Raw genomic sequence first — 67,818 nt, 5'->3', positions numbered from 1 at the left:
TCTTGGGGCAGGAGATAGGACATTCTAGATGAAGAAGGGAGAGTCAACTGTGCCCTTCTGCCTTATTCTATTTGAGCTTTCATCAGATCGGCAAGGGCCAGCTTTACTCAGTCTGCTGATTCAGATGCTGATCTCAGAGACACCTCAGACACACCCAGAAACAATGTTTTACCATCTTTTTGGGCATCCCTTAGCCCAGTCAAGTTGACAAATAAAATTAACTATCATAGTACCTCTTTCTGGGGATTTTAAAACTGAGCATTTACTAGTGCCTGATCATTAAAACAGTTGATAGTATCATTTGTTTTTTTTTTCTTCCTTTCAACTGTCATTGTCCTTAGTATGAAATTCCTTTTTACTTGTCCTTTGCACCACCAAGTAACAATGGTTGTGGGCAAGTAAGGATGTGGTAAGGTAGGACAGAGTCATGCAGAATCTTATTTGATAGCATCTTCAGTTTCAACTTTGATATCAAAATATGAATGACTTAAGAACACTGCCATAGCCACTTAGGGTAAGGCATTTTATTATAGGATGTAAAGACAGTTAAAGGTGAAATAGAGGTTGAGGAGGGACATAGCCAGTCTCAATTACACAGTGTTGTCTTGAATGCCAGAGAAGGGGTCAGTCCTCAATCATGTTAAAATCTGAAAACTCACTGATAACCCTGCTTGAAACTTTTCCTTGAACTACTATGTTCAGTAAATTGTACTAAATGAACAGGGTATTTGTTTTCCATTAAGTGAATCCTTTTAATTATCATAACTCCAAAGTTCAAAAACCAGAGAAGTGTGGAAAGGGGAAAGCTTAACTGGAAAGATTACAGTAGAGAAACCTGGCCAACACTGCCTTAATGAAGTGATCAAGGCTAACATCACCAGTGATGACATACAGATAAGATGTGCTTTGTGATGTGATGTGCTAAGAAAAGCATTTCACCTCGCATTTTTTCAAAAACCCTTAATACTAGTCCAATCATGGGAAAACATGAGATAAACCCAAATTGAGGGACATTCTATAAACTGGTCAGTACCCTTCAAAACTGTCAAGGACATGAAAAAGAAAGAGCAGAGAAGACTGAGGAGACATAACATCTAAATAAGACCTGGAATACTAGACTGCTCCTGATACAGGAAAAGGACATTATTAGAAAATCCGGTGAAATCTGAATAAAACGAGTTAAACAGTAATGCACCAGTGTTGACAAATGTACCATGGTAATGTAAGATAACACAAAGGGAAACAAACTGGGTGAGGAGTTACACAAGAACTCTACTATCTTTGCAACTTTTCTATAAAACTAAAATTACTACAAAGTAAAATGTGGATTTAAAAGAAGCAACCACCTCCAGAGGCTCCCCACAAGCTATATCTTTGTATGGAATCACAAAAGACTGGATAGCCAAAACAATCTTGAACAAAGCTGGGATATCACAGTCCTAGATTTCCAACTATACTACAAAGCTATAGTAATCAAATCAGTATGGTACTGGCACAAAAACAAGACATACATCAACAGAACACAGAGCCCAGAAATAAACTGATGCTTAATATGGTCTATATATATATATATATATATATATATATATATATATATGACAAAGGAGGCAAGAGTATACAATGGGGAAAGGGCAGTATCTTCAATAAATGGTGTTGGGGAAACTGGACAGCCATATACAAAAGAATGAAATGCATGGCTTTTCTTACACCATACACAAAAGTAACCTCAGTGGAGAACCAAGATGGCGTGAGTAGAGCAGCAGAAATCTCCCAAAACCATCTATATTTTTGAAAATACAAAAAATACAACTCCTCCTAAAAGAGAGACCAGAAGACACAGGACAACAGCCAGACTACATCCACACCTGCGAGAACCCAGCGCCTCACGAAGGGGGTAAGATACAAGCCACAGCCCGGCGGGCCCCTTGTGCCCCTCACCCCAGCTCCCAGCGGGAGGAGAGGAGTCTGGAGCAGGGAGGGAGAGGGAGCCCAGGACTACTAAACACCCAGCCCTAGCCATCCGGACCAGAGCGCAGACACAGTGCATGCGGGGGTGCTGGAAACTAGGGAAACAGGACAGTAAGACCTGTGAGTGGGTTCCCGCAGCCGGTGCCCCTGGGACAAAGAAAAGCGAGTGCTTTTTGAAAGTCTTAAAGGGACAGGGACCCCACAGCCGGATGGAAGTGCCCCAGGACACTTAGCCCAGCAGCTGGGAACCCGGGGAACACTGGGGGCCTGAACCCCCGCAGCGCAGCTCAGAGGCCCCTCACCGCAATAAACAGCCTCCTGCCTGTTCCTCCTCCTCCATGGCTCCACCATATTGGAGAAGCAGCCTGAGGCAGGCCACGCCCACAGCAACTGCAGAGCTAAATAAACTCCATAGCGGCCGGGCAAGATCAGAAGCCCCATCTGCACGCAGCTGCCCAGCACAAGCCATTAGAGGCTGCTATTCTCCCAGGAGAGGAAGGCCACAAACTGGCAAGAAGGGACTTTCTCTTACCCAACACATGCGCCAGCTCCCCACAAATATATCTATCAACATGAAAAGGCAGAAGAAATTGATACAGACCAAGATCACAGAGGCAAACCCTGAGAAGGAGCTAGACCTAACCAGTCTTTCTGAAAAAGAATTAAAAATAAAGCTCATAATCATGCTGATGTAGCTGCAGAGAAATATGCAAGAGCTAAGGGATGATGTCCAGAAGGAGATTACAGAAATGAAACGATCTCTGGAAGGATTTATAAACAGAATGGATAAGATGCAAGAGGCCATTGATGGAATAGAAAACAGAACAGGAATGCATAGAAGCTGACGCAGACAGAGATAAAAGGATCTCCAGGAATGAAACAATATTAAGAGAACTGTGTGACCAATCCAAAAGGAAAAATATCTGCATTATAGGGGTACCAGAAGAAGAAGAGAGAAAGAAAGGGATAGAAAGTGTATTTGAAGAAATAATTGCTGAAAACTTCCCCAAACTAGGGGAGGAAATAATCGATCAGACATGGAAGTGTACAGAACTCCCAACAGAAAGGACCCAAGGAGGACAACACCAAGACACATAATAATTAAGATGGCAAAGATCAAGGATAAGGACAGAGTTATAAAGGCAGCTAGAGAGAAGAAAAAGGTCACCTACAAAGGAAAACCCATCAGGCTATCATCAGACTTCTCAACAGAAACATTACAGGCCAGAAGAGAATGGCATGATATATTTAATGCAATGAAACAGAATGGCCTTGAACCAAGAATACTGTATCCAGCACGACTATCATTTAAATATGAAGGAGGGATTAAACAATTCCCAGACAAGCAAAAGTTGAGGGAATTTGCTTCCCACAAACCACCTCTACAGGGTATTTTAGAGGGACTGCTCTAGATGGGAGCACTCCTAAGACTAAATAGATGTCACCAGACAGCAAAGAAATCAGACCAACCAAATACTAACTAAAGGCAAAAAATAAAATCAACTACCCACAAAAGCAGTTAAAGGAAGCACAAAAGAGCACAGAATAAAAAAACCAACATATAAAGAACGGAGGAGGAGGAATAAGAAGGGAGAAGAAAAATAAGAATGACCAGACAGTGTTTAAAATAGCTCAATAAGCGAGTTAAGTTAGACAGTAAGATACTAAAGAAGCTAACCTTGAACCTTTGGCAACCACGAATCTAAAGCCTGCAATGGCAATAAGTACATATCTTTCAATAATGACCCTAAATGTAAACGGACTGATTGCACCAATCAAAAGACACAGAATAATAGAATGGATAAAAAAAGCAAGACCCATCTCTATGCTGCTTAGAAGAGACTCACCTGAAACCCAAAGACTAGGAACAAAGAAAGACTGAAGGAACAAAACAGCAGCAGAATCATAGAACCTAAGAATGGACTAACAGTTACCAAAGGGAAAGGGACTGGGGAGAAAGGGAGGGAAGGGAGGGATAAGGGTGGGGAAAAAGAAAGGGGGCATTACGATTAGCATGTATAATGTGGGGGGCGGGCATGGGGAGGGCTGTGCAACACAGAGAAGACAAGTAGTGATTCTACAGCATCTTACTACACTGATGGACAGTACTGTAATGGGGTTTGTGGGGTGGATTTAGTGAAGGGGGGGCCCTGGTAAACATAATATTATTCATGTAATTGCAGATTAATGACAACAAAATTAATTAATTAAAAAATTTTTCAAAAAAAGTAAAACTCAAAATGAATCAAAAACAAAAACTATAAAGCCTGTAAGGCCAGAAACTATAAAACTCCTAAAAGGAAACAGACAGTAAACTCTTAGACAATGGCCTTAGCAATATTTTTCTGGATCTCTGTCCTCAGGCAAAGGAAACAAAGTAAAAGTAAACAATTGATACTGCATCAAACTAAGCTTTTGCACAATGAAGGAAACCATCAATAAAACAAAAAAACAACCTACTATTGAGGAAAAGATATCTGCAAGTGATGTATCTGATTAATGGTTAATATCTAAAATACATAAACTCATACAACTCAATGTCATAAAAACAAAAATTGATTTAAAAATGGCAAGAGGACCTGAATAGACATTTTTCCAAAGACATACAGGGCCAAAGACACATCGAAAGATGCTCAATATCATTAATTATCAGTAAAATACAAACCCAAACCACAATGAGATATTGCTTCACACCAGACAGAATTGTTAACAATCAAAAAGATTAGGCATAACAAGTATGGGAAAGGATGTGGAGAAAGGGAAACCTCATGCACTATTGATGGGGATGTAAACTGGTGTAGCCACTAGGGAAAACAGAATGGAGGGTCCTCAAAAAATTAAAAACAAATACCATATGATCCAGTAACTCCACATCTGGGTATTTAGCTGAAAGAAAATGAAAACACTAATTTGAAGATATATGTACTCTGACATTATTTACTCCAACATTACTTACAATAGCCAAGACATAGAAGCAACCTAAACAGATGAATGGATAAAGAAGATGTAGCATCTATGTACAATGAAATACTACTAATAAGTCATAAAAAAGAAAAGTCTTGACATTTATGACAACATGGATGAACCCAGAGGGTTTTATATTTAGTGAAATGAGTCAATTCTGATTTGACTTATATGTGGAATCTAAAAAACAAAAAAACAGAAACAACATATAGTAACAGAAGTAAAGGAGGAAATAGAATGCAATGCATTCATTTTGGGAAACTTCAACACACCACTCATTGAAAATGACAGATCTACCAGACAGAAAATAAGTAAGGACACAGAGGAACTGAAACACATTAGAACAGATGGAACTAACAGACATCTACAGAACTCTACACCTAAAAGTAGAAGGATACACAATCTTCTCAAGTGCACATGGAACATTTTCCAGAATAGACCACATACTAGGCCACAAAAAGAGCTTTAGTAAATTCAAAAAGATTGAAATTGTACCAACCAACTTCTCAAATCAAAAAGGTATAAAACTAGAAATAAATTGTACAAAGAAAACAAAAAGGCTCACAAACACATGGAGGCTTAACAACATGCTCCTAAATAATCAATGGATCAATGACCAAATTAAAACAGATCAAGAAATATATGGAGACAAATGAAAACAACAGCACAATGCCCCAACTTCTATGGGACACAGCAAAGGCAGTTCTAAGAGGAAAGTAGATAGCAATCCAGACCTATGTAAAGAAGGAAGAACAATCCCAAATGAATAGTCTAAATTTACAATTATTGAAATTGGAAAAAGAAGAACAAATGGGGCCCAAAGTCAGCAGAAGGAGGGACATAATAAAGATCAGAGAAGAAATAAATAAAATTAAGAAGAATAAAACAATAGAAAAAAATTAATGAAACTAAGAAAGAGCTGGTTCTTTGAGAAAATAAACAAATAGATAAACCCCGAGCAAGACTTATTAAGAGAAAAAGAGAATCTACACACATAAACAGAATGAGATATGAGAAAGGAAAAATCACAATGGACACCACAGAAATACAAAGAATTATTAGAGAATACTATGAAAAACTGTATCCTAACAAACTGGATAACGAGAAGAAAAGGACAAATTTCTAGAAAAATACAACCTTCCAAGACCGACTAAGGAAGAAACAAAATATAAACAGACCAATTACCAACTGAATTGGTAATCAAAAAACTACACATGAACAACCCCCTCCCCAACTGCCTCCATACCAGGTGGATTCACCACTGAATTTTATCAGACATTTAGAGAAGACATAATACCCATTCTCCTTAAAGTTCTCCAAAAAATAGAAGCGGAGAGAATACTTCCAAACTCATTCTATGGAGCCAGCATCACTCGAATACCAAAACCAGGCAAAGACACTACAAAAAGAGAAAACTGCAGACCAATATCCCTGATGAACATAGATGCAAAAATACTCAACAAAATATTAGCAAAACCGAATTCAAAAATATATCAAGAGGATCATACACCATGATCAAGTGGGATTCATCTCAGGATGAAAACTCTCAACAAAATGGGTATAGAGGGCAAGTACCTCAACATAATAAAGGCCATACATGACAAACCCACAGCCAACATCAGACTTAACAGCGAGAAGCTGAAAGCTTTTCCACTAAGATCGGGAACAAGACAAAGATGCCCACCCTCCCACTTTTATTCAACATAGTATTGGAGGTTCTAGCCATGGCATTCAGAAAACATAAATAAAAGGCATCCAGATTGCTAAGGAAGAAGCTAAACTGTCACTGTTTGCAGATGACATGATATTGTACATAAAAAACCCTGAAGTATCCACTCCAAAACCAGTAGAACTAATATCTGAATTCAGCAAAGTTGCAGGAAACAAAATTAATACACAGAAATCTGTTGCATTTCTATACATTAACGATGAACTAGCAGAAAGAGAAATTGGGAAAATAATTCCATTCACAATTGCATCAAAAAGAATAAAATACCTAGGAATAAACCTAACCAAGGAAGGGAAAGGCCTATAACGCTGAAAACTACAGGACACTCTTAAGAGAAATTAAAGAGGACACTAATAAATAGAAATTCATCCATTGTTCTTGGTTGGGAAGAATTAATATTGTCAAAATGGACATCCTGCCTAAAGCAATCTGCAGATTCAGTGCAATCCCTATCAAAATACCTACAGCATTCTTCAATGAACTAGAGCAAATAGTTCTAAAATTCACATGGAACCACAAAAGACCCCAAATAGCCAAAGTAATCCTGAGAAGGAAGAATAAAGCAGGGGGGATCTCGCCTCCCAACTTCAAGCTCTACTACAAAGCCGCAGTAATCAAGACAATTTGGTACTGGCACAAGAACAGACCCACAGACCAGTTGAACAGAATAGAGAGTCCAGATATTAACCCAAGCATATATGGTCATTTAATATAAGATAAAGGAGCCATGGATATACAGTGGGGAAAAGACAGCCTCTTCAACTGCTGGTGTTGGCAAAAATGGACAGCTACATAAACAGAATGAAACTGAATTACTGCCTAACTCCATATACAAAAGTAAACTCAAAATGGGTTAAAGACCTGAATGTAAGTCATGAAACCATAAAACTCCTAGAAAAAATCATAGGCAAAACTCTCTTAGTCATAAACATGAGCAACTTTATGAACATATCTCCCCTGGCAAGGGAAACAAAAGCAAAAATGAACAAATGGGACTATATCAAACTAAAAAGCTTCTGTACAGCAAAGGACACTGTCAGTAGAACAAAAAGGCATACTACAGAATGGGAAAATATATTCATAAATGACATATCCGATAAGGGGTTGACATCCAAAATATATAAAGAGCTCATGCACCTCAACAAACAAAAAGCAAATAACCCAATTAAAAAATGGGCAGAGGATCTAAACAGATACTTCTCCAATCAAGAAATTCAGATGGCCAACAAGCACATGAAAAGATGCTCCACATCACTAATCATCAGACAAATGCAAATTAAAACCACAATGAGATATCACCTCACACCAGTTAGGATGGTCACCAACCAAAAGACAAACAACAACAAATGTTGGCACAGATGTGGAGAAAGGGGAACCCTCCTACACTGCTGGTGGAATGTAAATTAGTTCAACCATTGTGGAAAGCAGTATGGAGGTTCCTCAAAAAGAAAAATAGAAATACCATTTGACCCAGGAATTCCACTTCTAGGAATTTACCCTAAGAATGCAGGAGCTCAGTTTGAAAAACATAGATGCACCCCTATGTTAATCACAGCACTATTTACAATAGCCAAGAAATGGAAGCAACCTAAGTGTCCATCAGTAGATGAATGGATAAAGAAGATGTGGTACATATACACAATGGAATATTATTCAGCCATAAGAAGAAAACAAATCCTACTATTTACAACAACATGGATGGAGCTAGAGGTATTATGCTCAGTGAAATAAGCTAGGTGGAGAAAGACAAGTATCAAATGATTTCACTCATCTGTGGAGTATAACAAAGAAAAAACTGAAGGAACAAAACAGTAGCAGACTTACAGAACCTAAGAATGGACTAACAGTTACCAAAGGGAAAGGGACTGGGGAGGATGGGTGGGAAGGGAGGGATAAGGGGGAAAAAGGGGCATGACGATTAGCACACATAATGTGGGGGGGGGGTGCACAGGGAAGGCAGTATATACAGAGAGGACAAGTAATGATTCCATAGCATCTTACTACGCTGATGCACAGTGACTGTAATGGGGTATGTGGGGGGCTTGGTAATGGGGGGGAGTCTAGTAGCCATAATGTTGCTCATGTAGTTGTATATTAATGGTACCAAAATTAATTAATTAATTAATTAAAAAAACCGAAACAGACTCAAATACAGAAAACAAACTGGGGGTTGGTAGAGGGGAGGGGACAGTAGGATGGGAAAAATAGATGGAGGCTATTAAAAGGTACAAACTTCCGGTTGTAAAATAAGTAAGTCATGGGGATGGAAAGTATAGCATAGGGAATACAGTCAGTAATATTGTATTAAGATTTCATGGTGATAGATGGTAACTACACCTGTCATGGTAAGCATTCTATAATATATATAAATTGTTGAATCACTAGGTTGTACAATGGAAACTAATATAATGAATGTGAATTACAGTTGTTTAAAAATCCTTTTCTCATTTAGGATAGGACATTATAATTAAGAATTTTCTCAGTGACTTATCATCTAAATAATTATCCTTATAAAATTATATTTTAAAATTGCCAAAATACGTTTGCATGTGTCTGTGTGTGTGTATATACAGTAGTTCCCCTTATCCTCAGGGGAAATGTTTCAAGACCTCCAGTGGATGCCTTGAAACCACAGATAGTACCAAATCCTGTATGTATTGTTTTTTCCTATACATCCACACCTATGTGAAGTTTAATTTATAAATTAGGTATTGTAAGAGATAAATGATGGCTAATAGTAAAATAGAACAATTATAATAATACATTGTAATAAAAGTTACGTGAATGTGGTCTCTTTCTCAAAATACCTTATAGTACTGTACTCACTCTTCTTGCGATGAGATGATGAAATGCCTATGTGATGAGATGAAGTGAGGTGAATGACATAGGCATTGTGATGTCGTGTTAAGCTACTATTGGCCTTTGATGATACATAGTGATTCAACATTTTATATACATTATGGAATGCTTACCACAATAGGTGTAGTTACCATCTATTACCATACAAAGTTATTACAATATATTGACTGTATTCCCTATGCTATACTTCTCATCCCCATGACTTATTTTATAGCTGGATGTCTTACCTTTTAATCCCCTTCATCTGTTTTGCCCATCCTCCTTCCCCCTTCCCTCTGGCAACCATCAGCTACATCAGGAGGATCATATGCTTCTGGATGGCAATTGACCAGATAACTGAAACCATGTATAAGCAAAACCACAGATAAGAGGAGACTGCAGTATATATATTTAAACACTACAAAAATCAGAAAGTTTCTAATGTCCCTCCAGAGACACTGCTATGGATTGGTGTGTAGCATTCCAGAATTTTTTCTAGACAAACTGTCTATAGAACCTCAATATACTGTTCTGCAACATGGATTTCTCCTTTCATATATCTTGGCTATTGACATACAGAGCAATCTCATCCTTTTTAATGGTTGCATCCTTCATGCCAAATGTTCCCTAGTTTATTTAACTAGTTTTCCCCACTAAGGAGGGGAAGAATCTGTAGTTAAAAAAAACAACAAAAACCTGTACTATTGGAATTTTCCAATGCCTAACAGAGTGTATATATCCATTAGTCCATTTGGCCTGGTTTGAGAAGCTATGAGGCTGAGAGAAGAGGTAATGAAGAACTGAACCATAATAGGTGAAGTGACAAAGGATATGAGGCAAGAAGTTCAGAATATAGTACAGGGATCCAGCGACGATGCTAGGACCTTACAAAATAAAGATGGGGTGAATTGGTAAGGAGGCAATAAATTCACTTCAAAACAAATTCAAGTAGTTGACAGGCTCTTTAGTGAAGATGTTGAGAAGGTATTTGGAAGTGTAGGACCAATCGGAGTTTGGAGAGAGAAGCTGCCTAAAATATTTTAAGTGGAGTTTAAGAAATCTATCAATTCCCTATCTGAAATTTCAAAATCTAAAATGGTTTGAAACCCAAAAGCTTCTTCCTAAATTTGGGGCAAAACTCATTTAGCAACAAAACCTGATAAGAATTGTCATGAGGCTAAAGTCTTTATCTCACTGTAAATACTCATATGCTTCAATGGAGAATAATTAGTATCTTTGATTAGAATGCTTCCCCTCTGGTGTGGGTGTTACATAGCATGGTAAATTTAGCTTATGACTTCTCTAAAATCCAAAATTTATGAATTCTGAGGCACATTTGGCCCAAGAGTTTCAAGTAAGGGATTGTGTTCCTGAATCAAAGGAAAGGAGACAGAATGAGAAAACCGAAGAATCAATGACAGAACTCAGGAGAACTGGCCCTTACAGAACAGCAGCTGGGGAATGACTGAGTCAGGAAAATGCCAACAGTGCCTGATCCCTAGTAAGCACACAAGAAATACTTACTGAAAGAACATCATGAAAGGCAAGAAATTTCAGGGAAGAGTCAATAATGCGGAAAGCTCAAAGAACAACTGAAGATGAGGACTGAAGATAAAACACTGACATTGGTAGCTTATATATCACACTTATTTCTAAAAAGAATAAGGCTACAAAAATAAAAAGGGAACCATGTAAAAAACGGAAATGACAATTACAAACACACTCAATAGGAAATATAGTTTGGCGTTGTATTTAGCTCCAGGTGTTCCTGGGAGGCTAGGAAAAGAAAGGAACAGTACGTTATAGAATTTTAATAGACTTAAATTCATTAGGACATTCAAACTTTTTCCTAATATTCTAAAAGGAGTATCACACAGAATCTATTGTGAAAGTTGATGAGCTACAATTACAAGATGTTTGTCTTCAGTAATTTTACAGATGTTCTCCAAATGATTTTTGTTTTCATCTGACAAAAATTAAAACTCTGAAAGCATCTCTTCAGAGGGTGTTAAATGCATTAAATCATAAACTAATATTATTACTATAGTTATAGAATTGAGATTGTCTTTTAAGGTCTTAATATGCATTAAGTAATTCAAAAAATATTTTGTGTGAAGTCCTGGGCTAATTACTAGATATTCGAATAACCAAAGCCCATGACCCCTGAAATCTCAATTTACAGCAGTGTAGCATAATCTCTAAAGATGTCTCAACTCAGCTATTTAACTGGTCTAAGGATTTAAAGAAATCCACCATGATTAAAAACAACCAAATTCCACAGGTTCTGTTTGAAACTCCAATTTTGTTTCCTTTCTTATTTAATTCACATGGAATTTGAGTCTAATCTGTTGCTGAAACAAAATTAATAATCCCAGCATCACAGATTATCTTTCCTAAAAAGATGATGCTAAATTTAGAGTATTAATAAACATATTTTTCAAGTTACTTTCTAATTGTGATGTTGGTTTGAGGTAAGTCACTTAACGTTTTTTATCAACTCATGTGACCTACGGAACAGGGTTTTAAGATGGCCAATTAAGGCCAGAGTTGTAGACTATGAGTAATTTACAGTATGATACATTCATCTTAACTGCACAGATTAAATTTATTGTTAGCATGCCATTATTTCATCTTTACACAGTACACAATGTCACAAGCAGGGCACTATGTTCTATAGTATTTCCTCATCTTTTTTAAACATTTGGGCTGAAATATAGGTGTTTTCATATGTGAAAAAAATTGTTTCAATGTGATTCTTAGTTGGGCAGGTAAAGAACAACAATCTGTGTACTCTATGTTATTCAAGATGCAAAACTGAGAAAACTTTCAAGACAGTCCTTGAAACAGTGAATGCAATAATTTGGAAGGAAGGAAAATATATTTAAGGGTTTGGGGCAATGCCATAGATGACGCTCTGACTTAGTCTCTTTTTAAATGAGATTATTTATTTTACACAGGAGTTTGAAATATTACCCAGGCAAATAAGCCAATTATTTTGGCTCTTAAGAATCTCTCACTATAAAATATTAAATAAAGTTTATTTAATAGTAATAGGTGTATGGGGAACTGACAGCCTCTTCAACAACTGGTATTGGCAAAACTGAACAGTTACATGCAAGAGAATGAAACTGAATTATTGTCTAACCCCATACACAAAAGTAAACTCAAAATGGATCAAAGACCTGAATGTAAGTCATGAAACCATAAAACTCTTGGAAGAAAACATAGGCAAAAATCTCTTAAATATAAACATGAGCAACTTTTTCCTGAACACATCTCCTCAGGCAAGGGAAACAAAATTAAAAAATGAACAAATGGGACTACATCATGCTAGAATCTTCTGTACAGAAAAGGACACCATCAATAGAACAAAAAGGCATCCTACAGTATGGGAAAATATATTTGTAAATGACATATCCGACAAGGGATTAACATCCAAAATATATAAAGAACTCACAGGCCTCAACACTCCAAAAGCAAATAACCCTATTAAAAAATGGGCGGAGGATATGAACAGACACTTCTCTAAACAAGAAATTCAGATGGCCAACAGTCACATGAAAAGATGCTCCACATCGCTAATTATCAGGGAAATGCAAATTAAAACCACAATGAGATATCACCTCACACCAGTCAGGATGGCCAACATAGAAAAAAGTAGGAACAACAAATGCTGGCGAGAATGTGGAGAAAGGGGAACCCTTCTACACTGCTGGTGGGAATGTAAACTAGTTCAACCATTGTGGAAAGCAGTATGGAGGTTCCTTAAAAAAAGCTAAAAATAGAAATACCATTTGACCCAGGAATTCCAATCCTAGGAATTTACCCTAAGAATGCAGGATCCCAGTTTCAAAAAGACATATACACCCCTGTTTATTGTAGCACTATTTACAATAGCCAAAAAATGGAGGCAACCTAAGTGTCCATCAGTAGATGAACGGAATAAAGAAGATGTGGTTCACATACCCAATGGAATATTATTCAGCCATAAGAAAAAAACAAATCCTACCATTTGCAACAACATGGATGGAGCTAGAGGATATTATGCTCAGTGAAATAGGCCAGGCAGAGAAAGACAAGTATCAAATAATTTCACTCATCTGTGGAACATAACAAAAATGCAAAAACTGAAGGAAAAAACAGCAGCAGACTCACAGAACCCAGAATGGACTAACAGCTGCCAAAGGGAAAGGGACTGGGGAAGGTAGGTGGAAAGGGAGGGATAAGGGGAATAATGCGCATTATGATTAGCACACATAATGTAGCAGAGGCAGGGACACAGGGAAGGCAGTATAGTACAAAGAAGACAAGTAGTGACTCTATAGCATCTTACTACACTGATGGACAATGACTGTAATGGGGTATGTGGTTGGGATTTAATAATGGGGGAAATCTAGTAACCACAATGTTGCTCATGTGATTTTATATTAATGATACCAAAATTAAAAAAAAAAAAAAAAGAAAATGAAGAAGTACAAAAAGAAAAATAGTAGTAGGTGTAAATGAATGGTTTCATTGAAAGATTCTGGTATCTTGTCACCCTGAATCTTGAAAAATAATCAGCAAGGAGATATTATTTGAATAATTACTAATTAAAAAGCTAGGTAATTTAATATTATTTTTACTTAGGTATTCATTTAAGAAATAAATATTTAGATCTTAACATTTAGTTTTCATTTCAACTCCACTTAATATACAATGATCATTTAGAGCCAAAATATATCAATTAAATTTAGCATAACCCTATAGAAAATCTTAAAGTGTCACATTTCACTTACATATTTTAATATCTTTAGCTTTTGGGAAGCTTTCCATATTATGAAAACATTGGGGCTGATGAGAGAACACTTATCTTTTTAAGAGATGCATCTATTCTTTTAAGTGACCTGGGTCCTACTGAGTCAGTTATTTCTTTCATATATCTCAGAAAAATGTTATGCCTTAGTTCATCATATATTTGACCTTTTATGACTGAACTAGGGGCTGCCTCATTTCACAATCTCCCCAGAAATTTTTAAGTATTTTTTAGATGAGCATACTCTGGACCAAGGAAGGAGCTAAGAATTAGAAACCATGTCTTCAAAACAAGGGAATTTATAGACCCCTCTTTCTTTTGGAACCCACTGACCTAGAGGAATTGACCCACTGAGCAATTTCCTTCACTCTCAGCAGTGTGATTGAGTCATGAAAACAACTCAGTATGAGATATGATATTTATTTCTACCCCACTTGTTTCCAAAAAAAATTTTAAGACAGCTGCAAAGGCTTCTATCCTTTCCCTGTTTTCTCATCATAAATTTATATAATGTGACTTTCCCAAATGTGAACTTCAGTTACCAGTGGAGGTAGAATGGGAGTCAACTAACTGATCACTGTCACTTCTCACAGGAACATTTATCTGCTAAAATGGGCACTAATATCCTGCTTTCTCTCTTCTTAAGCAAAACTTAAAAATAACATTTAGTCAAGATAAATAAAATATGTTCTATGTTGCTTTTCCTCCTTTATCTTCTATAATTTAAAACTACTTGAGGCACAGATTTAATAGGATGTTTTAAGCCACTCAGGGAAAATTCGTTATCAGTACATATCAACCCAAAAACTACACCTAAGATAAACAAAAATAATGTCTACCTGTTTAATCTGTGATTTAAGGTTAATTCTCTCAGTACTTGTTTAAATGAAAAATAGGCAAAAAAAATAAAAACCTAAAGAATCATTTATAAATTTCATCTCCATTAACTGGCAAAAACACCAGCTACATATATATATATCTGATTCCTTAATCAAAGGGCTGGAAAGGATTATAAAGTACCATATGCCTCCAGGTATGACTCCCTAAACAGTGTGGAATACAAGACATTTGGCTTCTATCATTTTAAAAATAGGATCTAGAGATAAATCATCTGATAAATCATCTCATTGGAAATGAAGTTAGGAAACTGCAGGGATTTGGGTAAATAAAATAATGCATAAAGACAGCTGCAATAACACTGAGGGATTTATCTGAAGTACATTTCAGAAATGAATGATTTGGATTGATGCATTTGAACTTTAAAAATGTTCAGCAGTTAAAATCCAGTCAATGACATTTAGGAACAGTCATGCAGCCTTCCTGTGTTGTCAAAAGATTCTAAATTCAGCTGCATATGTCTTGTGATCACAAGATCTGGTTACAAATAGCAGTGATTGTTGCAAAGCAAATTACATGGTGGTACAGGAAAACCTTCACCCGTCCAGCAGAGGCAAGAGTGGATTACCTCATTCATATAGACTGTAGGTTATATAATGAAGATTACAGATTTTAAAATGAAACAGGAAGTTATACTAAAGTAGAAAAATGATTTCATGAAAAATAAAAAGATTGCTTTGCTTTGGGAAAAACTTTTAAAGCACTGATGAGAAACTTTAGATATGAATATTTAAGTGTTTATGGGCTATGGAAACTTGTTACTAAGAAAGGAATTTATTCATTTCCATAATACTCATAAGAAATGCAGGCATGGAAATAAGTTTGTCATATAGGGTTTAGATACAACATATACATTGCACAATAATACTGTATCACAAACTATACATTTATACAATATTATATATAATGTATTACTTTGTATATTATATATAATTGTACCAATATATTCCAATTACACATATAATATATTAGAACCTTGAAATGAGTAATTTCTACTTAGGTGGATTCAGGATATAGACAAAAGTATTACTATTAGTTTTAATCCACAATTTTAGTAAGAAGTGGCCAAAGCATACCAAATTTGTACTACTTCAGGATACATTTTCATGTAAGTAACCTCTAGGAGATTTCTACCAATAGAGATTCCAAGAAATAGGCCAAGGAACCATTTTATTTCATCTATGGCAGTTTGTTACTTCAGCTAAGAGTTTCTCAATCTTTTTAAATCACCTTTTGATAAATATTGAAATTTAATGGCTGAAGCATCCCAGTCGGGATCCCTCTCAGAACCCTGCAACCCCACCAAGAATCAATGATACTGAGAAGACCTTGCATGTACTATCAGACCTCATTCGAATTTCTTGCTTGTCTACCTCTCCAATATACTGCTAAGCATGAGAGTATGGGTAGGCTGGGGGAAATTCAAAGACCGTGAATGAGGATGAAATAAGCCATGTGAATGCGAATAAATTTCCTATTCAAAAGTTAAATGAATTCACAATGGAGATTTGCTCCTTAATAGTTAGACCTCAGGTAAATGGGTTTTTTCCAGGGGAATTCCTTCTAACTAAATCAACAAAGTTTAGTCACTTTGCCCTGTCTGTCAGTATATGAAGGTGTCCTCAAAACAGGGTGCAGATATTCTGCTCTTGCTAAACACAGGACTGACTATAGTGGAAACCACTGAGAAATAAGATGAACACTAAGGAACCACATATGTGACAATGAGATGATAGAATACAATATGCTAAGCGCTGTCATGACAAAAATTATCTCTGAACCAAGACCATTAGAGACTTTTGGTAGTTCTCTTAGTTCTCCTCACCCTAACTGCAATGTCTCATGAACACAGGAAACTTGTATTACTATCTGGTTAAACTTTGAGAACAAAATGATTATGTTGGAAGAAACACTTAAACCTGAAAAAAAAACACTCTAGATATAGACTGGTTCTTATTCTGAACTAGGCAAATTACACAAAATATACTGCATCCTTCAAATTATTGAACAGTAATGACAAAAGGTACTATTTTTGAAGGCTTCTTATGAGGGATGTTGCCTTTTTATTTAGCATACCAACCTCACTCCCCTTCAGGTGAGAAAAAACAAAGCTGGGAGTTATTACCTAATTTAGCTAAAAGCTGTGTAATTATTAGATGACAGACAAAACCACCTCTATTTGACCGCAAAATGTGATCTCTACCATTACACACTGCATTCCTTGACAATGGTTTAGTTTAAGTAGCTGTTTTAATATGATCAATGTTGGAATCTTCCCGATTGAAGCAGGATAAAAGATAAGGGAGGGTTTTTTCTTTGGGGTGGGGGGATATACAGGGCTGATCAATGTGGAAGAAGAACATTAAGAACCTGACAATGGAGAAATGCATCAAAAGTAATTTGGAAATTTTAGCTGAATTCATGAATAAGGGGAGAATCATATCTGAGGGCTTTCCAGCATTTTTTCTTTTTCCTTCTCAAAAGTAAACATTAAGATTGAGCATGGAAATGAACATTGTAAATAAATACAAACAGTGGCTAGTCAAAAAATGTATGCTTAACCTCACTCAGAATTGAATATACATAAGGTAAAATTATTTTTAAGATTTTCACTTACCATACAGTCATAATTAGATATTTAATAATGTCTTATATTGAAGATGGGGAAATAGGCACTTTCTATACCATACAGCTTATATGGAAATAGTTGGTTCAACTGTTGAAGGGCTATTTGGCAATAGTTATCTACATATAAAATACATATAACTTTTGGCTCAACAATTCTACCTCTTTAACTTATCTGACAGATATATGTGCTTATTAACAAATACCCAAAGATGGACATGCAAGGATGGTCACTTCAACACTGCTGGTAAAAACAAATGGAGATACCCTAAATTTCTACCAGTGGGAAGACATATCACTCAATCAAATTTCATTCAGCTTTTTTAAAAAGGTAGTTGCATATGGCCTAATAAAGAAAACTCCACAAGAGATATTTTTAGGTGAAAAAATTAAAGCAATTGGAAGAATTTATATAGTATGGCTTTACCCATGCAAAGACAGAGAGGCAGACTGACACAAAAAGATACATATAGATAACAGTCTATGTAAAGACCATTTCTGTATGTGTATACGAACTTTAAAGCAGTTTCCCCTGGGAAGTGAGAGTTAAAATTTTGGGAGCTAGAGCATTAGAGCATGGGGATAATGGAGCAAAGGGCAGATACATTTACTTCCACTTACACTTCTTGTAACTTTTTTTTTTACCGTGAGCCTGCATTAATTTTATAATAAAACCAGTAGCTTTAAAAAATCATTGTAAATTTATATACTATACATTGTACTAACAAGTAAGAAGTCATCTGGTCCAGTTCATCTATCAATGAATCAGAAAAGCACAAGACTTCAATCAAGAGACCTGAGATCTAATTCCAACTTTACTACCCAGTTACTGCACCTCCTTGAATGATCCTGTGCCTTTCTTTCAGGTGAATGTTTACCTGAATGGCCCAACCTGTTTGTCTCACAGTGACAAAAGACAGTTATTGTCAATGGACAATTTTTAAATATATAAAGGAAGCTTGTTATTGACCCACTTGTAGAACTCATTCCCATGTTTTTTCATGTCATTGCAGTGTCTCCTCTCACTATAACCACATTCTGCTCACTTTCCAAAATACAATTACTCTTGAGTAAAAATGTCCTTTACTTAGCACTTACCAAAGCAGCCTTCTACAACTTCTTAAAATACACACAAACTAGGAAAAGATGAAAATTCACAATACCATCACCAACACCTAACTACTAGAATCTGGAAAGAATCTTAATAGGGCAAAAGCTGCTGGAGTGAGAAAAACCAATGATGGCTCCATTTCACAGTACAACCAGTCTCAGCTCTGCAGAAAATTCACATGCACTTTGATTGGTTAACCAATATAATGTAGTTCAGGTGGTTGTCTTAACTTAGAGGTAGATTAAACAGTTGCTCTCCTGAAATTCAGAGAAGAGGAAATACAGGGAACAATGGGAAGACATTTGGGGGAACATACAAAAGAATATCATATGCTAGAAGACAAAAGTAGATGAAGAGGGAACTTAAATGGAATACTGAAAACTCTCAGACGGGAATCCCAGGAGCAGAAAGAAATGCTAAAATAGAAGTTCGAAGTTCCAGTCGTTTTCCTTGGGTATATCACTTTACCAAAAGTACAATCGGCACCTTCTGTAGGCCTTTCAGACCCTCTCTCTGCCATCTGTTTTAGAAATAGAGCACATCACCAAGACATCTAAATGATGATGTTCTTATCTCATTTCACATCTGCTTGTTGAAAAATTAGAAAAGTTCCATTTCACTTCATCCATGTCACTTGTCAACCTAGATGCTCGAACTTCTCTCCTTTCTGGATTGATTCTGGATTTACAAAAATGTTTAACTTTATCATTTTACTTTTTCTCTATTGTTAATTTGGCAACACCTTTCACTACTGCATCCAAGTTGCACAATATCATAAAATCACTTTTCATGGAACACAACAGTGATTAAGAGAGAGAATAGAAAGTTTGGAAATGTTAGTGGTTATACTCAAAATAACAACTCCACTTACATACCTTCCATGCTTCTTCAAACTAAAGTTTTATGACGCTGGCTGTTTAAGTGTAAACAAACAAAAAAACCTTACCAGGTATGACAGAGTGACTTAGAATGGATTATTTTATGTTATTTTAAATGCCATAACTTCATTCTTTTATTTAAATGCTAATCAATTGTCCTAGCAGAACCCTCTAGTGGCTGAATCAATTTCAGTAATGATTGTGATGGCTGCAATATGATCAGCTGAAGCCTCCACCACTTGTCACAAAAGGTGTGGAAATGATAGGGAGCTCATTAATCATTTATCCCAGAGATGAATGTGTTAGTTGCTGATAGGAGGCTGTAGGTGAATGCTGCCAAAATGAGAAATGTCAATTGTCAGGCCTCATGTATAACAACAGTGGAGCTATTTCGAAGCTTCTTTGAAGATTAAAGTAATGTTCTTTTCTCCTACAATTCTACCACAAATGCTTGGCATTTCTGTTCTATGAAAAGTCATTTTCACTCTGCTCAGAACACTCTGCTTGAGAAAATATACACCACTCAAAATCTAGCATATTTGAAAAGTTATTTAGAAAGCTGTTGAATTCTGCATATTGGAAGTGAACCCTCCCTCCCAAAAATAAAGAAAAAGGCAAACCAAGATTTTTGGCTAACTCTTCCCTAGAGAATATGTTTTATATCAGCAAGGATGATACATGTTTTTAATTCTCAGGTCCCCAGGAAGAACATTTTCTTTAATTTATATAACATTTTCTGAAAACAGAGATAACAAAATACAATAAAATAGACTTTTACTTGTTCACTAAATTAGGTAAATAATGTTATCAAAAGAATAGTCCCAAATGATCTCAAGAATCTGTCCCAATTTACTACCTCCAATTTGTGTCTGATCTTCCAGTGGAAAATAATGTTCCCTGCTAGGAAGAGTATTCTCTTTTGAAAGTCAGCAGTATCTTAGCATTCAATGAGAGGGTTATACTCACTTTTCCAAAAGCAAATTTAATATATTTCTGTAATCTATCTATCTTAAAAAATGGTAACTTTTCCTAAGACTCACAACTGACCCTACATTCCACTTTTAAGAAATGGAAGGAAAAGATCACAAGCTTTAAAGTGAGAAAACATTACTTTTGCTAAAGATACTTCTTCCACATCGATCAAGTTGCTGAATATTGTGCTCTGTAAATTATACATCTTTTTCCATTTGGGGAACATTTATGTACCATACAGATACACACTCATTATTGTATAACTATTAAGTATACCTGCTTAATGCATAATACAAATTTCCAAATTGATATGGACAATAATTTTTCTGTGATACAGGTAATACATGTAGTACAGAAACTTCATATCATTCAATTTTTTACTATGAGACAATCAGTTATCAAGTTACTTGCTGCTAAAAAGAACAGTTTTACAGTGGCAACTTCTTAAAATGTCAGCAAAATGTGTGGCTGCAATGTGATATAAATCTGCATAAGCATGAATTTTGACATTTGCTATTTTAAACTCTAAGCTTCCTTGCATACATACCCACACCCCACCCCACCCCCACTCAACTCCTCCCCATGTATGTATGTATCTATAAATGGAGCTAATACTTTCTAAATAAAAAGATGTAAGACCAACAATTTACATAAATTCTTACAAAAATGCCTGTCTCAAGTTTGAGACATTAATGCTTTCTAGTCTACCATGTCTTTATGACTTCATATTTTATAAAGAGCCCAACTAATTAGATTCCCATATCTAAATTTCCAGTTATGAAATTATATTAAGGTAACATGCTTTTCATAAATTGAATGATAAAAAACTGTCTGCACTGAATTACTGTTATTGTTATTTCTGACATTACAGAAGTTTAATCCTAAAGTTACCTTTTCAGCAAAGCATTTCAAAACAAAGTACTATTAATAGGTCAGTAAGAAAATTACATTTTTGAAAAATGTTATGGACAACCTCTAATTTCTCAAATTGCTTCTAATTAGAAAATAATTTCTAAAAGTCCAAAATTAGAGAATTAAATAAATTTTATATATACTTATATATTTTTTTGGTTTGTAACAATACAAGATGCTAAACTTAGACTCTTTCCAGGAATTAGAAGTATTAATCTGAATGGATTTGAGTCTGCTCAAAACTATGTCTACCTCTTTCATTAGACATACAACTCCTCCAAGGCAACTATGGTGCCCTCAATCCTTTGAAATTATAAACTTTAATAGTGTCTGGCACACCTAGGTACACAAATACTGGTGGTTTGTTGGAAGCATGGACATGCAGGCATATTCAGAATTCATCACTTAACATAAGTAACTTGTTAAATTATTGGAAATCAGTTGAGTAAATGCACTCTAGACTGGACTGGACAATAACCAACTAAATTTTAAACACAGAGGAAAGATTTCCTGCTACAGGCCCAGAGCCAAAATAAAGGAGTCAGGAAATTTCATGAGTTTAATCTAGGAGAGAGAAGATTGAAATAATGTCATTAATTATATACCACTAACTTCAGAGAATCAGAATTATTTCACGAAACTGTTTCCCAATGTGCTAAATGGAGAAGAAAATGTACCATTTCCCAATGTGATGAGACAGATGATTGAGAGGACCACATCTTTTTGTTATTCTGATAAATTACTGTAGAATATAAAATCGAGAAAAATGCTTTCCGAACAATTAGATCTCAGTACTAATTTTTCATAATACCTTGAAGCACTTTTCTTCATCTCACGGATAATTACCAATATTTGATTGTCCATCATGGTAATTACAGGATACCAGGTCAAGGATATAAAATCCAGTAATATGTGTGTCATACATATTCACTTATTTATATACATTCATTATTGAAGAAAAATTCCAAGACACAGATAAGCAAGTAGAAAAACGTCATTTAAAATCCTACTCTTGAAAGATGACCACTGTGAAAATTTTTGTAAATAAGCTTCAACAGTGTTCTACACAAACACACATATACACTATGCATACTATCCTGTAACTTGCCTTTCCCTCCATTTATCATTATATCATCAATCTTCCTTTATCAATAAAAATGTCTTTATCATTTGACTAGTTAGTATTCTACTGTATGTATGTAAAAATTTCTTTGCTCTTATCACTGGACATTGAGGTTTCCAAGCTGTTTTTTTTTAACACAATATTGTGATGAACCACTTCATAAAAACACACATCTTTGTGTACTTACCCAGTCAATCCCTCAGAAAATACTCCCAAAATACTATGTCAGAGTATGAAACTTTTCAAGGTTTTTGATACATATTGCTCACCTGTCTTTAGGAACACTTGAACTGATTCATACATTCTGCTATCTTCTATCTAAGAATGTTCTTTTTCCATATCCAGAAATCCTTTTTAATCTACACATGTAGATGAACAATATCCCACTGTCACTTTAATCAGTATCACTTTGTTACTAATTTAACATTATTTATATTTATTGGCCATTTTATTTTGAATGTACAATTCTTCAGTCAATATTACCTTTTGGTTGTATCATTTATGGATTTGAGAATGTTCTTTGTGAATTAGGGGTAATAAATTTGTCATGTATGTTGAAGTTATCATTTTGCTTTCCTTTTAACTGTTTGTATTTTTGCCATACAAACTTTAAAGGACTTGGAAAAGAAGCAAAGGTGTGCCTCCTTCACTTTCCTCTTCTGCACTTACATGCAAGGTCAGTGGCGATAACAGGATCCTGTCTGTAATGGGAAGGATTCTAGTATTTTTCCATTAGCCATGACACCAGCTGTTTAAGAGAGTAAAATAGGAAAGAAAAAATGGAGGAAAAAATGTTTCCCTTGTGTGATAAAAACTAAATCTAAAAAACAAAATTAGGAATCAGTTTTTGAGTTTTATCAAGTGCCTTTTAGATTTAAAGAGCTATTGACATGGTTCTTTTCTTTTGACATACTAATGCTAAATATAATAAACCCTTCTTTGTCATAGCGGACTTTACTCTTACACACAAGCCATGATGTAGTACAAATAGTAATTAAAAGTGAAGATTTGGAAGTCAGACTACTAGAGTCTAAATCTTTGCTCTGTGATTTGCTAGCTGTGCAAACAAGGCAAGTGTCCTAAATGTCCCTAACACCTTCACTGCCTCATGTATAGAATGGAAATAGTAATAACATGCCTGCCTCACAGCACTGCTGTGAGGATTAAATAGGACAATGTGCACGTTACCTGTATGATAAGCAAAATAGTGACCATTATTCTATTAATATATTGTTGACTTGCTACTCATTTTACTTATGAATTTATTATGCACATTCCTAAGTGAAATCAGTTCTATGTTTTGTCAATCTATGTTCATTTGATATCTAAATGACGTTAGCTTTTGAAAACATTTAGGAAGCTTTCCTTCTGTTTCCACAATCTGGAAAAATTAATACTATATAAAAATATTTTGGTGAAGTATTGCTTTTTATAATCAGCCAAGTAACCTACAAAATTTCCAAGCAGGTGGGGAATATAGGCAGATGATGTAATGGAAGGAACTGGGGTAGTGGACAGATCAGCTCTCCAACAACCCTGGCCTCTGCCATGGCCAAGTGGGTCACAAGCATTCAATATGAGGATGCTGTACTCACACCTAACATCTCTCTCCCACCTCTCTGATGCCTCTGTGTAGACCTTCAGACATGTACAATTAATTAGTGCCCACTTGTTTTAATTATGGCTATCCCAAGAGCAAATCTCACAGTGTACTTCCTTTTTTATTACCAGTACCACCCCAACATTTTAAGTTAAATGAACAGCAACTGTAACAGAATGGCAGAAAAGGAAGGATTACACAAAGATAACGGAATACTTTCTCCTATGCAGACGAGAATTAAAGAACTGAATAGATGTGAAAAACTTAAATTTTTAAGAGTTACTGGTCAACTGCCCAGATTCATCAAAAACTTAATTTTCATCCCTGGGTTCATTCCTGTATCATATTAAACTCCCAGGTGGTCATTTGGAGGGCTTCTTCATACAACAAAAAGTGGTATTCTAAATACTGGATAAAAAAAGTAGCTAAGTCCTATTTCAAAAGAAAATGCTGTAATTTATCCAAATTGGGAAAACAAGATCTAAATGTAGATCCTTCTTTTAAATTATACCATATTCAATTAAAAAGTACTGACACATAAGTAACCAATAAAGATTAAAGTTACAATGACTGTTAATCACTACTTTTATGGAACACTTGCTATGTGACAGGGATATAACACTTAATGTTTATCTCATCACCTAACACTCGCAATCACCCTAAGAGGTAGGTATTTCTGTACTTTTTAATACAGGAGGAAAATGAAGCTCATAAAGGTCAAGTCACTCAGTAATGATACTGAGGCTAGGATTATAATTTAGATTTCAAAACTCACACTTCCAATATTTGCAGTCAAATGAGTGAATGCAATTAAATTTAGCCATGCAACTAAAAGCAAAGTTATATTCTTTCTAATACTTACCATGTGTGGCATTAACAACGGAAAGCTACTTTTTTAAATATACCATTTTAAAGAATAATAACCATTCTAGAAAGGGTATTAAACTGAAAAATAATTTAATAATGTTAAAACATTAAAAAAATGTTTAAATGTTAAACATTTAAAAAATGGTATTTCTAAAATTAAGTATCAAATTTGCCATCAAAATAAGTACTCATATTACTTTGAGTATAGAAGAGTCATAATTTCATGATTAGACATGTTGAGTTCAACCCATATTTACTCAATTTTTAAAAAACGAATAAAAACACTTTTATTAAACACTTCTATTGGACATGTTTAGGTAAAATATCTTGCTGAATTTATAAACCCAAATATCAGTGACCTAGTAATAAAAATGGAAAAGCAATTTGAATCTATTTCATGGTCCACATACACTGAAGTGTAATAAAAAACAAACATAATAGACATCTTATACATCTATTTGGGCATCACAGAAAATATTAGGAGATTTACTTTACACATAGGCATAAACAATCTTAAAAAGGTTACCCTATATGGTTACAAGCCACAGATTATTTATTTAATAGACTTTGTGTTTATGTTTTAATATATTGTATTTCCAAAATTGTAAATATTTTAGATATAACCCTAAATATAAATTCAATAATTTAATTTTACTTTAGCTAAGGAGAAATGGAAATGTATGATAGTTTGATGTTACTTCAAGCTGACTTTTCATATTTAGGACATAGTGAACTTAAAAAGAACACTTCAACTGAAATGATTTTAAAGGTAAAAGTTATGTTTTAGTAAAATGAAGTCAGGATGATTTACTTGAAAGAAGACTGGAAAATGTTCCCTTTAGAGTAATCTTTGAAAAAACAAAACAGAATAACCTATTCCCAATTCTTTCATTTTATAAGAAGATTGTCATCCTGTTGGTTATCTTAAGGGGGGAGGGTGGGTGGATGGGTGAAATAGGAGAAGGGGATAAAAAGGTAAAAACTTCAAATTATAAAGTAAATTGGTCACAGGAATGGAAGTATAGCATAGAGACTATAACCAGTAATACTGTAATACCTTCGTATAGTAACAGGATAACTACACTTACTGTGGTGAGAATTTAGCAATGTACATAATTATCAAATCACTCCTATCATTTTCTGTGATAACAGATGTTGTTCATCTGAAATCAATATATTTTATATTATCTATATGCTTATTTTAAAAAAAAGATTATCATCTATATGAGATATTTAGGATGGATATGCAAGAGCTAGACAATGTTTTCCTAGAATAGGGACTTTTTTATCAGATCTAAAAGTAAAAAAAACAAATTTTACCCAGTTTTACTCAGTACTCAGGTCACAGCTCAAACTAATCTAATAGATCTTAGTTTCGCCTGGTAAAACTGTTAAACTGAAAGATCCTAAAATTCTTTAGTTTAGGATTTTCTTTTCTCCAAAATCTATAAAATAATTAAGTTTCAGGCTTACTTTTTATTTTATCTGTGAATACAACTTCAACTATGAAATTCAGTTCAGTCCTCTGCATGACAGATGATAGAGAAGCATGCTACAAATCCTTTGCATCTCTCTTCCAACTATCTAGCAGTGAAAAGGAAAAAAATAAAAATTTAAAATAGTCAGTAAATTGGCTCAAATAAACTTTTCTGAAACTTACATTTAAAGCAAAATTGTTTCCAAAGTGATCGTTTTCCTCAACATCTTTCAGTTCACCTTAGAAAAAACAGGATATTCTAAAACAAGAGGGTATTTGACAGTAAGACACACTGAGATATACATTACACTGAATGACTAGTCACATATAATCCTGCGTTTGGTAAAATGCTCCCAGATGATGACCATAAAGTGATAAAATAAGAGGGAGAGAAATCTTGGAAGACAAATCAGGACATTGGAAAGCAAAAGGCTGAATGGAAATTTTATAACATGTTCCCCTGAAAGGTTCATATTTTCCTCTTTGGAAGAGAAAAAGCCACATTCTCAATTTTGGCTTTTCTTAGAAAGACAAAAATGGTCTGTGTCAAAAGATTTCATATATTAAAATGAAAGTTTATGAGGGAAGACTCCTTAAAAAATATATCAACCATATCTTGATGAAATTTATTCTCCAGTGCTGGCTATAGCAGCTCTTCAATTCTAAAAGTAAAAATCCACAACTTTAACTGAAAGGAATCTAAGCACAGGTGAGTTTACACTATCATCTGAATCATTAAATCAGTCATTTCATTCTAAAAGTGCACATATTTTACTGAAAGATATTCAATTTCAGCTTAGAAGATAGAAGTTCAAGGTCTCTTCTCGGTTATTCCAGAAACTGCTTGCACACTGTTCAGAATTTCAGAAAACCCTATGAAGTTCTTCCAAAATGAACTTCTTCAACCTACTGAACTGAATTCATGCCCACACTCTTGACACTCATTTCAGCAGCATTTGTCTCTGTGGAGCACATCAAAATCACTCAAACATCAAATTGATGATTTGATAGAATGATTTATTTTCCCATTACAGGAAAGTCATGAGTGATTTGTTCTGAGGTATGTTTTTGAGCTATGAAGGACATCTATTAGAAAGCTTCATATTTGAAGGTTCCTCTTTAGGTGATAATTTATGACTGAACAGTCTCTGCAGGTACCAGATTCCCTGTGGTATCCAATTGCATACATTTACATGTGCATGCAGACACAGGACACTCCGTATGGTCCCTAAAAAGAAAAAAAAAAAGGTCAATTTATAGTTAAAAAGCTGAATTATACATACATAAGCTTATCTACATACCAATCTACATCTATAATATAATTTTTCAAAATGGCATTTGGAAAAATACAGGAATTAAGACTCAAAGACAAAAAAGATTAAAATCATTAAATAAGAAATGACTGCTAAGCTGAACTTGGGAAGAAAGTTACTGAAAAATGAATAGCTTTACTTTCTAAATATGTAGCAAGATATCTCATTTACAGCTATAAAGGTAAGAGGGATGTGCTGAGATTTTAAATTAAAGCCAGTGTAACAAACTGGGGGTAAAAGTTTTAGCAATGAAGAGTACAGGTTACTGGCATTGTTCAAAGTAAAAGTTAAATATGATCTTGAGAGTCTCCATTGCATGAAACGCTTACTTACCACATAACAAGTTTATTTAGAAGATAACTGATACAGTAGTTTGATGTGTACTCTAACATTTAATTTATGATTCAATATATTTTAGCTACATTAGGTCAGTTGTAAAAATTGTGAACATATCCTCTCCCCAAGTAAAATAAATGCTGCTATTCATTTAACCCATACATAGTATTTAAACTATTTGTTATATAGGTTTTATTCTTATAGTTTATAGGATATCTAATGAGAGCAATGTTGACACCACCTTTGTTAACTCAAGTGACAGTAAAAAAGAAGTTCATCCTTTGCTGTCTAAACCTGAACTATTTACAAGGCCATCTGCTTTATCTCCTCTAATTTCAAGCCTATTAAAGAAGGAATGTGCTGATTACCTGAACCAACTAAGCATATGTCCAGCATGTCCACCATGCCTACAATTGTGACACCATGTAAACCAGTTGTTAAATTGAGCTAATTTTTTGTCCTTGCTCAAGTCTACTTTTTCATCTGATTTGGATCCTCCTATGGATTAAAGAAAATGGTCTTCATTAACTATATCACAGCAATTTATTCAAAGTTTCTTAAATGGTATTTCTAAAACTATGTCAAAATACAAATTACACACACTGAAATAGCAATTTTAATGCTACGATCTAGTTTACACTGAAAAAAATACCAAAAAACAAGACATTCCTTAATTTTTAATAGCCAGTAAAAAATGGAAAAATATAAATGATCAAATCCACTATGAGGCAATCTGAATTAACAATTTAAGAGAAACAATCGGTAGTTTAAACTCTTCCCACACAGAAAATACCAAACATTGAAGGAGCAGGTAATTTTCATCTATACAAACTCTTAAACAATAGGAAAAAGAGGAAATTTCTCAATACAGTTTATAAGGCTGGTATGACTTTGCTAACAAAACTAGATGAAGATAATCTGAGAAACGACAATTCTATTATGCCAATACCCCTCCTGAATAGATATAAAAATCCTAAGGAAAACATTAGCAAACAGTATGATCTGGCAATTTTACTTCTAGGTAAGTACACCAGAGAAACTTCTGTACATGCTAAAAGAACATATATGCAGGAATGTTCACGGCAGCATTATTCATAACAGTAAAAATGTGGAAACAACCAAAGTACTATTAATAGTAAAGTGGGACAACCATGTCATAGTCATGAATGGAATATTAAGCAGTGGCGAAAATTAATAAACTGTATCTAAATTAATCAGCATAATTGAAACTAAAAAAAGAAACCCCAATGTGAACAAAAAAGGCAAGTTAAATATATTCTGAATGATTCATTTATACAGAATTTAAAACAGATGAAATCAAACATGATAAATCTATACAGATAAGTAAGAGACTGACTATCACAATTTAGGACAGTGGTTACCTCTTGGTACGAGTAGAGGCAGGACTAGGCAAGGAGAAATGATCAAACAATGTTACTTTAAGAAGGGTAAGGCACTCATTGATGTTTGATTTATCACAGTTTGTTATATTCCTATCTGTGTTATAGTTCACAAAAAATTAAAAATGTTATTACATATACATGTTTACAGATGTACATCTTCACATACATATTTATGTAACTTTCAGTGCTCAGAAAATGCTCATTCTATTAATTTTAGCTACATTAATGTTTGCCTTTGTTCAAAAACAACAAATCAAAATATTTTAAGATCATATAAAATTAGAGACAAGAATAGAAAAATGAGCAAGCAAAAATGTTAAATTAATTTATTGTGTACCTATTAAGACATGATGCTGCAGGAGGTCTGGCAAATAATTTTCTAAAATACCCATCTGTTTTTGCTAATCATATGAAGGTGACATGATATGTAAGCAGTTCAAGGATTTAAGATGTAAATACACTGAAATTGTTTCCGAAAGCTTCATGAAAATGGTTAACAATGTTTATTGTTAATACTATTAATAGGACATTCCTTAATTTTTAATAAGGGAAAGGAGGAAAGAGGGAAGAGAAGAAGAGAAAATATAGGCCTTTTAAAGACAAACTGCTTTATACTGTCTAGCTCTCCTTAGTGATTTTTCACTTGGTTTTTGTAACTTCTAACATACACAGAAAACAGACTGAATCCAAAACTGATTAATCCTTGTTTCTCTGATGAAACTGAAAATATTAAGGTATACCTCACTGCCACTGCCCTGTTTATGTAAGTAAATATAAACATTTATACTTATAAACTCAATCGAAACAGTTTCAAGAGAGTTCCAATCTTCAAAGCACAAATGAGTATAAAAATATGCACTCCTCAGTTAAATAAGTTTGTTTAAATCCCAGCCATTTGAAACATGGAGCATGATGGATGGGTGAAATCTCAAATTGCAGACAAAGTACCAGATGGGTTTGTATACCTGAATCTTTAAAATGCCATGAGCCAGCATTTGATTTCTATCAGGTCCTGTTTTATTTTCAAACTCAGATTCTTCTGATTTTTCATACCAAAAAAGAATATGCTTATTATTTTGCAATTAACTCAAGTAGGCAACACCTTTAAAGATCATATTAAGGTTCCCCCAATCTTCCTTTGCTATCTCCTGTCAACTTCCTAGGCCTTGTCACACTGATGTACCTGCTAGTACCATACAGTTTGTATACTTAAACTCACCAATCTCTTAACCCTGGTTCTTGCTTTTTACTCTTTGTCTACAACACAAAAAGCCTTCCCTAAAATCTTCACATATTTAAATCTACCTAACTTTAATGGACCAGCTTAAATGGCATCTTCTTTCTGAAAATTTCCAGATATCTTTCAGATAGAAGTAATGTTTCCCTCTTTGAAAATTCCTAACACTTTCTTTACATAATATCCCTTATTCACCTCAAGGAGCTAAATGTGTTTCAGAATTCAGAATGTTTTATGATTTCAGAAAAACAATTAGCAAACATTATGTAACACCTCTAGGAAAGTACACGGCATAGTAGTATCATGTAAGTAAACACATTAGTATTTCTACAGTGAAACATGAATATTCACAAATAAACAAGAGAAATAAAGACCTTGTAGCTTCATGTCAATTCTAAACGGGTATTTTTTGGATTTGTTTTTGTTGCCAAATGAGATCACTGTAAATTAATTTTTTTTTAAACTTTGAATTTTCAGGTCTTTTTAGAGATTTTAGAGTAACAGATACAGGACTGTGGACCAGTATTCATTTTCTAGAACACATCATTTCTTATTTTACATGAGTTATCTATCCTCACTAAACACCATAAGCTCCTTGAGGATCTTTGATTCATCTCAGCACATCAGTCTTAAGTATCTTAGTGTGTTAAACAAGTGATCAAATATATATTACATAAATAAATTATTTCTGAATTAAATTCAGAAAAATACTTCTGAAGCAAATATAGAAAAATGTTAAGACTTGATAAACCTTAGTGTTGAAAATTCATTAAATAGTCTCTATCACAGTGAATTTGAAATGTTTTATGACTTAATTTTCTTCAAATTCTAGCAAATTGTTTTTATCTTTTCTTACCTATTTCAAAAATGCAAAAGATTGAAAAGCTAATGTCTAGCAAAAACTATAACTCAAGCTGTTGTAACTTTCTGAGGCTTCGAAAAATGCATGAAATTTAATTACTTCTATGTATCTCAATTCACAGCACTTATTTAACACTATATTTTGCTTCCATGTTCTTTCATTGCAGATTTTTATTCCAAATTGTTATTTTCTATTTATAAGTATTAGAGCCACATACACACACAAAAAAATAGTGATCAACATGCAATGTATAAAATGAAAATCACTAATTAAAATATAAACCAAAACTAACATGTGCATTTAAAAACATTACATATTGCCTTTGTTTAAAAAAAAAAAAGGCACCTAGACTGAAAAATAATTACTCACCCAATGATACTAATAAATCTCTCTCACAGATGTTAATGTAACAATAAAATAAGTCTATTTACATGAACCAGCTGCAGAATAGAATTTCAAAATGTCGTAACTGGAAAGGATCTCCCATCCCAAAACCTTTTAAGAGGGCTAAAGTAACTCTCAATGTCACAGACTGTCACAGAGATAGAACTAGAACAGGAATTCTAATTCCAGATCCAGTTCTAAATATATCCATTATTCATTACACCAATGTACCAACAAAATATTCAAATGTTTTTAATTAAAATCCTTGCCATAGTATGATTTTCAAATTATAAAAATAGCTGGACTATTTCCAGGCAATGGGAACATTATATTCAGTTATCTACTGTTTTCAAATTTTTTCTATATGTTTTCTATAAGCAGAAATCAATAATCCTAATATTTCTAACCATTAAAATATATCCATATAGATGTGTGCCTTTATATACATACACACATATATTTTTTTCTTTTAAAGTAGGTTACTGACAAATATAGCAGAAGCAGCACCAAAATGTAGACGTAGAGGGAACTGACTTATGATTAATACCTTCTCCATTCCACAAACAGGGTCTGAAGATGGAATAAGAGAATGTGTGAAAGTGCTCTGAGCTTATCAAGCCTCTTTATGCATACAAGATATTTATTAATAGATGAAGGCACACTGACTTTAAATATAAATTTTAGAGAACTCCTGTTAGGAAAAAGTGGTAAGAAAATAGTGTAGGATTACTTAGTATTTCAGCTCTTCTTGCAAACTTTAAATTGGCCAGCATTTGTGGGACTACCTGAGATATCATGGATATAGATTTTACTTTTAACCTACAGACTTTATAATTTACAGGGGACACAGAAACCTGCAAGCCAGCAACATGCTCACTCTTAGAAACTCAAGTTAGTATATCTTTTATTTATAACATTAAATCAAATACAGCAATGACTTCAGTTCAGAGAAGTATATTGTAGAATTATGTCATACCAGGACAGCTAGAAACAGGTGTTCCCATATTAATGAGGCAAAGTGCACATCGAGGAAGGGGTTTTCGACAGCCAGGGCAACTTGTGACTTTAGATTTCGTTGGTGAGCCACTGACACCATACTGACTAAAACCTCTGCCCTGATGAGGCACAGTTGAACAGCTATAGGATATAGACTTGCCACAGAAATTGCAACTCACAAACACCTATAAAACAAATGAAAGGAGGAATAAATATAATATAAACTTAAGTTAAAAAATAACCAATTCAAAGTTTGAGCCTAATAACTTTTAAATAATTTAAAAAATTTTATTTCATAGACAAAGTAATTTGTTGTCTGCTAAGTTTGACTAGCTCTTATTTAAGATTTCCACTTAACAGTTACATTATTTAAGTCCTTTTCCTTTGTTACCTTTGTTTAGTTACATTCTTCCTATTATCATTGATATATACACAGAAAAACTCAGAAATATTAGATCCCAACATTTTAGAAATTAAAAAGGACTTCAGAGTTCCAACATTATAAAATATCACACATGACTTCTGATTCAAAGTTAAATGATATCATCTTCTAAACAAAATCTTCTTGTAAAGGAAAGATTTCCTAAGATAGAAAGGAGCTAAGGATCATGTAATAACAAAAAATTAAAACTTCAAAATAACAGAAGTAGAAACTATTTATTTTGCTTTTACGTTTAACTCCTAGGCTCTTAAACTGTTAAATAGTTTAGTAACAAATATTAGCACATAATGCTCTTTTACTAATACTCAGGTTGTTTTAATATAAACACTGATTTCTCAACTTTCAAAAATAAGAAAATAGCACCATCCAGTGCTCATATTCAGGATATACCTGATCTCTGAACTTAGCTATAGTGATGTCATATGCTTTGTGTGATAATTGAGTTCAAGTTTTTAAACTAATCCTAAAAGAAAAAAATTTCCATGTGTAATTAGACATATATATACACTGTTAAATAAAAAAAAGAATTCTGCCTTATTACATATAAATAGTACAGACAAATAAAATTTGCAAGATCATGTAATAGTGTAGACTCTGAAAGTGCTTAGAATATACTAGAAAACCTCAGACAGCCCCAGGATTGATTTATGTTTACATAAGATCCTCTAGTCCTGCTGTGTGTTTGCTCTACCTCAGATTAAAGCTCTGACCACTGAGATGATTGTTAGGAAGTGGCAGGACAAAAAAGCAGGATGATCACAAAGTGCAGTCTGGGATAGATAAAGACATCAGTGGGAACTCAGTATAAACAAAAGAATGAGCTAATAATAATTTATTAAATTCAACTCTAAATGTATCCTGTAAACATGCTGAGACACTTCTATTTTTGTCTGGACTATTAGGTACATGTTACAGTTTGATTCTCTCTGAAACAATGTACTTACCTGTGCTAAAGGCTTGGAACTGGGATCCAACTTACTTCTATGAATATCAAATTCAGCTCGTTTGTGCCAAAACCTCCAGGCATCTAATAAATTTCTATAATTCTCAATCCAATACTGAACTCTTTCATCTTTAAGAACATCTAAAGGAGAACCCTAAAAAGAAAATATGAACTATTTCAGTTGTTTAAACATTTTCTGGCTAAGTGAGAGGATTCTAGGTAATGTGAATGGAGTAACAATGAAGAAATAGGTCTCCTTTTTGCCAAAAGCTGGTTCCTAATGAGGATACAGATAAAATAATTGATGGAAGTTCCAGTAATTTACTTTAATCTGGCCTCTACTAATGATTATAAATATGTACTGTATATATTATCATTATACCTGAATAGAGAAGTCTAATTCTCTATCTCTTATTTAAGTTTAGAGACCCAAGAGCAAACAATTTACCTTCCTGGTTGAATGCAGTAAAAAGTGATATGAGACTCCTTGTCCCAACAATTAAAACCTCTGGGTTCACAAAATCTGTTTACCATCTAATCTAAATGCACACCAAAACAGCTTAATCATATTTAAAATTATATGGAGCCTGGTCCTTCATATCTAGCAATATACTATAAACTAAAATGTTGTTTTTGTATCACTATTTATCTGACTGTTAAACCTGTTCAATCTCTTGCTCTCAATGAAAACATGTACTTATCACCTTAAAAATTAAAAAGAAGAAACCAAAACAAAACCAAAAATGTTCTTAGTTCTTTTGCCCCTAGGCCACAGTGAAAAGCAATTAATTTCTTTTCCTTAAATGTACTTAGATTTCTTCTCATTAAGAACTTCAATTTCTTGCCAGTAAGACTTTTCCTAAACTGTATTTTCCCTGGCAGTTGTGACATTCCACATTTCACTTACGCTTGCTCTGAGTTTTCACTGATGCTTTTAGCCTTGCCCAAGATATCTTCCTTCACTTCATATAAGGAAAATAGAGAAAGTCTACCTTCAATGATGCCAGGGCATCAATTTGAATCCCAGTTTTCCCAATTCTATTTGGGGGCCAGACTGAAAGTAAAATGTTAGAGAGGACTTAGCATGCATTTTACCTCTGAAAAAAGGGAAGAAACCTGTAACAACTAATAAAGACAATCTATCTTTAAACATTCCATCAAAATAGAAGGAGCATATCTTTCACCTTTTAATCAGGTATTCATTTTAATTACCAGAGTTAAATTTAGTGAACCCATGAAAAACCCTTGAGTTGTCAATTTCATTACTCAGAAAAGTAAACATCGACTCTAATCCTAATTATGACCAACTAAGCACTAAAGTAGAATGCAATCCCTAGTTTAAAAAGAAAATTCATGAAAAATAAATCTTCACACCCCACCTTTTCCTCTTCTGCAACAGTATGGATAAACTAAGAAAGAATTTGGTCAACTCATATTTGCTAAGTCTTCTCTAGATCTGCTCCCATAAAACCTAAAATCAACCTCTGACAAAGTCTGTAAAGGAAATAGGTCAGAGATTAAGTCTGACCAAACAGGGAAACACCTCAGGCTTTCCACAGATCTAAAATTTAAACAAAATGTAAGGCCAAAATGCAGCGAGTAACTGAACTTCCAAAAGCATTAACCAACATTCTTCAGAAAAACATTTAAAAAACCCAGATCTCTTTAATGTACGATATGCAACAGCCATTATTCAATGAAAAAAATCACTAAACATAAAAAAACAAAACAGGCAGAGAGATTGGTGGTTATCGGAGAAGGGGCTTGGTGCAGTGGGTAAAAAGAGGGTCAACGGTATGGTGACAGATGGTAACTAGACTTATTGTGATCTTTATTAAAATGTATACAAATATCAAATTATTAAGTTGTAGACCTGAAACTAAAGTTACATACCAATTTTATCACAATAAACAATTTGAAAAAAAAAATTTATATCTTTGATATAAAATTACATCAACTACAAAGCCATAGTAATCAAGGCAATTTGGTACTGGCACAAGAACAGAGCCACAGACCAATGGAACAGATTAGAGACTCCAGACATTAACCCAAACATATATGGTCAATTAATATTTGATATAGGAGCCATGGACATACAATGGGGAAATGACAGTCTCTTCAACAGATGGTGCTGGCAAAACTGGACAGCTACATGTAAGAGAATGAAACTGGATCACTGTATAACCCCATACACTAAAGTAAATTAGAAATGGATCAAAGACCTGAATGTAAGTCATGAAACCATAAAACTCTTAGAAAAAAACATAGGCAAAAATCTCTTGGACATAAATATTAGCGACTTCTTCATGAACATATCTCCCCAGGCAAGGAAAACAAAAGCAAAAATGAACAAGTGGGACTATATCAAGCTGAAAAGCTTCTGTACAGCAAAGGACACCATCAATAGAACAAAAAGGTACCCTACAGTATGGGAGAATATATTCGTAAATGACAGATCCAATAAAGGCTTGACATCCAAAATATATAAAGAGCTCACGCACTTCAACAAATAAAAAGCAAATAATCCAATTAAAAAATGGGCAGAGGAGCTGAACAGACAGTTCTCCAAAGAAGAAATTCAGATGGCCAACAGACACATGAAAAGATGCTCCACATCGCTAGTTATCAGAAAAATGCAAATTAAAACCACAATGAGATATCACCTCACACCAGTAAGGATGGCTACCATCCAAAAGACAAACAACAACAAATGTTGGTAAGGTTGTGGAGAAAGGGGAACCCTCCTACACTGCTGGTGGGAATGTAAATTAGTTCAACCATTGTGGAAAGCAGTATGGAGGTTCCTCAAAATGCTTAAAATAGACTTACCATTTGACCCAGGAATTCCACTTCTAGGAATTTACCCTAAGAATGCAGCACTGCAGTTTGAAAAAGACAGATGCACCCCTATGTTTATCGCAGCACTATATACAATAGCCAAGAATTGGAAGCAACCGAAGTGTCCATCAGTAGATGATTGGATAAAGAAGATGTGGTACATATACACAATGGAATATTATTCATCCATAAGAAGAAAACAAATCCTACAATTTGCAACAACATGGATGGAGCTAGAGGGTATTATGCTCAGTGAAATAAGCCAAGCGGAGAAAGACAAATACCAAATGATTTCACTCAACTATGGAGTATAAGAACAAAGGAAAAACTGAAGGAACAAAAACAGCAGCAGAATCACAGAACCCATGAAGCAACTAACAGTTACCAAAGGGAAAGGGACTGGGGAGAATGGGAGGGTAGAGAGGGATAAGGGCAGTGAAGAAGAAAGGGGGTATTATGATTAGCATGTATAATGTCGGGGGTGGGGAAAGGGGAGGGCTGTGCAACACAGAGAAGACAAGTAGTGATTCTACAACATCTTACTACGCTGATGGACGGTGACTGTAATGGGGTTTGTGGGGGGGACTTGGTGTAGGGGAGAGCCTAGTAAACATAATGTTCATCAGATAATTGTAGATTAATGATAACAAAATAAAAAAATGAAAATTACATTAAAAAAAAAGAAACAGACAAATGTGGTTGGAAGTCAGGGAAAAAGGTAGTCAATAGAACTAAACCTCAAATAGCACATGTTAGAGTTATCAAAGACTTCAATGCAGCTATTAGACATACATTCAAAGACTTAAAATAAAAGTGTTTGAATTAATATACAGATAGGGATCTGAGCTAAAAATTGTAAATTGTATAAAAATTGAGATTCTAGAACTAAGAAGTACAATAACTGAAATTAAGAATTCCCTGGAAAACATAACATCAGATAAAAGGTGACATAAGAGTCAACAAGCAAATCAATAGACTTTATCCAGTTTGAAGAACACAGGCAAAAAAAGATGGAAGGAAAATGAACAGAGCCTCAGATACCTGTGTGACAATAGCAAACAATTTAATATATGTGTAATAAAGAGTCCAAGAAGAAAATAAGATTGAAGCAGAAAAAAATTTAAAGAAAGAATGCCTGAAAACTTCCCAAATCTGATGAAAAACACTGACCTGAAAATCCAAGCTCAGTAAACCAAAAGCAAGATAAAAAGAAAAACAACTAGGCATCAAGGTTAAACTGCTGAAAATTAAAAAGAGAATCTGGAAAGCGGGCCCAAGTAAAAATGAAGTGTTACAGAAAAGAAACAACATAACAGCTGACTTCTCATCATACACAATAAAGGCCAGAAGACCTATGAAACCACACCTTTAAAGTGCTAAAAGAAAAACAAGAGTGAAATACATTTTCAGTTAAAATTAAGCTGAGAAAAATCTGTCACCAGTAGATCTGTTAGAGTAAGAAATGCTACAGAGAAAGACCGAAGGGAAATGATACCAGATGAAACTCAGGTCTAGTGGAAGGAGTAAGTAGCACCATAAATGGTAAAGAAGTAAATAAATATAAAATAAAAGCCTATGTTTTCATTCTTCATGTAATTTACATGAAAGCCAACTGATTGTTCAAAGCAAAAATGACACTGTAAGCTGGGGTTTATAATGTATACAGAAGCAAAACATACACCAATAGAAAAAGGAGGGGGACTTTTGAATGGAATCATACTGTTAAAATACTTGTAAAATGTGAAGTATGAAGCAAAAAGTAGGAAGTGTCAGGTGTGAAATAACAAAAATAAAGGGTGAAGTACCAAGTGTGAAATGTTAAGTATGAGGAGGTAAATGTTGACTGATGAGTTAAGGACACATATTGTTAGACCTCCAGCATTAACAAACAGAAAAAGATGATAAAAAGTTCTATAGCTAAAAAGTCAATAGAAGAAATAAAGTAAAACACTAAAATATTAATTGCCCAAAAGAAGGCAGGAAAAAAACAGAACAACAAAAGAAGAAAACAAAATGGAAAACAAATAGCAAGATGGTAGACTTAACCTTGACCATATAAATACAAATGGAAGAAACATCCCAGTTAAAAGGCACTAGATTTTCTTTTTAAAAAGGCAAAGTCCAATTATATACTGTCTACATTTTTTAATGTATTTTATAAATCTTGTTAAGAGGATATTAACCCATTTGCACTGTGTAGCCATGTATCTACAGTTTAACAGATGGCATTTCATTTTAATAAGAAAAAAATGATGTATTATTACAGGATAACTTTCTTTCATGGGTAGTGAGATGATACTGCTAAGTTTACATTATGGTGTGTGGGCCAATATCTACATTTGTTTGTAAGAAGGTAGGATGTGGGAGGGGGCTTTTACTATTTTATTCTTTGTTTTTTATTAAAGTATCATTGATATACAAATTTATGAAGGTTTCACATGAACAGCATTGTAGTTTCAACATTCATCCATATTATCAAGTCGTTCTTTTCCTCCCATTGCAGTCACTGTCTGTCAGTGTAGTAAGATGATATAGTCATTACTTGTCTTCTCCTCCATTCTGCACTGTTTTCCCCATCTACCTATATTGTGAAAGTGAATTATAGTGCCCCTTAATCCCCTTCTCCCTCCTCAACCACCCTTCCCAACTCTATTTTGTTCCTTCCATTTTGTTTTGTTTTTATACTCCACAAATGAGTGAAGTCATTTGGTACTTTCTCCACCTGGCTTATTTCACTCAGAATAATACCCTCTAGCTCCACCCATGTTGTTGCAAATGGTAGGATTTCTTTTCTTTCTATGGCTGAATAATAATAATAAACCACCATCTTCTTTATCCATTCATCTACAGATGGACACTTAGGTTGCTTCCATATCTTAGCTATTGTACATAGTGCTGGGATAAACTTAGGGGTATGTATGTCTTTGTGAATTGGGAATCTTGTTTTCTTCAGGTAAATGCCTAGGAGTAGAATTCCTGGGTCAAATGGTATGTCTATTTTTAGTTTTTTGAAGAATCTCCATATTGCTCTCCCTAACAGTTGAACTAACTTACATTCCCACCAACAGTGCAAGAGGGTTCCCCTTTCTCCACATCCTCACCAGCATTTGTTATTCCTGTCTTTTGGTTGTTGGCCATCCTAACTGGTGTGAGGTGATATCTCCTTGTGGTTTTAATTTGCATTTCCCTGACGATTAGAGATGTGAAGCATCTCTTCACGTGCCTGTTGGCCATCTAATTTCTTCTTTGCCCATTTTTTACTCAGGTTATTTGTTTTTTGAGTGTTAAAGCATGTGAGCTCTTTATATATTTTGGATATATCCTTTATCAGATAAGTTATTTATGAATATATTCACCAATACTATAGGATGCCTTTTTCTATGCTGAAGATATCCTTTGCTGTACAGAAGCTTTTTAGTTTAATGTAGTTTCATTTGTTCATTTTTTTTTGTTTCCCTTGCCCAAGGAGATGTATTCAGAAAGAAGTTGCTCATGTTTATATTCAAGAAATTTTTGCCTGTGAGTTTTATGGTTTCATGACTTACATTCAGGTCTTTGATCCATTTTGAGTTTGCTTTCGTGTATGGAGTTAGATAATAATCCAGTTTCATTCTATTACATGTAGCATCCAGTTTAGACAACACCAATTTTTGATGAGGCTGTCTTCTCCATTGTATATTCATGCCCCTTTATTGAATATTAATTGGCCATATATTTGTGGGTTTATATCTGAGCTCTCTATTCTCTTCCATTGATCTATGGGTCTCTTCTTGTGCTAGTACCAAATTGCTTTGATAACTGTGGATTTGTACTACAGCTTTTAGTTTGACAGCATAATCTCCCAGCTTTGTTCTTCCTTCTCAGGATTGCTTTGGCTGTTGGGGTCTTTTGTGGTTCCATTTATGAATTTTAGAACAATTTGTTCTAGTTCATTGAAAAATGCCATTGCAATTTTGATAGGGATTGCATGGAATATGTAGAATGCTTTAGGCAGGATGGCCATTTTGACAGTATTAATTCTTCCTATCCATGAGCACAGGATAGATTTCCTTTTTTTGGTGTCTTCTTTTAATTTCTCTCACGAGTGTCTTATAGTTTTCAGAGTATAGGTCTTTCATCTCCTTGGTTAGGTTTATTCCTAGGTATTTTATTCTTTTTGAGGCAATTATAAAAGGAATTGTTTTCCTGATTTCTCTTTCTGCTAATTTGTTGTTAGTATGTAGGAATGCAACAGATTTCTGTGTATTAATTTTGTGTCCTGCAACTTTGCTGAATTCAGTTATTAGTTCTAATAGTTTTTTGGTGAAGTCTTTAGGGTTTTCTATGTATAATATCATGTCATCTGCAAACAATGACAGTTTCATTTCTCCCTTATCAATTTGGATGCCTTTTATTTTTTTGTGTTGTCTGATTGTTGTGGCTAGGACCTCCAGTACTATGTTGAATAAAAGTAGTGAGAGTGGGCATCTTTGAGTTACTCCTTATCTTAGAGGAAAAGCTTTCAGCTTTTCCCTATTAAGTATGATGTTGGCTGTGGGTTTGTTATATATGGCCTTTATTATGTTGAGGTCCTTATACCCATTTTTTTGATAGTTTTTACCGTGAATGTATGTTGAATTCTGTCAAATGCTTTTTCAGCATCTATTGAGATGATCATGTGTTTTTGTTTTTTGTTGATACTGTGTCTGTTGATGGATTTCCAAATATTGTACCATCCTTGCATCCCTGGCATAAATTCCACTTGGTCATGATGCATGATCTTTTTGGTGTGTTTTTGAATTCGGTTTGCTAATATTTTGTTGAGTATTTTTGCCTATGTTCATCAAGGATATTGGTCTGTAATTTTCTTTTTTGGTGGTGTCTTTGTCTGGATTTTATATTAGAGTGATGCTGGCCCCACAGAATGGGTTTGGAAGTATTCCCTCCTCTTCTGCTTTTTGGAAAACTTTAAGGAGAATGGGTATTAGGTCTTCACTAAATGTTTGATAAAATCAGCTGTGAAGCCATCTGGTCCAGGAGTTTTGTTCTTAGGTAGTTTGTGATTACCAATTCAATTTCATTGCTGGTAATTGGTCTGTTCAGATTTTCTGTTTCTTCCTGGGTCAGTCTTGGAAGGTTGTACTTTTCTTGAAATTTGTCCATTTCTTCTAGGTTATCCAATTTGTTAGCATATAACTTTTCATAGTATTCTCTAACAATTCTTTGTATTTTCTTGGTGTCTATAGTGATTTTCCATTTCTCATTTCTGATTCTGTTTATGTGTGTATATTCTCTTTTTTTCTTGATAAGTCTGGCTAGAGGTTTATCTATTTTATTTATTTTCTCAAAGAACCAGCTCCTGGTTCCACTGATTCTTTCTATTGTTTTATTCTTCTCGATTTTATTTATTTATGCTCTGATCTTTATTATATCCCTCCCTCTACAGACTTTGGGCCTTATTTGTTCTTCTTTTTCTAGTTTCATTGTGAGTTTAAACTGTTTATTTGGGTTTGTTGTTCTTGAAGTATGCCTGTATTCCAATATACTTTCCTCTTAGAACTGCCTTTGCTGCATCCCACAGGTTTTGGGCTAATGAGTTGTTTCATTTGTCTCCATACATTGCTTGATCTGTTTTAATTTGGTCACTGATCCATTGATTATTTAGGTGCATGTTGTTAAGCCTCCATGTGTTTGTGGGCTTTTTATTTTCTTTGCATAATTTGTTTTGTGGTCTGAGAAGCTGGTTGGTACAATTTCAATCCTTTTGAATTTACTGAGGCTCTTTTTGTGGCCTAGAAGGTGATCTATTCTGGAAAACTTCCATGTACACTTGAGAAGACTGGGTATCCTGCTGCTTTTGTATGCAATGTTCTGTAGATGTCTGTTAGGTCCATCCATTCTAATGTGTTGTTCAGTGTCTCTGTCTCCTCCTTATTTTCTGTGTGGTTGATCTGTCCTATGGAGTGAGTGGAGTGTTGAAGTCTCCTAAGCATTGCATTCTATTTCCCCCTTTAATTGTTAGAATTTGTTTCACACATTTAAGTACTCTTATGTTGGGTGCATAAATATTTACAATAGTTATATCCTCTTGCTGGACTGACCCTTTATCATTATGTAATGTCCTTCTTTGTCTCTTGTAACTTTCTTCATTTTGAAATCTATTTTGTCTGATACAAGTACTGTTATTCCTGCTTTCTTCTCCCTATTCTTTGCATGAAATATCTTTTACCATCCCTTCACTTTTAGTCCGTGTATGTCTTTGGGTTTAAAGTGAGTCTTTTGTAGGCAGCATACAGATGGGTCTTTTTTTTTTACCCATTCTGTTACTCTGTCTTTAGATTGGTGCATTCAGTCCATTTACATTTAGGGTGATTATCAATAGATATGTACTTACTGCCATTGCAGGCTTTATATTTTTGGTTACCAAAGGTTCAAGGGCAGCTTTCTAACTACCTAACAGTCTCTCTTAACTTGCTTATTATGCTATTTCAAACACAATCTAAAGGTTCTTTCTTTTCTTCCCTTCTTTTTCTTCCTGTTCCACTCTTTACATATTAGGTGTCATATTCTGTACTCTTTGTCCTTTGAATAACTTTGTTAGTAGTTGATTTAATTTGTATTTTCTTAGTAATTAAATTGGTCTTCTTCCTTACTATGGTTTTATTTTCTCTGATGACAGCTATGTAGCCTTAGGAGCAGTACCATCTGTAGCAATCCTTTTAAAGTACACTGTAGAGGCAGTTTGTTGGTGGTGAATTCCCTCAACTTTTGCTTATCTAGAAAGTGTTTAATCCCTGCTTCAAATGTAAATTATAATCTTGCCAGGTATTCTTAGCTCGAGGACCTTCTGTTTCATTGCATTAAATATATTATGCCACTCCGTTCTGGCCTGTATGGTTTCTGCTGAAAAGTCTGAAGATAGCTTGACTGGCTTTCCTTTATAAGTGATCTTTTTTTATTTCTGTCTGCTTTCAGTACTCTCTCCTTATCCCTGTTCTTTGCCATTTTAATTATTTTAAGTCTTGGTATTGTTTTCCTAGGGTTCCTTGTATTGGGACATCTCTGTATTTCCATGACCTGAGTGACTATTTCCTTCCCCAGATTGGGAAAGTTTTCAACTTATCTCCTCAAAGAGACTTTCTATCCTCTTTTCTCTCTCTTCTTTTACTGGTACCCCTATAATGCAAATATTGCTCCATTTGGATTGTCACACAGCTGTTATTATTCTTTCATTCCTAGAGATCTCTTTTTCTCTCTGTGCATCAGCTTGTTTTCCTGTTCTCTAATTTCTATTTCATTTACCATCTCCTCTACCACAACTAATCTACTTTTAAATCCCTCCTCTGTATGTTTCATTTCTGATACTCTATTTTTCAAAATTTTTCTCTCTTCTTTGAAGTCCTCCCTGAGATCTTCAATATTTTTCTGTATCCCTGAGAGCAGGTATATGACTTTTATTTTCAAATCCTTGTCAAGAATATTGGTGATTTCAGTTTCACTAAGCCCTCTTTCTGGCATTTTTTCTTCTAATTTTGTTTGGACCAAATTCCTTTGCCAATTCATCTTTTAAATGTTTCCTATGCAATAATAAGTTTGTGTAGGCAGCATCCTCTAGTGCCCAGAAGCTCAATTTCCTGTGCAGGAGCTGTTGGCGAGCAGTGGATGTGGTACCTTTCTGCCTTGTTCCTAAAGTAAGCTGTGTGGGCCATCAGCTCAGGCAAGGAAAACACTCTCTGGAGCTGCCGTGCACTTGCAGCAATGGTGGGGGCTGCAGGAGAGTGGGACCAGCACCTGCTGGGAGGAAAGAGCTCAGGTGGTATGGTGTCCTGTCTTCCTGGCTGTAATATCTGCATCCATTGCCAGCTCCAGTGGGCCATGTGTGCAGGGAGGAGCCTCTGTGCTATGCCCCTATAGCTACTGTGGGTGGGGGCATCCTCCAGCAGGTCTGGTGTGATGGCAGGGTGGCTGCTGAGTGGAACTGGTGCTGACTGTGGGGAAGGAGCAGCAGGCTGCATACTGCAGTGGGGGCCCTCAGGGCTGCATTGCCAGTCAGGGGGATGGCATATCTGAAGTTCCCAACGTGCTGAGCTGAGAATGCCAGGAAGGTTTTGTCTACCTGCCACTTTTCATGAGCAGAGAGCTTTGTATAATCTTTGCCCCTTTATCACCCCTCTTGCTGCTGGCAAGTCCTTCAAACTGCCCGCCTTTCTTTTGTCCCAGGGGGACAGTTCTGTGTATCTCTTCTCCCCAAGCAGCTGGAATCTCAGTCTGAGTATCCCGCCAGTCTTTGCTTTCCAACCCCACTAATCTCCAGAGCACCATGTATTGTGGATTCATGCTTCTGAAGCAGCTCTCCAGAGCTGGGTGTCCAGTGGTCCTGGGCTTCTACTACCTTCCTGCTCCATTCCTCTTCTTCCTGGGGGTAGGGGAAGGGGCTTGGGTCCCACCAGATCACCGCTTTGCCAATTTCATTTACCCTTTTCTGTGAGGTCTTCTCTTCTTCCCCAGATGTAGGCAGTCTCTTCTGCAGTCTTCAGGTCACTTTTTCAGGATTAGTTGTATTTGCTGTATTTTCATGTTTTATGTGATTTGGGCAGGAGGTTTTTGCCTCACTTCTCACACCACCACCTTTTTTCTGCCATCCCAGGCTTTCAGTATTTTAGCCAGTATGTGGTATGCTAGCATATTGTATAAAATTATGATGATAGGAAAAAAGGGTACCATGAAAAGATAAAATAAGCAGGAGAACTAAAGGAAATCTTAGGGAAATGCTCTAAATTTTCACCATATTTCCAAGAAAAGTAAAGTAGAAGGGAATCTTTTCTAGGAACCTGTTTTTAACCACTGGACAGGAAAAACTGAGAGAAAATAGATTAACTGGTTAACCCAAATCATGCCCATTGATAATAAAAAGGAAATAGGAGAGTTAAGAGAGTTGTGGTGTATTTGTTACTGTCTGCACTTCAAGTGAGACTAGTTCAGATCAGGCAAGGGTCATCTCTTTTATAGAAGGTGTAGTTTGTCAACAACTGGAGAAATTGAAGAGAGGCTTCTCTGCTCCATCTGAGCTTTACATTAGTTCAAGACTGACACTGGATAATCCAATGCAGGAGGCTTACAGACAGTAAAATAAGGTAGAAATCCTGCATTGATCCTCCATAGTGATGAGGTTAAAACTAAATGCCTTCTACTCATCCTAAGCAAGCAAAAAGGGCATACCCACACAATGAAGGAAGAAGGTAACTAAATATTTTGTTTTTGTTTAAGCTGTTTCCACACTGCACTAACCTGTAACATGCAGTAACTTGCTGTTTGGACATCTCCAGTTCTATCGACATAGCTCTCCATTAAGTCCACTCCATCTTTAGTAAGGCCTGTAAGCAATATTCCTTCCAAATTTCCAGCATCTTTCATTTCATTGGTCAACTTTTCGATGTATCTGTTTAACTGAAAAATTCAAAGTGATTTTTCTGAATCTATTTCACTATATATTTTGTACTTCAAAATTTCTACATTTGGAACAATTTTATTCTTAACAGAAAACATTTTAAAACAAAAGTCGTTGCAATAATCTAGATACGTGATCTCTAAAATGTCTGCATGTATTATAAATTATAATGCAGTATCCATAATCATATAAAGTATTTTTTTAAAAACTCAAATCATTTACTATGTTTGGATATTTCTATAAAAGAACTATAGAGGGTTTATTATTTTAAATTTAAAGAGAACTGTCCTCATTATTCTGCAAAATTCTTGCTGTCTATTATAGTAGAATGTAATAGAATCATAGAATCTGAATTGGAAGGGAAATTTGAGGTTATCTAAATAACCAATCTCTTGGAAGTTCTTCCCTAACTTCATACCATTCCAAACTCAAGCCAAGATCCTCTATATCCACCTAGCACTTTCCCATTATTGGAGTTCTTAGCACATTATATTACTAGTATTTGATGTGCATTTCTCTCTCACTACATACATAGCATATGCATTTAGTATCTGTTTACTGTACTAAGAAATGAAGGAATCCTTTTATAGCATTCCTGAGAAGTGAGTTTAACTATACCTACTGACCAATATCCCTCCCAAATGCAGAAATAAACTAAAATATTAAGTCAGCATGCTTAAACAAGTAAATTTAGTAACAATACATGTTTATAGTATCTTGATCTAATAAAGAAATTACTACTTTACTTATTAAAACAACTTACATAAGTCTCACACAAACATATTTATAAAGATTAGTTTCTTAATCTAGTAAGAGTAAATACCAGTCACTTCAAATATGAAATTAAATCAGTTTTTACCTGATTATCACTAAGGAATTTACAAGCAAATGCCACCCTGTCACGTACAGCAACTTTGTTTTCATACTGAAAAAAAGAGAAAAAGCAAGGAGTTACTTATAGGTGCTATGAGTTTAAAATTTTTGCATACTAAGTATTGTATATACCTAATATGTAATTTTATTTTCGAATGTCTTGAAGTTATTGTGTATATACTGGCAGAGCCATTGATTGCCTATGATCCTGTTCTTAATGTATTTCTCAGGAAACTCAATGCTAAGGTTATTATTGCCCTTCCAAAGTAAAGGCTTCCCTGTTAAACACTGACCAATTCAGTTTAAAAAAATTCAAGTTTCAGTATATAACTCCAACATAAAACATAAGCAATGATGTACATTATCAAATTTAAGATATCATGTAATCTTTCCACCATAGAAATTAACTGGGGGAAACAGAGGATATATTTCCTTGGTTGGCAAGTTAATTAATAAGTCTAGGAAATCTGTGAATTACCAGAGAATACACCAGTGGGACTAATATCAGTACAGAATTTAGAAAGACTGTCAATACATGTTTCTAAATACAAAGTGGTAAGTACCTTTATAAATAAAAAGACACACTTTTGTGGCTATAGTAAAATACTGTTACGCAGGAGGCTTGTGGCAAAATTTTCAGAGGCATTATGATAACTTAAATTTTTATATACTTGTCGATATTATAAAACACTATTCTGAAAAATGTTTGCTATGAATATAGATACAACTAACTTTATGATAAGTAAAAAATAAAGATGGAAAAAAGATCCTATTTCCATTTTATTCTATGAAATAGTTTTTCCTCCTATAAACATAAGATCAGTTCAGTTGATACATATCTTAGTATATTTTCTCAATTATAAAATACAGTTCTGCCCTAAAGAGAGAACATGTTTAGTAAAAACCAGATTTAACTCTTAGGTTCAACTGCATATACTATAATTTTGATCTGGAAAAAGTTATAAATATTATGTCACATTTTATAGTTGAGAAAACTAAACCAAAATAGTTAACTGACCAGCTGAGGTAACTGGCAGAGCAAGGACTCAGACCTTTATCTTCTGATTTCCCAGTTCAGCAGTTTTCACATTATTGCAACTTAACAATTTTTTTTTAAAAACTATGTTAATTATAATTATTTACACATAGTCAGGTATACTCTTGAAAGAGCTAGGTAATATAAACTTCCTACTCAACATATCCCTTATCTAATAACACAAACTTACATATAAGAAGAGTATTTATAATAGGCCAGTTAATTTAAAATGTAAAAATTTAATATTCAAATATACTTCTATCAGTTTCATATGTGAACAAGCCATTTCTTTTTCTTGCCTTCATCATTCTCTACTACTTCCTGAAAGTATTTACTTAAGATGCAACATTTACTGTTAACAAAAAAGACTAGTAATAGTAAAAACAAAAAACTAACATACTCTTAATAATTTGAAGTGGTTAGAAAAGCTCAATAGTAATTTATTAAAAGTAATCAACAATACATTTTACCTAAGGAATTGCCAAAATGGATACTAACAGCATTTATTAAAATTTTCATTAAGATACACCAATAAAATACATGGTTTTGTAAATTCTTAGGGACTGACATTTAAACCAATTATCCAAGCAATATGTATTTTATAAGAAATGCTATAATGGCAAACTTAGAAATAGGTTTCACATGAGAAAGCTTTTTTTAGTGCTAGAATAAAGCCCAACAATGCAAAGAAAGTTGTGGTACTAATGTGAAGCACAAAACCCAGTAACTGAAACCGATAAGCAAATCTTCTTTCATTCTTTCTTTCCCTGTCTTGTGATAAAAAAATCTATTTGGTAATGTGGTAATATGTAGTTAATACAGGAGAGAAAAAAATACCAATGGAAAGGCCAAATAATAAAAAAATGAAATAATCCACTATAAGTAGTATGACCATATAATTCATCTTCCAAACGATACATGTCTGAGAACAACAAATACTAGCTCAGAGAAAATATATGGTCATCCTGACTATAACTGACATGTGTTGGTTTCCTTAACTAAAAATAAAAATGAAAATACATACATACTTTTAAAAAGTGCCATTTCCATATAAATATAAATTTTATATTTCAAATTTTAAATATAAAACTTATGTTTATACAGTTGTAGAGATCTAGAACTCAGTTTTTAAGCTTAAAGGATAAAATTCTATTCCTTCTGACTGAAAACTATATTATTAAAACTATTAAAAAATCAAGTTCAGCTTGCTATCAGCTAACTACCCCTAAGGCTGGAATCACATTCAAGAAATGCTGCTCAAAAAATGAGATACTTCATTTTAAATAATATAAAATGCATCAAAATATAACAGTATTTTATGCAACAGACATAATTTCACAAAGTTAGATAAAACCTCTTAAAAGGAGTCTTGTGAAACAGAAATTAGCTTACCAACACTCCATCATAAGATCCTGTTTCACTTGTGAGAAATGCAAACATGACACACAGATAGGGGTTGTTTAATTGTAATCGCAGAGTGCTGCACATTTCTCTCCAAAGGGAGTTCTTCTCATTCGTATAACCGGATAAAGCCATTGCTACCACATTGAGATTCAGATCACCTGTATATTAAAAACAGCCAGCTAATCAAAATGATCAAAAGCTTAGTATCTCCTTCCAGCTGTTAAACCAAAACAGATCAGAGGATGATTTTACTCCCAGAAAAATAAGCCACTAGAAAAAGGTTTTTGATTCACATTGGAAAACTTGGCATGGACCTGAAAAAATTTCCATTCTTATGTAAAACTTCTGCCCATATTGCAAACCTTTTGTAGGACAAGTACTTCTTTTAATTTTCAAGTTCTCATTCTAGGGAGGTTCCCATAGTATATACCACGTAGGGCCTAAATCATGACAGTGAAACTTTCCTATTAGAATCATTGCCAACTTTATCAACAAGTTTATTTTCACTGAGATATTTTAAAGCATTGATAGTAAATACTCCTGTAGCTCAGGATTGCAATTTTTAATATCATTTTGTTTTCCTATTCCTAAATGTATAATGCACATACTTAAGTATATGGTTTAACTGCAAGGTATTGAAAGCTCATATTTCAGCATTCTTATTATAGTATTATGCTTTTAGTTTTTCTAGGATAAAATTAATTATCAGAATTACCATGGAACTGTATTTAGACACATTTGCAACAAAGCATGTGTTACTGACAATCTGGTAAACATTTCTTCTTAGCAGTTTATAAGGCTACTGATAAGCTTCTCATCTGGCAGTCAGCCCTATGGCTGCCTAATCTTCTAACGTAGGTTTTGCTTCAAAAAGGAAAACTAAATTGACCTTTAACTTTTGTTCTTAAGAATTTTCTACATTTATTATAGCAGCTTTCTCATTGCTTCTTAATCCTAATAATTTTTTCTTTTCCAAAAGTATTTCCCACTTTATGTTAACAGTCGTTCTTCATTTCTATAAACACTTTCCCCAACTTATGCTTGCTTCCTTTGCCTACCATATTTAATTTAAAGTCTTTTAAGATTAAACAACAACAACAATGAAGGATTATCTTCTTTGAATCCTGCTTAGAACAATTTATTTCCAAATGGAAAGGAATATTTGACTTAGTGAAATCTTTTCTTCAGTCCTTAAGCTTAACCAAGGGACTAAAATCAGAGATAAGATACTTTTCCCCTTCTGTTGGTATGGGTGTTTAAATCTAACACCAAATTTTCTTGGAACGCATGATAGGGAAGCATGCTCTCATGTTGTAGCAAAATTATAATTAGAAATGGCTTAAAATATCAATTATTTTTCCCATGACCACATTATCTTCTATTGCACTCTCAAACTGGGAAGATAAACATTAGAGCAAAAGTGAAGGAAAAAGAGGCCAATCTGGGCAAAATATTATATTTTTCAACTTTAAGACTGCAAGTAAACATTTTACAGTTAATTTCACATTTTTCTCTATGGTACAACAGAACTGCAATAGTTTCAAAATTGACGAGCAAATAGCAATTAAGTATTCTGAATACTCAGAAATAACTTGCTAGGTGTATTCAAAATCAACAGATGTACACATTTTATAGTTATTTTCAAGTGAAGTATTCCTCATTTAAAAAAACTGAATTTCTGGATTAAGATTTACTTCTCTGAGTATTGTCTTGCAAAATGTCAGGGTAAAACTTTATCACATTTCACTATTTCTTTCTTTTTAAAAAATATTAAATGGAAACTATGTTTAAATCACCAGATCAAGTAAAAGCATTTATACAGATCAAAGTATTTTTTTATAAGAATCTATATTAGTCCAACTAAAAGTGTCAGTTTCCTAAGTCAACCATAACCATCCAAAAAGATAAAATATAAACTATACTCATTATGTTTGTCACAGAAATACCTGCAAACTAAAATCCTAATTCCAAGAAAATATTTTTTAAATATATGTGAACCAACCTTAGAAGAAATACATCAAAAATGGATATATTTGATCATTCCTTGTAGTATTATTGAAATGACTATTAAGACACATTTCTTTTTTACAGACATAAACCAAGGCATATACAAAAGCAATGGGCTAATATTTACTCTGTAAATATTATACAGTAAACTATATACAGTTCTGTGTTAATTTCTTTAAAAAACTTACATAAGAATATTGATTACATTTTTGAAAACTATCAGCATCTTTTCTTTAAAGGATTCTATGAACTGCATCTATCTTAGAATACGACCTAATACCTTTTTCTGAAGATGCCCCTTCATTCAGGATTTGGATTGCTCGTCGAATATCCAAGTTGAACAAAGCCACAGCAGCAGCTCTCTCCCATTCTCCTTCCTGTACAAGGGAGTTCAAAAATGGCCCCACATCTATGTCTGTTCCTTTCTTTATCCACCCACAAAGCTGTAAAGCTAAGATTCTCTCTTCATTTAAATTCTGATTATCAGTTTGCTTATCTAACCCACTCCAATTGTGTCTGCTGCTTTCCACCATTCCTAAAAAAGAAAAAGAAAAAAAAAAATATATATATATATATATACTGCTTTATTATTTTTGAAATATATTTGGAAAATAAGTCAGTTTTATAGAGAAATAGTTCAACATAAGATTTTGCATATTCAACTTCTATTACAGTTTTATGATAGCAAACCTGTAAATATGCTACAAGCAAAACAGATTTTACATATTGCTTAATACAACAGTTTCTTGATTTACCAAAAAAAGCTATTAGAATAATACTCAATGCTCAGTGGGCTAAGTCACTGCTTCACTGCTTCAGAGAAGCCTCTCTGGCTACCTAATCAAAATAGGATGCCTCCCTAGGGAACTGAAAAGCAAAGCCACAATGAGATTACCACCTCACTCTAGTCAGAATGGCTAATATCAACAAGACAAGAAGTAAGAAAGTGTTGGCAAGGATGTGAGAAAGGATGTTGGCAAAGAACACCATCATCCACAGCTGGTGGGAGTGTAAACTTGTGCCACTACTATGGAAAACAGTATGAAAGTTTCTCAAAAAACTAAAAATAGTTTATGACCCAGCAATTTCATTTCTGGGAATTTACCTCAAGGATGCAAAATCACTAATCCAAAAATATATAGAAAGTCCTATGTTTAATGCAGCATAATGTACAATAGCAGAATATGGAAGCAACCTAAATGTCCATTGTTAGATGAATGGATAAAAAAGATGTGGTACATATATACAATGGAATATTACTCAGCCATAAAAAAGAATGAAATCTTGCCATTTGCAACAACATGGACAGACCTAGAGGGCATTATGCTAAGTAAAATAAGTCAAATACCACACAATTTCACTTTTATGTGGAATCTAAAATACAAATGAACAAACAGAACAGAAACAGACTCACTGACATAGAGACTGGTAGTTGCCATAGAGGAGAAGTGGCAGGGGATGGGTAAAACAAGTGAAGGGGAAAAAATTAGTGAAAATGCTTGGTATCTTGATCTAGGTGATGGTTACATGAGTGTATACACACGTCAAAATTCATCAAGTTGTATACTAAGATTTGTGCACTTTATTGTATGTACCTTGATATACATATATATATATACACAAAATAATATAAATAGGGTAACTCCTATTATCTAATTTACCATTGTTTCCTCTATTTCCCTTAGCACTAATATAAGCTCCCCTATTCATTAATTTATTTTTCAAGCTTGTCTCTTCTCCTACTAGAACATAAGCTCTAAAAGGCAGGCATCTTGTCTTTTTTATTTGAAAGGTACCCCAAGTGCTTCAGATCCAATAGATGCTCACTCTCTTTCTCTCCCCTACTTTCTATGTATGTATGTGTATGTATGAAAAAATGAGTACTTTGAATCAAAACACTTTGAAAGTTCAAGGTAAGTCTAAAGCTAAAATACAATAGGAATAACTTGATGACTTTTTGCCCCCTTACTAAATCCGGAGACTTTATTTGTTCATTCTTTTTCATAAGGAATCTAAGTAATTCTTGTAGCATTCAAGGCAGCTGATGCCAATGGCAGGATCATTTCACTCAGGATGGTATTTGGTGACAAATAAAGGTAAAACAAAGACAAAACGACTCTATTAACTGCAATTCAAATTCTTAAATGTTCTAGAAAGTTTTACTATCAAAATTGTCATTACATAATTATTTGTTATTATTTAAACATAAAGGATTTTCAGAATAAACTGAATTAGGAATTAGGCAGAAAGAATATCCAACATTACAAATATCTTACTAGTAATTTACACTTATAATTTATAGTAATTCCACATTTATATAGTCACACATAATACAGTAATTACACATTTGTAAATATCTAGATCAATAGCAAATAGGTTTTAAGAACTAATTCAACTAGTCTGTGGTATGCAGAATTAAAAGATGGGTTCCATGATTCCCTTCCCTTTGGTAACCACACATCCTTGTATAATTCCCTCCCCTTGAGTACAGGTGGAATCTGTAACTTGCTTCTAAATAACAGAATATAGTACAAGTGAAAGAATTTTGCAGGTGTAATTAAGGTAGTTACTTAGTTGACTCTGGATTAATCAAAAGATTATCCTGTGTGGGCCTGACTTAATTAGGTGAAACCTTTAAAAGAGAGTGTGGAGGTGATGAGAGAGGTTCTCCCTGTAAGTAAAAGCTGTCATGTTGTGAGAGGGTCTGTGAGAAGGCCATGTCTGTAAGAAGGCCATTTGGCAAGGGAGTATGGGCAGCCTCTAGGAGCTGAAGGCAGCCACTGGCTGACAGACTGCAAGGATACCTTGGTCCTACAACCTCAAGAAATCAATTCTGTCAACAACCATGCAAGGTTGGAAGAATATTCTGACCTCCAAAATGGAGCAAAGATTGGCCAACATCTTCATTTTTGCCTTGTGAGACCCTGACCAAGAGCACCCATTTAGACAATGCCCAGACTCCAGACCCATGGAAATGATGAGATAATAAATGCATATTGTAGAAAATATATTGTCCAAAGTTGGCTTTAGCTATACTCAGTCTGGTCAAAGAATTAAAAGGATAAACACAGCAAAAATTAGAAAATATTAAAAAATGATTCAGTTGTCATTTGCAAGTCAAACAAAGCAATTATGTCTTAAAATTTTAGTCTAAATACTTGGAAAGAGTAAAAATATTTAGCAAATGTCTGAACTCTCCATCATACCTAATTCATACTTTAAATAACTTGTTTCATTACATGTCAGGTTGTGGCAAAAGTTTACAATATTATTCATGTTAGGACATATTTTAAACTATATTCCATTACTTTATGCAAATGTTTCAAAAAGAATTATTCATAAAATTTTGAAAATAAAAAAATTTAATAATTATACTTGAAATTATTTATTTTTAACCTTACTATTGGAAACTATTGCTAATTTAGGTCGAGTTAGGAGCAAACTTCTGAAAGAGTTTTCTTCCTTCATGAGATTCCCCTGACCATTGAAAAGAGGAAGTATGCTACTGTTTTTGCAACCATAGGGAAGTCAGTTAAAACAAAATCACTTTTTGCTTATGAAAGGTAAATTTTAAGAACTAAGAAAACTTTGAATAATGAAATTATAAAGTTAAAAACATGTTAAAATTTAAACAAAACATTACTTTTCTGAATAAAGCATTTAGAGTGTTTAGATAGAACAAAGGCTTTAAATTTCAGGTAGATCAACTTGCAGATGTACTATGACGTATTTATTTTCAGATCATCCCTAAAAATTTTGGATTCAATGTTGATATTCTTTAATGGTAAACATAACAATTTTAAATAGGTGACCAAAAAGCAATCATTTATTATTCAAAAGATTCCTCACAGCTTAAAAATATTCCAGTTTCTTAGAGTATTTATTTTATAGAAATAGTGTCATGGAACAGAATAGAGATCAATACATATGAATCCAAATAGTTCACTGTAAAGAGGCAGAAAAATATCCTTAAGTGCAGGGATATTGTGTCATGTATTTTGGCTGCTCAAAGACCTTTTTACTGCTTGATATCTATGCTACAAGTAATTGAGATTATCAAATAAGCAAAGAGATATTATTATGTTTTTAAGTATATGGTCATATTATGATTTTTAGAATATGAATTTTTAAATATTTGATTTTAATCTTTCTCTGAAAAAGAATTAAAATCTATGCTGTTATGCAATGCCCAAGTGACAAAAACGTATCCCCTAAACTGGAGACTGTCCTACACATAAATAATAGAATCAACATTTTATTGATAGTCGTGAGGAAAACAAGTTCACTTAAAAATTTAAAAATGCTTTAAAAAAATGTTTCAAGTATTACACTAAATAATAAGACACTATGCTATTTGCAGATATTTGTTGCATTTTTACATCTATATAATAAAGCAGACTTCTCCAATGCTTATAAAAACATTTTGTTGTTAAAAACACTATATCTTAGCTATCCTGCCCCTTAAACTAATTTTGAATAGACAAATTCTCTAGAAAAGTTGTTGGCTTTTCCCATAAATATGCCAAAATACAACAAAAACAGTAATAAATCTCAAAATAACTGAGAATGCAATATAACGAGACCTATTATGTGGCTAAATGCTAAAAATTCTATAAACTTGGTGTTTAATTCTTTGTATGAGTGGTTCCAAAATCATAAACCAAGGTATTCAGGTTCATTTGTAGAGGTAATACAGTGTATCTGCCCTTTAACCTGTATTAATAAAAATGGAAATTTTTAATTGATCTCATTCATTTTATTGTTTATATTAGAAGTTACTTTTTTGGTGGAGAGCTAATAAGAGAACACCAAAATGAAAAAGATCAGGTAAGTAGTCTAGTGCATCTTCAGCAATGTGGACCAAAGTAATCTGAAAGTCCTTTAAAAAAAATTGTAAGTTTAATTGAAATGCTTAACTTACTTTTTTTAAAAAGTAGCATTCTACTTTCTATTTTTTATATAGTATTTATGAAAATCTTATTTAAAACCAGTATTAGGAAATAGAAGTACTTTACTTCTACCATCACTCTTTGACTAGATAATGTGAACTACTTTTCTAGCAGCTTGACCTGGACCCAAATTTGATTGCAATCAAAAATTAGACTGTCAAATGTTAGGCTGGGGAGATGATTATAATAAACCCACAATTTAATTCCAATAAAATTAATAAGAACAACTGTTTAAAGAATCAGTGAGAAAGTAAGTTTGGCTTTTTTGTCATCCATATTTAATTTTTAAATGGTTTATCAATTTCAATCTTACATTCATTCATACATTCATTTACTCATTAAGGACTATTTCAGGTAAGGCATACTTCAAGTCATAGTTACACTGACCATGCCAACAGACAGCTAAGTGAAAATGTTGTGTAGTAAAATAAAAAGGGCTCTTCTTCAATTAGAAATCGTTTTACTTAGTTTTTATAAAAGCAAAATACAGTAAAATCCCAACTAACAATCAGGATCCTCTAAATCATCTAACATAATACCTCTCAAAGTGAGTCTTCAAAAAAATTAAATCATCACATTAAATGAATGGATTTAGAAAAGCCAATTTCATTTCAAAGAAACAAGACTCCCTCTAAAAAGGATTTTCATATAAAAACAATTTTGTTACTTAACTCAACCATTCATTAAAATATCAGAAACCAAAAAAAAAAAAAATACGTACACTCTCCTGAAATAACTAAATGATGGGGAAACAGTAAAAGCACAAAAATTATAAACATTTTGCAGAATATAAAACTGAATTTTCTTACCCAAAGATGATTTTACAATTGATTTAATTCCTGCATAAACCAATGATCCTTTGTTGCCTGGAGATTTCTGATCCATATCTTCTGTATACTGCTTCATAAGTATTTAAATGCATAGGAAATACTAGTGATGATGCATAATAAAATATTTCAAAGCTAAATTTGTTTTGATTTACAGCCAATTCATAATAGGCATCACAGTGGAAGTAAGTGGTTCTACTCTACTGTAGAGGTACAAGGTTCTTTCTCCTATGCATGCTGCAAAGCAATATTTCAAGTTAAACAGCTTTAAACAATTTTACTTTGTAATTTTAGTATGTAACTTGTATTTACATATAAAACATTTGGCATTGTATTTACAGACTGACCTCTCAGTAAACCTCAAGAACATTTCTACCTGATTCACCTCACAAAATTCACAACACAAAGGATATAGTGCAGAGTATACCAGAGTGACTTGAGCTGTGGATCTTCATTTCCAGCTAAAATATGGTTTCTCCACACCTGTTCTGTATCAAGTCCGTATCTTGATAAAGCCCGAAGGCGCATCTTTGTCGCTATATCCTTTTCTAAAGAATTATCACTTTCTTCTTCTGCACATTCATACAAATGACGACCACAAGCCCACATTAAAGATGTAATTGGGCTCCAGGCAAGAGATATCCTTTCAAAAACCGTGAAGTCAGACATTGTTCGGTTGGGAGTTACAACTATCATTCGATTTTGACTTGTTGGATGCCAAGCAAAGGAAGCAATGTAATTGTCACAAGGTTGCACACTTCTTTCAATTATTGTGGGTTCAGTTTCATCCCCAATGGGAGTGGGCGTGTGCTGCATATCATATAATCTAATAATATTACTATCCCTTGTTAAAGTGGCAAGCAGACCAGTCCTGGTTGGACACCATGCTACTTTTGTTAAGGGTTTTGGTTGCTCAGTCAAAGTCAAAACAGGCTTCTCAAATTTCCTAAGATCCCATATTGCAACCTGACCTTCATAGAAGGAAGCAACACGATCATGGAAGTATGGGTCTACTGTCACCCCCTGAACAGCTTTTGTATTAACAAACATCTTTTGGCTTGTATTCCGAAGATCAAATATGGCTAGGTTACGATGCATACCAGCAAGCAGAAGTTTCTGGTCTCGTGGAAGCCAACAAAGAGAGAGACAAGCATCATTCTGTCCTAATTCATAAAGTGGTTTTGTGACTAATAATGTTGTTTCAGTTTCACCTGCTGAAAGTCTGACTTTCTCCATGGGAACTATATCAGGAGTATATTTGCTACAGATATCCCATATCAGTACTGAAAAATCAGCTCTATGTTTATCTAGACCAGCAGCAAGCCAGTTACTATCCAATGGATTCCATGCAAGAGTATTGCACTGTCGTGCATGTTTTGGAACAAATTCTTTTCCTATCAAATCTTTGAACTTTGAGTTATGATCTTGACCAAGACTTGTAAGAACCACACGACCATTTGCTTGTCCAACTGCTAGGAGACATTCAGGATCATAATTGAGATACCAGGCAACACATTTCATGTAGGGTGTATCTGAATTTATTGATAGTAATGTAGCTGCAGAGTCTTCAGATAAACGTAAAGATCCAGCTTTGAGTTCTGAATTCACAGTAGATTCCACATGATAAAGGCTCAGTTCTGAGTCACATACGACAAATCTATCAACCTGGTGTGGTGCCCACAATATATCGGGTTTGGTCCCACTCATGTTTATTGATGTGCTCAAAGAGTCCAGTCAGATCCATTCACTGAAAATCTGTTTAAAAACAGAAAGTTTTAAAATGTTAACAAAATACAATTCTAAGCTGAATAAACTATTCAGAAAGTCAGGAAATTCTCTATACAGGTACTCTGCTTTTTAATATATTTATATTTCTGCTCTCTGCTATGAATTCAAGACAATATCTATTGACAAAAAGTTAAAAAGAAGAACTTCCTCCAGTAAAATGAGCTGGTAGGAATCTGAGAATTCCATTCTGGCTTTATTTCCCATGATCAACTATCCTAATTGCACAGTTGCTAGTATCTTCAAGTAACCTCAGGGTTAAAATAACTTTGTTGTAGTAAGCAAATTAATAAGTATCATCCCTTTGAAGGGGGTGTAACTTCATGTTGCTAAGCAATGTTTTAAAACAGCACTATCCAAACGAACCTTCTCTAATAGAAATGTTCTGTATCTGTACTATAATATGGGATCTACTAGACATGTGGCCACTGGGTGCTAGAACTGTGACCAGTGCAAATTTTATTTTTAATTTTAAAAAAATTGTAATATAAATAGACACATGTGGTTATTACCATTAGGGACACTGCAGATTTAAAGTACAATGCCATTAGTAAGACAGAGGTCTCCTCCTCAACTTTCAACAGTAAGAAGTAGCCCTACATGACAGAATAAACAATGAAATGTATAGAGTTGAGTTCTATATATAGCTCTGATGTGTATTAGCTACATGCCTTGCAAAGGTCTTTGTGTTTGGGGGTTGTTTTGCTTTCTCATCTATGTAACATAACAGTGGGTTGAGATTAGTACTTCCCAAACTTCAGCCATTCATTTACCACCTGTGCTATTTAAAAGTTTTCTTTAAACTGACTAATTTTTAAAGTCTAAAAATCAATTTTGACATCATCACAAGGTCCATGAATCATGGGTATGATATGCTAAATAGACTTTTTCTAACATACATATGTATTAAAAAATTAATATATAACTTTAAAATGTTATATATTAAAAATACATATATTAAAAATATATAAATACATATGAAAATAAATATATAATTATTAAAAATGCTTGACTGTACTTCACCTAAAATCATCCTGTTTAGGACCAGTCATACACACACACTTTGGGAAACAGAATTAAGCAATCATTACAAACTCTTTCAGTTTTCAATTCTATAAACTTTGGAAGTATTGATATGGGATTTTTCAAAAGATAAATATTTTTATCTTTTGGTTTATATTTGGTTTAAGCACAAACCAAAAATAGCCAAGTTAAAAATGATATTTTAATAATAAAAGCTACACACAAAAATGTAAATGTTTCTAACCCAGTCTGGCTAGAAGTTATAGACTAGATTAAAAATGAGCAATCAGTCAATAGACTCATAAAATTTAGATGACTGGGAAAAACCTCTAATCTTTTTTTTTAATGAAAGTATCATTGATAAACAATCTTATGAACGTTTCACATGAGCAACACTGTGGTTTCAACATTCACCCGTTATTAATCAAGTCCCCCCCAGCCCCCTGCAATCACTGACCATCAGCATAGTAAGATTCTACAGAGTCATTACTTTTCTTCTCCATACTATACTGCCTTCCCCATGACCTATCTATATTGTGAGTGCTAATTATAATGCCTCTTAATCCTCTTCCCCTCCCTCCCCACCTATCCTCCCCAACCCCTTCCCTTTGGTAACTACTAGTCCCTTCCTGGAGTCTGCGAGTCTGCTGCTGTTTTGTTTCTTCAGTTTTGCTTTGTTGTTATACTCCACAAACGAGTGAAGTCATTTGGTACTTGTCTTTCTCCACCTGGCTTATTTCAGTGAACATAATACCCTCTAGCTTCATCCATCTTGTTGCAAATGGTAGGATTTATTTTCTTCTATGGCTGAATAATATTCCATTGTGCATATGTACTACATCTTTATCCATTCATCTATTGATGGACACTTACGTTACTTCTATGACTTGGCTATTGTAAATAGTGCAGCAATTAACATAAGGGCAAATATGTGTTTTTGAATATGAAATCGTTTTCTTTGGGTAAATTCCTAGGAGTGGAATTCCTGGGTCAAATGGTATTTCTATCTTTAGTTTTTTGAGGAACCTTCATATTGCTTTCCACAATGGCAGAACTAATTTACATTTCCACCAACAGTGTAGGAGTGTTCACCTTTCTCCGCATCCTTGCCAGCATTTGATGTTTCTTGTCTTTTGGATATTGGCCATCCTCACTGGTGTGAGGTGATATCTCACTGTGGTTCTAATTTTCATTTCCCTGATAATTAGCAATGTGGAGCATCTCTTCATGTGCCTGTTGGCCATCTGAATTTCTTCTTTGTTGAAGTGTCTTTTCAGATCCTCTGCCCATTTTTTAATCGGATTACTTATCTTTTGGGTGTTGAAACCTCTAAGAATTTTTATACTGGCTTATTTCCTCCCTTTAGAGTTCCAGAACCCAAGATCAATCATTTCAATTATTCTTATTAGCACCCTCAATTTTTTCATTTCGTTGCAATTTTGGATTTGCAGTCCCCAACCCTAGATCAATGTAATTATTTACTGTCATCACTCAGGCTGCCTAGTCTCACAGCTCTGCAGACAGACTCCATAAGAAATTAAGTATACAACATGTCTGGCCTGTGGTACTGGTTTAGCAATTCCTTTATTCATCTTTCCACCCTGGTGTTTATGAAATTCATCCTTACAATATTACAATGATCCTTTCAAAAATACAAACTTAACTAGGTTATACAACCCCTAGTTGAAACCCTATAATGGTCTCCAATTGCTCTTAGTGTAGTGTTCCAAATCTTCAACGTCACTTACAAGACCCTAAATTCTTTGGCCTCTATCTACTGCTCCCACCTCAAGGTATTCCTTGCTATCTCTGTTCTAGCTACATGGTCCTTTTCAGTTGCTACAATGTAACCTCTCTGCAAGCTGCTATCACACCTTTGCAAAGGCTGTTCCTTCTGTCTGGAGTGTTCTCCCCTCCTTTCATAGCCAAGTTAACACCTGCTCAACCTTGAATCAATCATGCTTTATCCCCTTCACAGTCTACATCGGGTTACTGAGATATATACTCTCACTGAACAGTGTTCCTTCCATTTAAATCACTGTTTCTACTAGATTATGAACTCCATAAACAAAACTCCATTTTGCTCTTCATTTCCATGTGGCACCAAAGTGGCTACACACTTTACTGATATTTAATAATTATTTGTCAAATGATGTATTTATTAAGTGCTCCCTCTGACACTTCTCACAACTGCTATTTCTGTTTTACCAGTTTCCTCATGCTTTTACCCATTACCGTTCTTAGTAGAGGTTGGCCCCAGCCAAAAGCAACGTGCCCACTGTCATAACTGTAACTGGTTCCAATGACGCGCAACAGCCCACAGTGAGCCATTCCAGGAGAGGATCACTCGAATACACTGTCTTTCATTTACTAAGCATCTTCTACATTCTAAACACTGTTCTAAATGCTGGTAATTCAGTAGTACACAGGGACAGATACAGTCCCTGGTTGCTATGAACTAAATTGTGTACCCTTACAATTCAGATACTATACCCCGAATTCCCCACATGACTGTATTGGAGACAGAGCCTTTAAGGAGGTGATGAAGGTTAAATGAGGTCATATGGTTGGGGTTCTGTTCTGATAGAACTGATGCCTTTATAAGAAGAGTAAGAGACACTAGAGCTCTTTCACTACCTGTGAGAACACAGCAAGAAGGCAGCTGTCTACAAGCCAGTAAGAGGGTTCTCACCAGAACAGGACCATACCACCCTGATCTGACTTCCAGCTTCCAGAAATGAGAAAATACATTTGTTGTTTAAGTCACTAGTCAATGGCATTTTGTTATGGCAGCCCAAGATGACTAATATACTGTTCTAGTAAAGCCTAGACTTCAGTGTAGTTACATCCAATCTTAAAGAGAATTTAAAATGTAAGAGTGAAGAGAGGCACCACCTACAGTAGGAAGTAGCTAAGACAACAAAAAAAGGGAACAGATTCTGCCAAATACGGGTTCATATTCATGCCCTCACAGAGGAAATTTCTTAATTGGATGGGTGTCCTGAGATCTGACCCATCTTCCTATCACACTAAAAGATAAATGCTTAAAGGGGCACACTTTTTTCTAGGCTTCCATCACACAATCATACTCTTTATATAAAATGACCTATGGTAAGAAAACGTTGGTGCCACATGGAAAAATATCTTTAAAAACACATATAGAAAGTAATTTAAAAAACTGATTGCATGACTCTCAATGAATCAACATTTTTTCTGAAATTATGCATGTAAAATTTTTATTACCATCCATAAAATCTGTATGTATTACAGTAACTCATACATAATCACAGAACTTGAGAGACTAGCAAACTGTTCTCATTTCACATAAGAGTAAAGTGAAGACCAGATGTTTCAGTGGTAAAACCATCTCCCAACTCCCATCCCGTATTATTGCAGAGAGAAAGGATCAGCTACCTAATTTGCAGAGTCCAGTGCAAAATGAAAATAAGGGCCTCCTGTTAAAAAAAAAGTCATTAAGAATTTCAAGACACTGATAGCACAGCATTAGACCAATTGCTAGCTCTTCTAAATGATGGCCCTTGTGTGTAACTGCACAGGTTGCATACCAGAAAGCTGGTCCTGAACAGAGATTTATATCGTTAAGTACCCTTTTAAGAAATATGTTTCTTTATAATTCAACACACAGTATAGATGGATCCTGGCTCATGAACACAGAAGATTAGGAATATGGTGAGGAGCAAGGAAAACTGAACCTGAAGTTGGAAGACCTCCAGTCACTCACTAGCCAGACCCTAACAAGTTCCTTAATATACCAAGACTATAAAATGGGATAGAGTCTATCCTATTTCCCTCACAAAGTTGAAACAATCAAATTAAATGAGTGCTTCACATTGCACATATTAGTATCACTACAATTCCTTCAAACAGCCTTGGAAGCTAATGTTTTCAAGTGTTGGTGACACTGAAGACTTAGAGGAGGCATTTGCAATAATTACAGCTTGTATTTAGATCCTGACCTTCAAGCTTAACAAGTGCTCACTTCCCATAAAAGGTTTCTGAGCAAAGGAAAGCCATATTGATTCTGTTTCTCACCAGAACATGTGTAACAGCACTTTCCAAGAGAAACATAGTTTGAGCCATATGATCTAGTAGCCACATTGAAATAGTAAAAAAGAATAGATGAAATTAAATTTAACAGTATATTTTATTTAACCCAACATAGTAAAAAAATTTATCCTTTTCAGCATAGAATCAGTGTAAAAATTTTTAAAGAGAATTTTTATTTTAAATTTTTAGGGACCCAGTCTTGGAAATTCAATGTGTATTTTACATTTACAGCACATCTCAATCTCGTGTGGCTACTGGACAGTGAATACCTATAATATTAAGTGTACAAGGAATCCAATCACTCATTAATATCCTATTGTTGGTATTGTCTTCTACTTTTCTTACTATAAGTAACAGTTTCAAGAATTGCCATCACCACCTTCCAGGAGATGCAATGTGTATCCACACTTCTCTTAAAATATGGTTATACGAAAGGCCTGCAGTCATTTGTTAAGCAATTTAGCACGGTTCTTGGTTTATGTGAGACGTTTTATTCCATCCTCTTACGCATTTTCATTACTGGTATGTTGCACAGAACACAGCTAACCCGGTGACAGGCCCTTGAAGAAGTATTTAACAGCACAACTGGCACGGCTTGTTGCTATTCCGGGTCAATCAGGGATCTGAGGGCGACTCCCACGCTCCAGCCACCTGGCTGAGCCTGTCTTCCAGGCCAGGGCGCCTTTCCGCACGAACGCGCCGCGGTGCAGGCTGCGGCGCGGACCCAGGGCCCGGGAGAAGGTCCCTCGCGCCTCAGGTCCCTCTGAGGCCTGGCCGGCCGTCGCGCTCATCCCGCTGCGCGGATCGCGACGCCACGGGCCTCGGCTCCGAGGAGGCTCCCGGGTCGCCCGCGGCCCTGGCTTTTCAACTGGGCTTTCCCAGGCCCCTCGCGGCGGCCCCGGCGCCCTCAACCCGGGCCTCCCCGTCGGGAGAGCGGACACGCGGCCCGAGCCGCACTCACCGACCTGAGGAGGCAGCACTGCCACTGCACAGCCGCTTCCGGCCCGCTCGCCGCCCCTCCCGCCGCGGGGTCCGCACACGGGCAAGATGGCGGCGGCCAGTACCCCGGCCTCCCGGCCCGGGACTCACCACCCCGACACCGCACCTCCCGGCCGCGCGGACGCACGGGCCTCCTGAGGGGAGTTCCCGCCCGCGAGCCCCGCCCCTCGCTGCCCGGGAGTCGCACCGCCCCGGGGCGGGGCCGTCGCCCAGGAGGCCCCGCCTTCCGCCCCGGTGCAAGGGGCAAATCGCGGGGGTCCCCTGGGGTCCCCTGGGGTCCCCGGCCACATCCCCGCGCGGGGACCTACATGGCTGTTCAGAGCCGCGTTATCGCTTTCATGCGCTTCACACACTTTAGCCCCTTTGATCAGTTTATGTTTTCGTTAAAAATTTATTACAGGCCACTGATGTAGTAGCAAATCCAGGGTATTTGGTTCATGATTTATTCCCTCATTGACTCACGTCTCGCGTGCCTACTGTGTACCTAGCACCCTGCTGGAATGCTGGGGACACCGGAAGGAACAAAAAGAGACCCGTCCAGGCAGGAAACACGCAATTAGAGCAGTTCCTGGTGAAAGCTAATATGGGGGTCTACAAGAAGAGGCACCCCGTTGGCGCCGGGAGGCCAGTAACACGTCTTTAAGGACCCTGGGTTGCCACAGGAAGGATGAATATGGGATTAGCCAGGAAAGGGACAGGGAAGAGGGGGATGGAAGAGAAAAGCCTTCTAGAGCAGAACAAGAGCAAGGTCACGGGGAAGGACATACAAAACAAGGAAGAGGCAGTTAGTATGATGCGTGAGCAGAGGAAGTGGGGAGAGATTAAGATGCTCTGACAGAAAGGCATTTAGAAACCAGGTCGGTGAGTTTGAATGGACTTTTTCATAAAGCCAATAGTGGAGTCACTGACAGTGTTTAATCAGGCTAGTGATGTGACAAGTTTTTCTAAGGAAAAAGGGGAAGGAAAGTTAAGTATCCAAGTGACACGACAGTAATCCAAACTACCAGTGGTACAGAGAGTGGGGATGGAGAGAAGTGTAAGGCCTGGGGATTATTTAGAAGGTGGAATGGCGGGAGTTTACAATTTACTAAGTGAGGGAGGGAAAAAGGACTCTAGGTGTCTGGCTCCTGTAATTGACCAAATGGTGCTGCCCCAGGTACTACGAATCTGACACAGAGGCTGTCTTCATATGTCTGGCTATCTTTGTTCATGCTTAAAAGTGGGTGGTCTTGGGCTTGTAGTGATCTTATAAACAACAAAATAAGACTGGTAATGCCTTAGGAAATGATGATTTTCAAGGCAGATAATTTTGGTAAGAGGATGTTTGGGGACAGTATTGCTTGTGGGTTCTGAGGCTCCTTTTCACTCCTACGGCCGGCCGGAGAAATGGAGGTGGAGGAAGTGATGTCCTGCTGAGGATTTGCCACTTCAAACACTATCTTGTCAGTCTTCAGTGATTTTGGCCTGGGCCCCAGGGCTCCAAATCCCCACCCCACCCCCACCCCCCACAGACTCAGATCAGTACAGATCTCTTTACTCCTATCATAGCTGAGGCAAATGTATCCTCTCATGCTCAGGATATGACTCTGCTTCCTACTTCAGAAAGAAAATTTAAACCATTAGGTAGGAATTTCCACAGCCTCCTACTATTTTCTCTCCTTCCCCCAGTATCTTCATTCACTCTCATTCTTACCTTGTTCCAGCTACATAGAGGAGGAGGAGATCCAAGTATTTCTCCTGTTCTGAGACTTTGCACCATTAATTTTCTCCTTATCCACGTGTTTACAACCACTACGTTTTTACTGGTTCTTTACCTTCAGCGTATGTTCAAGTCACTCCCATTTTTATCCTCAAAGGACAGGACAATACTCATTCTCTCTAATCCTACATCCTGTCTTCCCCTGAAGATG

The 67,818-nt window shown here is 35.0% G+C and overlaps 1 protein-coding gene across 2 annotated transcripts; it reads right to left on the bottom strand.

The window, feature by feature from the left end:
• Positions 1–27,752: 27,752 nt before the first annotated feature.
• Positions 27,753–66,053, bottom strand: MIOS (meiosis regulator for oocyte development). Of its 2 annotated transcripts, none has more exons than XM_036894491.2 (11): positions 65,289–66,053; positions 58,447–59,788; positions 58,016–58,114; positions 52,538–52,792; positions 50,239–50,408; positions 47,797–47,862; positions 46,778–46,936; positions 34,674–34,826; positions 33,268–33,472; positions 28,774–28,903; positions 27,753–27,984 (listed from the first exon to the last, which is right to left on the bottom strand). In XM_036894491.2, the coding sequence occupies exons 2-11, from the start codon at positions 59,738–59,740 to the stop codon at positions 27,888–27,890; spliced, it is 2,628 nt and encodes an 875-aa protein (XP_036750386.2). In that variant the 5' UTR covers positions 59,741–59,788; positions 65,289–66,053; the 3' UTR covers positions 27,753–27,887. The 2 variants fall into 2 exon arrangements, with proteins under 2 accessions (XP_036750386.2, XP_036750385.2); XM_036894490.2 differs by having other exon boundaries at positions 65,875–66,053.
• Between the last annotated feature and the right edge of the window lie 1,765 nt (positions 66,054–67,818).

This window comes from Manis pentadactyla, chromosome 7 (genome assembly GCF_030020395.1).
Source record: "Manis pentadactyla isolate mManPen7 chromosome 7, mManPen7.hap1, whole genome shotgun sequence".
NCBI lineage: Eukaryota > Metazoa > Chordata > Mammalia > Pholidota > Manidae > Manis > Manis pentadactyla.
This window is presented reverse-complemented; position numbering and strand designations above follow the sequence as displayed.

What these genes read in the sequence shown, in the direction of transcription:
- MIOS (XM_036894491.2), bottom strand. Translation starts at nt 59,740, where the DNA reads ATGAGTGGGACCAAACCCGATATATTGTGGGCACCACACCAGGTTGAT. An exon ending in AATTGTAAAATCATCTTTGG is followed by an intron (nt 52,793 to 58,015) that starts GTAAGAAAATTC and finishes TTTCTTTTTTAG; the next exon opens with GAATGGTGGAAAGCAGCAGA. An exon ending in GATCTTATGATGGAGTGTTG is followed by an intron (nt 47,863 to 50,238) that starts GTAAGCTAATTT and finishes TCTTTTTTTCAG; the next exon opens with TATGAAAACAAAGTTGCTGT.